The sequence below is a fragment of the Mizuhopecten yessoensis genome, unplaced genomic scaffold (genome assembly GCF_002113885.1).
Source record: "Mizuhopecten yessoensis strain PY_sf001 unplaced genomic scaffold, ASM211388v2 scaffold10867, whole genome shotgun sequence".
Lineage (NCBI taxonomy): Eukaryota > Metazoa > Mollusca > Bivalvia > Pectinida > Pectinidae > Mizuhopecten > Mizuhopecten yessoensis.
Genome location: NW_018408761.1, coordinates 744,967 through 817,055, shown reverse-complemented (window position 1 = coordinate 817,055; position 72,089 = coordinate 744,967). Strand labels below are relative to the sequence as shown.

Here is a 72,089-nt window from a genome sequence, read left to right as displayed (position 1 = left end):
TCTGCCATTCTGTGGCTGTATTGCAACGTGATAATATAAGCTGTTTTACACAAATAAAGTGTGTTCTACCCCATAGTTACAATCAATCTTACGTTAAAACAAAAGTCGCATGGAATAACATATAATTCTTTTCTTATAATTTGTCAGTTTAAAACAAAAATAATGAATCAAAACTGACTATGGTGTGCGTCTCACCAATGGCTATAACACACCGCTAGATATTTCATTCACTGTCTGTGGAATGCTTTTCATATAGGGGTTCTTTTTTAGCTGAATTGTTTTGTATGGATACTATTTCAACAATGGTAAATCGTCCACCCTCGTTATCATTGTAACTTAGCCACAGGTAATGCTTGACAGACTGACGATCAAAGGTCGCCCTACTAGCGATAAACGGTCGCTTTACACATGCGCAGTAATGTATTTCTGTCTACGGCGCACTTGATATATTGATACATGTATACTGAGTGACTCATCCAGTGTCAATATACGTACGGTATATTCGTTCTGCCAAACAACTCTTTTAATAGCTTACAAGTCCAGGCGCGCTCAGTCTAAAATTAGGTGTGGATATATGGTATAGCGTAGCAACTCTGAGGGTCTATGGTACATAGTGTTCAGTGTATCATCTTTACGTAACTAAATGGCTTGACGAATAATTATATCTGTATAATTTTACAATAGGCATACAATGCTAAGTAATATATAATAAATCCCAATCAGTTTGCCGCGATTAGCGATTATTTTATCAAGGTTTGTTCGATATAAACAATTTATATACGATCATTTTAAAATTATATTTGAAGGTCCTATAATGCTACTCCCGACAATGAGAGGTGAATTCGCACTTCCAGCACCTCATGATCCAAACGGCAGGTCTCATGATGACGACAGTTCTATGTCTCCGAAAATGAATTTCTTAATTAACCAACCAACTAAAGCTCTTTATTATCAATACGAAATACTGATATAACTCGTAGTTTTGCTTTGACGTCGTTTTCTGTCTGCCATTGCCATTGTGACTTAAATGAATCTATCACTATGGCGGAAACTAGTGTTGGCATGATTACAAAGTCTATAAAGAGCTTTGCACCCTACGAAAACTGCAAACTGTGATAGGAAAATGACTGAAAAAAATGTTTGGAGCATATTTGGTGAAATGAGGACAAAGGCCGATAATCAACGATCTTGTGAGAATGTACTGTAAGCAGAAATATTCAAGTAGACAATCGTACTCTATAAATGATAATATATGTAACATATCGATTTAGACGCTATCTGCGGCCAGTCTTCTAACAATATTCCATGCAAAATATCTTTGTTGAGTTCGATGGCGAGATTTTCCAGCAGAACGTAGGTATTCATGTAGGAACAACATGACTTGTAACGGTGTTATGCCCGACATGTTCCTTTTTTGTTTTGTTTTATTTTTTCGTGTTTTCTTATCAGGCTTATTTATATTTAAAACCAGTATGGACTTCGAACAGAAATCTTGCCACTTTTAGATATATTGACGATGTTTACATTACATTTACATGAACATTTACTGATTCACATAACATCTGCTAGACCTTTGACTCATTCGTATAATTGACTACGATTCGTCGCTTCAATGCCGATATACACACACATACAATTTGGCACCTGTTACACAGTGTTTAAGATAATGTATTTCAATAACTGCTTCCTTCAGTTTAAAAAACCATTGTTTTTGTTTTACATAATTTTCTTATTGTGATAATGAATAGTCAATGCCGGCATGAACATGCTGGAAATTAACATTCAATTTATATACAACTGCTCCAAAGGGACGTATGAAGGTTTTCATCGTATAATTAATGAATATATAATTCATGTGTATCAGAACTCATATATACATGTGCATAGGGTAGGAACTGTTGTACTGTGCCCGTGGGTATAAAACAGCAATGACATTAATTATTGTATAAATTCAAGTTACTTTGCCAATATTTATAAATAGATAATTCCTACCATCGTCCCTTTAAAAGGTTCATCTTATATATTTCAAGTTGTATTGGTCTTTAACTTTTACTATTCCAGTAAGTATTCATTACACCGAAAACAAATTTATATTTCAGGAAGCATGACTCAAAAAGTATGATAGGTCTGTCGGGATTTTTGTTTTATTTCATTTTAGTTTTTGAGGGGACGGGGGTTGCTAATTGAAGAACTTACAAAAATTACAAACATATTTTCAGGTCTATTAAATAATTAAATGGGATTTAAGTTTGGTTTTGATACCTGCCTGTTTAAGAGGCATCAGAACAAGCTGCTAGCTTTCCAAAGATGTCGGACCTACGAGATACCTACGATAATATATTGTTTGTTAGATCGATTGTCTTTTGTCAATAATGTTTACATTTGGCGTTATGAGTGTTTTTCTTCGAAAACGAATTGCTTATTTAGTATATCCATTTTATATTGTGATGTCATAACTAAGTAAGTTATTTTGATACATTAAAAGAATAAAACATTGAACTTCCTTTTTTTTCATTTCAAATTTCTTATATGAAATCAATTGACTAATTTAGTATGCACAATAGGCAATAATAAGTTTTCTGAAGAACGTCCATTTATTAAATGTTACCAGTGAAATTGAAGACACCGTTAAAAAATATACAACGTATTAGTGTTCTTCAATGTGTATAAGGTCAATCATGCAGATAAAGTTCTTCCTTTACAAGTCTTTATCTACTCATTGCCGAGGTCCTGTTAAATACACATTCCATATAATTGATATAGCACTGTTTATGTCATATCACCATCTTCGGAAATCACAGTTGTTTATCATAAATGCCGGCTTTTTGTATTGAACTGACATGCAGTATATTTGGATTGCAATATACGTATTGAAAAGGGTTAGAGAGGTAGCCTGAAGAAAATGTGATGTCTTAATTTCACGTCAAGTGATTTATGAAACCTCATCGTTGTTACATCGATGTTGTATACTAATCATAAACCTTATCTACCTCCTTGTCGGTAAATTACAACAACAAAAAAACCAATCAAAAAACATGAAATTGTTGTAGTGTCAAAATCAGCATGAAGAATCAACGTGTTGGCATCAACAGTTCATTATATTAAAACATCACGCATATCTGACTTTATCGGAGTTTTACGGCATATTACAATTATTTATTTTATAACGTAGATAGTTTACGTAGTGGTGACGTCCAATGTAAATTCGAAGAGTCTTTGTATTACATTTTTGCTGTTGAAAAATTGTCATTGCAGTTTTCGCCTGTGTTGGTACAAGTAGAAGGCTCATTTTTTGTTGTTCAAACTTGCTCTAGTTTTATCGATTTTAGTTTCGAATTACGGATTTGTAGACCCTTTGATATTCTTCAAGCTTTAAACTTACTATGCTGTTACGTTTAATTACTGTACATTGTGAAGGGTTACAATTAGCGATTTTGTATCCGGAACTTATCCGCGGGGGTTTAATTTCGCGAATCACAATTTCTTTAAGTTTATTTCGGAACATCTCGCAAAGAGAGTTTGTTGCTACTAGCAATGAACAACCCGACATCGTTATGATACACAGATGTGTACCTGGTCCTCTGTTCCTAAGGTGTACCGGGTAAATTGCTTACAATAAAATAATTGTGCATATCGTTGCCTGAATTGTTGCTATTGTTTTATACGAGTCTTGTAACCTTGTAAAGATATTCATTACTTTTTTTCCGATCGGAGAGACAGTACATTTAATACAGTGACGTAACTTAAACATGGAACAGTGGTTAAACATTTCAATTTCAATTCATCTGTTAACATTTCGAAATAGTGTACTTCTTTCAAAGCAATGTTTTGACATATAAGCTTGAACTCAACTGATATCACGGACGCCTAGGTGTTATGGTGACGATTTCAAAATATTCACGAGGGGTTTACTTTCGCGAATTTTAACGCATTCACTATATTCGCGAAATGAAACCTCGCGTGAATATTAGCAACTATACAGTATAGATAAACAGTTAATATTGATAATATTGGAAACAAAATCGAATTAAAAATGCAAAATAAAAATGATTGGCAAAAATACATGTATGAACAAAAGGAAGATTTACACTCAGACCGCTGAAACATACATGTACATGGAAAATAAGGACAGATGTAATGGAATGATAAGCGTCTTCTGTTTCATCGCCGACAACCGCCGTGTAAATATAGGTTGGCCCAAATAATGTGAAGTTCTTACATTGAGAACCAGGGTAATAACAGCGAAACCACAACATATCACGCCTAATAATCAATATCGATCTTTTTATATCACACAAGGCAGGAAAATGTTTTCAAGAAAATTTATAGAGGGGGACCACAAAACGTGTCCATAGTCAGTAATAGCCTGTATCTCACCACACCCTAAGATGTTACTTTCGATATGAAATAACTTTTTTTTTCAAATACAAATGTATGTTGTTGAATTTATTGTGCAATTTACAACAGGGCAAATGACGAAAAACCTTTTCCTTTTTGTCTTTGTTCTGTTCTTTCTTTTTTCTTTTGTAATTTATGCATAAACTCTACATTTTCTACAATTTTGTTTCTTTTGTTAAATTGTTAACAATTCATCCGGAAATGAACCATTGTTGACGAGTTCACGTAAATAGTGCTAAGTAGGACCCATAGCATGGAATCAGATGCGACATAAAAACACTGAGTTTGGTGTTGTTAATTTGAAGAGAGCGAAAGTCCACGATCGGAAATCAAAATTATCACGCTTATCCAATAGTTTAGCAACAAGCCGTCCCTGTAGGTTTTGTTTTAAGTAAAGATCAAGGTTAGAGACGGATGAAAAGAATGAACAGAAATCAGTATCCTGTCCACATTCGAGAGGGACATATTTCCTCCATACGTTTGCCGATTGCGACGGGAAATATTGCCACCAATCTCACCAAGGTTGTTGTCAATATTAGAAAGATATAGTAACAAAATTACATTTTTCGATGATTATGAGAAACATTTATCCGCACAGGATCCCTTATTTAGCAAAAGGAAACAAACACAGCTTGAACCATGTACTTACTTCTCATCAATACTAGATTTGTTTAAATTTGCCACTTATCATTTTACCACTTTTGAACAATGCAGTCACAGCTATATTAATGATGGTGTGGGAATTTCAACGATTAGGTGTCTATACCAATTCAGGTAGAAACTGAAGCATACCAACTTAGTTTTGGTCGACTCATTATAGCTTTGCATAAACTAAGGAAAAGTGGCGTCCTTCCGAAAGACCTCCACGCACATCTAGACCTAAAGCTACGAACCATCTACAGACAACGATGTCTTCACAAAATTGCCATGTTAATAGGTCTACAATACAACCTCCCAACGCTGGACGTGGCACAATCTAAAAACACAGCAATGAGCTATTAAAGGCTCTAGACTATACAACGGCGCTGTCGAAGAGATGCAGACCTAGCTATCGAAAGGCACTGTCGACGAGCTGTAGCACTGACTGTCTAACGGCACTTTCAAAGAGCTCTAAACTAACTATAGAACGGCATAGTCAAAGGATTCTAAACCCGACTTTCGAACGGCGTTGTGGAAGAGCCCAAACCAGTCTATCACACATAAATGGTATATATTAAACTGTAGTAGAAAAATCAATTTTGAAAGAAACCAAACTTGTTACACAATGAAATTAAATTAAAGTTAAAAATTCGGTGGGAGAGATACGTTCCTGGCATATGTTCATTTTATGCCAAATCTGTCTGGAAACGGTTTCTTGCGTTCTTGAATGTTTCCTATCCAACATTATCATTTGTTACTGTCGTCATACCCTTAAGACTGCCGTTAAAAAGATTACGTTGCAGCCTACAGGAAAGTATCGAGCCCTTAATGCGTGCTCTATATTCTACGTATTGTATTGTATTGTATACGTATTCTTCATTACAAACGTTAAATTATGTAATCACCTACGTTAACAGGGTAATGAATGAGTGCAATGATATGTCTCATTCAAACGCCCTCGGGTTGCGTGCAGTAGGCGGAAAGGTTAGGAGAATTTAAACCCTGTCTGCTGTTTTAGTGTTACGATTATTTCAACAACACGCAATGATGTACATATAGCTAAACCCATGTATTTGTGTAATGGTATACAACAACTTTAGTACGATGTGTAGTGTGCTCTTTGATTTTCTACCTTTAAAGAATTGTTTAAAGATTATATTTTGTTATATATAGCACACATTTTGTATAATACATGTATTACTCGGACAGATACACTTGTCTTTCGCTATCGTTCACGAACAGACAGACGACACCATTTGCATAAAGACACACAGCACCGCGTCCATATCGATATACACAATCATTTATAAACAGACCTACGATGCAAATTACATGATTTCAGACATCTAACACCATACACACATAAATCTACCACACATTTTCACATAAATATACAACACAATTAAATGGGAAAGGGCCTTGTAAGTTGCAGGAATTTGTGCCCAACCTCTTCGGCTATTCAATGTCAATAACAGTTTTATGAATTAACAACATTTACACATAAACCTACCACACCAATTACAAATAGTACAAAATTAGTTACGTGTTAACCTACCACACCATTTACATAAAGACTTACAAAATTAGTTACGTGCTAACCTACCACACCATTTACATATAGACATACAACCCTTTTACACGTGAACCTACCACACCATTTACATATAGACATACAACACCTTTACACATAAACCTACCACCTCATTAACATATAGACATACAACACCTTTACACATAAACCTATCGACCCATTAACATATAGCAATACAACACCTTTATAAATAAACCTTCCACCTCATTAACATATAGCCATACAACACCTTTACAAATAAACCTACCACATCATTAACATATAGCCATACAACACCTTTACAAATAAACCTACCACCTCATTAACATATAGACATACAAATTAGTTACGTGTAAATCTACCACACAATTTATATACAACCATAAAATACCTTTTACACATAAACCTACCACCTCATTAACATATAGACATACAACACCTTTACACATAAACCTATCGACCCATTAACATATAGCAATACAACACCTTTATAAATAAACCTTCCCCCTCATTAACATATAGCCATACAACACCTTTACAAATAAACCTACCACATCATTAACATATAGCCATACAACACCTTCCCACATAAACCTACCACCTCATTAACATATAGCCATACACCATCTTTACACATAAACCTACCACCTCATTAACATATGGACAAACAAATTAGTTACGTGTAAATCTACCACACAATTTATATACAACCATAAAATACCTTTTACACATAAACCTACCACACCATTAACATATAGACATACAACACCATTTACACATAAACATACAACACCATTTACATATAGCCATACAACACCTTTTGCACATAAACATACCACACCATTAACATATAGCCATACAACACCTTTTGCACATAGACATACCACACCATTTACATATAGACATACAAATTAGTTACGTGTAAATATACCACACAATTTTTATGCAACCATACAATACCATTTACACATAAAACCACCACACCATTAACATATAGATATACAACACCATTTACACATATACCTACCACCTCATTAACATATAGACATACAACACCATTTACACATAAACATACCACACCATTTACATATAGCCATACAACACCTTTTGCACATAAACATACCACACCATTAACATATAGCCATACAACACCTTTTGCACATAGACATACCACACCATTTACATATAGACATACAACACCATTTACACATAAACTTACCACACCATTTACATATAGCAATACAACACCTTTTACACATAAATCTACCACCTCATTAACATATAGCCATGCAACACCTTTCCACAAAAACCTATCACCTCATTAACATATAGGCTTACACAACCTTTTGCACATAAACATACCACACCATTTACATGTAGACATACAACACCTTTTGCACATAAACATACCACACCATTTACATATAGACATACAACACCATTTACACATACACTTACCACACCATTTATATATAGACATACAATACCATTTACAAATAAACCTACCACATCATTTACATATAGCCATACAACACCATTTACACATAAACCTACCACACCATTTACATATAGACGTACAACACCATTTACACATAAACTTACCACACCATTTATATATAGACATACAATACCATTTACAAATAAACCTACCACATCATTTACATATAGCCATACAACACCATTTACACATAAACTTACCACACCATTTACATATAGACACACAACACCATTTACACATAAACCTACCACACCATTTACATATAGACATACAACACCATTTACACATAAACCTACCACACCATTAACATATAGACATACAACACCATTTACACATAAACTTACCACACCATTTATATATAGACATACAATACCATTTACAAATAAACCTACCACATCATTTACATATAGCCATACAACACCATTTACACATAAACCTACCACACCATTTACATATAGATATACACATATTGATTTGTTCACCATCTGAACGCTTACGATTCCCGAGCACCTTCTTTGAATTTCATTCAATGTGGACACTCCTCATGGCTTTTGCTTTGTTTTGTTTTCTCCTCGTTTTTGATTGTCGTATTGTTGTGTCAGCGTGTAGTTTAAAGTGTGATCGGAAGTTGTGTCAAGATGGTACATTTCACACTTGTGTTGACGTCATTGTACATTTCACACTTGTGTGTTGAAGCAAAGGTATATCTGTTCTTATATGCCATACTATGTTTTAATTGCTTGAGGCACTGTGGATTACATTTCGTTCTACTGCCGATTAAATATTGAGTAGGAATTTTTTTAAAGTTTACAAAGATTACTGTCGCATTTGTTATCTTCCGAATTATCTGATATTTGTCTGAACTGTTTCTCTGTTCTATTTTAAGTCATCACTTAAATTAAGGTCAGTAATACATGTATATGTAAAATGTTTGTCTTTTTAAAACTATAATGTGACAAATTATATATTTTTAAACAAGCCAATTAACCCGTGTTTCGAGCATAGCGAGAATCCTACAATCAGTAAGACACTGATAGATCCCGTGGAAAACTACACCAGACAGTCTACAAACCAAGAGAAAGATAAGCTGGATGAAATTTCAGAGTGGGAAAACCAAACAAAGTCTGTATTTCTTGATCCGCTTATCCAGCTAACCAATCAACGATATGCATGATGACTATGCTATGGTTGGCAGCCAAAACATCAAATTACTTTATCCTTGTATCCAATGTTAATTTTGTCTATGCTGCTTGCAAAAGGAATCTAGCTAGTGGCAACTAAAGAAACATCAACTTATCCATTTATTTCGGAAGTTTTACTACTAGGTTCATCATGGTTCTGTATTGTAATTTTTCCATACACAAGTTTAAGATAAATTTTTTTTACAAAGGTTGCATTTGTTAACAAAAGGTTTTTTCGTCGGTTGTGCTAATTGCGCAACTAAGCACTCGTTAAATGTCCCTATCATCATTAAAAAAATAAAAACTTACTTGTTTTATAAAAACTCACGACAAAGATTACATGACTCATGAGAATGACTGAAATCCTGGTTCGCAATATGGTTGTTTAGTTCAGTGGTAAGATTTCCAAGCAAGCTTGTCACGCCTATGAAGAGAAAAATTATGACCCTCTCTTGGCGGAATTTTAATTGTTGTCATGTGAGGTTAAATTTATTGAAAGAGCTTATTAGGTAACCTAGGTTGGCAAGTCCTTCCATTTCATTTTCATGTATATCGATGATGTATTAGATTTAAATCACAATAAATTTGATGGCCACGTTGATCTTTCTTTTGTTTGTAATCCTATTGTTTATTAATCATTGATCACGATAATTTAAGTATAGATAACGAATATATTCATATTTCAACGACAAGAAAATAAATAAAAATAAATAAATAAAATACATAATTCAATTCGGAAACTAAAATGTGTTTTGTTTACGTTTGTTTTTAACTTACTGTATACACATGACGCTCTACATGTGTTCGGAATTTGATGCTGTGTGTTTCTTGACGTCATTACACGTTTCCTGTTGTATATTGTGGATTTTCATTGACCATGTTGATCTTACATACACCCTTATAGTGAAAGCAAGGACACCAAAAACTCTTTTGCATCAGACACGTGTCCGAATCTTTAAATATACCATGTCCGACAGCGGCAGCTTACTATAAGGCTAATTGGTACGGTGTAAGTGTGACGATTTCGATTTGTTGGCAAATGAATATTCCTTTTCTTGATAGTAACACCCTGGCTTTCCCACCAATGATGTTAACATGTCGCAGTTGTTAAGGTACTTTTTAGAGTAGCACGATTTCTTTGAACGCTGTCGAACACTGACGGACAAGCTTACATCAAATGAGTATGCAGATGCAGACAGATGAAGACTATGTAGGACTATATAAATGAAGATTATGATATCCTTAGGAATTCTTTTATTCGTTTGTGCGTTATGAATATATTTGCCTTTGATTATGCTGCTGATAAGTGTGCCTTGTGGACTTTGTAGTCGGTACCCTAGTTCTTTATTTTTGATCGTGTCTTTACATTGATTTGTCGAACATTTACATAGCGGGTTTGTTCGATGATGCAAAGGAAGACAATGTTCCTTCTACGGGATTGCTTACACGTCGATTTTCTCAAGTCTTTATTGTTTAACTACACTGCTCCCGTTGCAAAATGTCGACAGCATCCGACAAATTCCTGTTATTGCGAGACTCATAAAAAAGCGCCAAGAAAGTTTAGTAAGCCATTTTTCTTCAATTCTAGTGAGCCTCTGGTTCAGATACCGTACAAGGAAGGGAAAAGTATCACTGCCAAGCTTTATAGAGACAAAGTACTAAAGTCTATCAAAAGATCTGTATGAAAAAAACGTCCAAGTAAAGGGTTGACTGGCATCCAGCTAATTAACGACAACTCTTCATCCCACAAAAGCAATATTGTACAGGCGATTTTGAAGGAAGCGAAGGAAGTTTACATTGACCACCCACCTGTTCACCACATGTAAGTCCCTGTGACTTTTGCTTGTTTCCTTTACTTAAGAAAATTCTCTCCGGGAAAGGAAACGGTATGCCTCAAGGATTACTCTGGGTGGTGCAATCTGCCAGTGCCTCGCCAGTATACCAAAGGGAGACTACTGCGTAGCGTTAACGTCATGGAGAGCCCGATTGCGAAAGTGCGTTTGTGCTAAGGGGGGATTCTTCAAATGATTGTAATAGAAAGATCAACTTTATAAACCGTATATGTGATTCCAATAATTGGTAATAAAATGTATTGAATGGTCCTCGTAATCTCTACTGGTGGATTTCTTAGTCCCCGATGTTTGTCTTATCGTTAATAGCCACAGTTATATATTTTGTGTAGTGACAGGGTTCATATATACACACTTTACTAGTTACGACATTTAAAATTAACCAGTACTTTTTTATGGACCTACCCAGCTGTTTAAACAAAAGTGGGGGGGGGGGGGGGGGGGGTGTGCCTGTTACCTTGTTACCCGGAATTTATTCTGACATGGGTTAAATCATGGCTGACACTGCTAATTTTAAATGATAATAAGGAGGTAAAATAACAAAGAAATATAGAAACTTAAGTCATTCTTTACTGAAGGTAATTCATTTTGCAAATTTGTTTTTAAATATCGGCGGAAAATACAGGTGCCACATGGTCGTCAACACGTATTGCATATCAACACATGCATTTATTTATTGTTTGATAAAATAGTTTAAATGAACCGTAATGAAAGAATAACTCAGCAGAACCACCTTTGAAACACAACAACACATGCATGTAACATATATCCGTTTAACATATGATCTTATTCTCCATTATACTTTTTAAATAGCCTTAAGTTATTCGTTCCTTTGTTAATTTTTCGCCCTTTTTTAATTGATTCGGTGTTCGTATTACGGTGACATTTAGGTATTTCCATGTGTTTACATACCTTCAGCGTGACTTCTTGCAACATATTGAAGTAATTCTAGTTAGCTTGACGATACACATTTATTTACTTACATGACCAATGTAGTTGATGATACAAGTGTCTATTAACTGTAATATCCATTGTTAAATCTACCTATTAAAAATTACATTTTATACAATGCAAATGATAAAACTTGTCTACGTACTAAAATCACTCATATACATTTGTAAGTTACCGTACATGTCTTTTTACTGCAATATCAGAAACATATATCCTTTAGAAAAATGTCTTTTTTCTGAAACATCTCACATCGGTGATAGTGTATATCGTCTAAACATCTCACATTGTTGATAGTGCATATCGTCTAAACATCGCACATTGGTGATAGTGTATATCGTCTAAACATCTCTGAAGTGTCTGACTGCACATTATTTGTTTAATAAAATAACTACAGTGATCGAGTAGTAATTTTCTCTTTACTGAAATCTCGTTACAGTTTTCCAATAATAATTACTTTCTTATGTTTGTCAGTTTTTACGACAGGCATGAGGAACTATAAACAGGTGATAGTCAGGTTTTAAAAACACGTAGTTCATTTTATATCATGATTTATTGCGTTAAACAAGCATTGTTTAAACATTGTATAAAGTGATTTATGGAGAAAGCTATTTAAATCGTTTGCAGTTTAACGTTATTTACGTACAAAGCGTACTATACATGCGTGTGATAGGGGGCTGTTCATTAAAATGTAAAGTATTATTTTAAGAGATAGTTGTTTTATAAATATATACCTTTTCAAAGAGTCACTTTATACAAAAAAAGAAAGAAAACGTTTTACTTATAGTTTTATAATAAACATATGCATCGTGTATTGCGTTATTATATAAGCATACGTTACATAAATAGATGTAGGGTTACAAAAGTGCTATGGTACTGAAGATTGTTTTGATCACGTTGCATTATTCAGTATAAATATGTTTATAAACGTAATAGTCTTGTAAAAAGCAAATTCAACCTCATATAAACATGTATATGCTACAAAAACCTAAAATACAACTTACAAAATATACATCGAAAAGTACTGATTGATCACATAATTTAAACAGAGTTTTAATGTTTTGCTCAATATAATATTGATCAATTAATGATAAGCATAGTTTCGAAGAAAAATCTCTGATGAACATCATTTTAACCAGACAGTCATTCGAAGTAAACGGCGTTATGGGTACTTTTTGGCCACATAAAAAGTACAAATTTCAACTTTAATTTATTTACCAATTTCTGTTTTTTCAATGCGCATGCGAGAATGCCCTGCCATAGCAACAAAATTGCGTCGCTTTGCAGACATAGCCAAAAGTTTGGTGTCTTTGGACAGTAAGCATGCAGAAATTAATGCATCCGCATGTGACAAACAAAACCTCCTTTTTACGAATGAACACTGGTATGACAAAGTTTAAGCATGTCAAATATTTATTTGTTTGTTGCATGCGGATGCTATCAAAATTTTAAGAGTGTTTAGTTAATTTCCTTCAAAATGACACATTTTCAATTAAATATCGCACAACAGACGCATATACTCTAAATATTTCATTATGAAAATGCAGAGCAATGTCTCTCTCTTTGTTATGCCATATATCCTAAACCAGTTGTCAAATCAATTTGAAAGTTCATTTTTGCGTACTTAGTTTATTCCAGATTACGAATATAACAACTTATTCTTAATATCTGATGAGGCTGGAAAAGAACCTTAATGGCCTTTAGCTTTTCATTACCTAAACAGGATATGTTTACAATATGTTTACATTATAAATGTTTAAGAATATTGAAAAGAATATTTTTCTTGATCACACATATATATCATTAGTTTATATCATAAGTATCTTGTGGTTTTGTTGTCACTAGCCGAATCGGCAGTGCACATAATTGGATTCGGTTTAGATTAACAAGACGGTTGTCATCGATGAAGCAAGAGACGTTTACCCTTTACGGAACACCGGGTCCTATTCTCCTCGTCCTTTGTCAAGGGTCTCCATGGAAATCTTTTATTTGTCCATATCCAGCCCTAGTTATCGATTGTGAGCTCAAATTGTAGTTTTGTTGGCACTTCGGTATTCTCTTGTTGTTTTTGTGTAGGTTGTTTATCATAAATACACGGTTATCTGTTTGTTACATCCGCTGATACCTAACGAGCCCGTGACCGTGACCGGCTTCTTGTTTACAACGGATTATTTCTGTGTAGAAGTTTTTTGTTTGAAATCTAGACGAGGGTTCTTCACAAATCTTTTTAACTTCCTAAAAAATCCTGCCCAGATTATGTAAAAGATGACTTCATTGCTGGCGTGCATTTTTAATCTGTTTAAAAAGCATTACACACCTAATTATTAGTACAATTGTAAATGCCTTGAATCATAAAGGCCTCGTATGGGAACAATTATTCACTGTTAAATACAATGCACCGATGCGATGTAAGACCACAGTAAAACATAACTGCCAAGGTCATCCCTGATCCGATATCACCTATATTGTTTGGCTTAAGGTCTAGCCCATGCATTCGTGCCGCACAGCACATATAGAAAAATAGAATACTTAAGTTTTTGTCTGTTTTTGTTCAAAACATCAACGAGACTGCTGGCTTTTATTCACGTATAAAAATAACTTATAAATATAAATGTCAACAAGCAACATCAGCTGATACTTATGATTATAATACAATAATGAAAGCGTATCTCCTAAAACGATTCATGAGAACAGCATTAAAATGTAAGCTTAAAACTTCACCTTATTAATTCTGTCTTCATTGAACGGAAACGACAAAATGTCACATGCTCTACAATTGAAATAAAACCGTTTTGAAGTCATTTAAATATTACAGACCATGTACATGTATATCGTAGTGAACAATAATGCGTTTCCAATTTAATGAAACTTATTAGATATATAATTGGACAATTAAAGGAGAACGTAGTATGCGTGTCTATGGTCCTATACTACCATACTGATAATCAGTCGTCGTACTGGCATATTGCGATAAACAAACCTCTCACGTTATCAGCCACGTGACGACCGCTGCGGTGTACACATTATAGAACTGTGTGGTGGCCCAGACTTGTCATCCATATCGTGTAGCAGGACGCCTTCTGTATTAGATCTAACAGTCATGGAGACTACTGATCGGGAAACTGTTTACACCAGGCCTACTGTCGATGCCGAGAGAGTTTCTGTATATTGCCTTTCCTCTTTGTCGTGTATTGTTCTGGGGAAGTATCATGATCAAACCTGTAACTGTTGTCGAGACGAAATCTACACAAGACCTACAATATACACACATACCTTATACTTTACGTTATCATGAATGCTTTTGTATCATGCCTAAGCAATGTCGTATACTAGCTGTTTGGGAAATATTCCCGTAACAGACCTGACATCCATATATTACAATGCAATAGATAAGGTTTCTGTACCCGAACTGTCAGCCATATCTTTAACTATTGTTGGGAAAGTCTTCTGTGCAAGAATAATTCAGTTTATGTCATGTCCTATGGAATGGTGTTAGTTTCTGTACTCAACGTCCAAAAAGGAGTAGTAATTAAAATGGAAAGAACGTATTATTCCATGACCGTCCTTTACATCTCCTGGCACTTTATCCATGATCTCATACTATCATTTTGCTAGTATATCTCTCGCGCCGTAAATACGTTAAGTCGAACCCATCATACGATAGTTTCTTCTTGTTGTCACAAATACCGATCAATCAAAATGTCTCTTCCTGTTTGGTTGTATAAATAAAGGCTGGCCACCTTTCGACTTTGGTAAAAATGATTTAAGGGTTTTATCCGATGAATGCGACGATATATCTACCACGGAAGCCTACAATCATTGCACCTTTCGGTTCACATAATACACAAACAATGCTCTGATGATCATCTGTGACTTTTTACATTTTTACAGAGATAATAGGTAATTGAAGTGTATTGGCGTGAACAATGTGTTTATAAATGTACTATTTATACTATGTTTGTAAATAGAAATCGTACCAATAGTACTTTGTGAATATACAATTCACACAGGGTATGAAAATGATGACAATTTTTTGCATTGAAACTAAATAGAAAACTGTTTCAACGCGTAATAATCATATATGGAATAAAGGTTTATGCAAATACGTATCACCACAAGTTAGGATTACCTTTAGATTAAAGATATATGGAAATATTATAACTATGTTTCAGAAATATATTATATGAAGGAAGTCTGTTTAAATGTAAGCCCTATAAATCAAATGTTTCTTTGCACTTCGAATGTATAATGTGTTGTACGACTGTGAGTCTTCATCTGCTCTTCAGTTTAACCATTGTAAATGTGTTTATTTAGGAAAAGTTTAAGGCAGAGTTCAAATAACATAAAATCGATTTTATTTTGAATTACAAGATTTAAGAGATAAATGAATAAGGGCCGAGGCGGCATATATGTCGTCACCATTATATATTTTTTAATAAATTAGGCATCTTTAATTTCTGTACTGAAACAAGGCATTCTATTTTTTTTGAATAGATGAATATGAAGTGGGGTTTTTTTTTGTTTTTTTTTTCCTTTACTGAGGAGTCCTGTTTAAAAAATCGAAATGTATTCCCCACTCAAAAGGAGGTCACATTTGAACCTTTGCGCGTTTGCATGTTGCGTCAGAATCCTGTTCTTCATACATCAGCCTTTCCACATCGTCCATTAGCACGAGCTCAAAACATGGCCTTGACCTGTCAGCACTGGAAAAAATTTCATATGTATCAAAACTTAAGAATCGTTTTGGGTCATACTCGAGTGCAATAATATAGGAAAATAGTGGCGTATTTAGCTCAGTGGTAGAACAACAGAGAGAAAATAGTTCTTGGTTTTAGAACGATCACAACAACATGAAAGTATATCTGATGTAGGAAACGCCTGCCCTTCCGAACAAACGGGTTTTGTCTCAATGTTTTGTTTGAGCAGTTAATGGTTTTGTCTTATCAAATATTTATTTTCTTTCTGCTCAGTTGTTTTAGTAAACTATTTATAGAGATCTTGAGTGTGGGTCTTAGTATTATGCTCACACTGCTGTATGTTTGCTTATTCCACGTTTTTTTGCGATTGCAAAAATATGGCGTACCCAGATGGTTTTATGATCTGTCACCTGCTGAAGTTGAATATATAAGCGAGACAGCTTGATCGATTGATAAAAGGTGCTAGATTTCCAAACGTTTTACGGTCGGTTTTATAGCAAAACTTGAATTTTCGAGAACTTATTTCCATTGTTACATAGTCATTTCCATGCGTTTTAGAAAGGGTTTCGAATGTTTGCCCTTCTCAAAGGAATTCGACCAACGCTCATTGACTCTTTGAGATATATTATAATGATAAATAATAACAAACAACATTCGATATAGCGCCCTTTCTAGCTAACATAAGCCACTCTAAAGCGCTTTACAGTACAGTACAATTAATACAATTAGCATATTCATCAATCAATACAATTAATGGAGATTTATATTGAACTCAATATTTGTAAAACGATGTAGAAAAATCTACTTTGTGAGACAACAATAATTATATTTGATATCAGTGTTCATCTAATAAATTGAGCACTAAGCTCATTGCTTCTATACAAACATGTGGATAGTATATGTGGCATTCATCACACACTGTTGCAAATTACGTATGTTTATACAATCTTAATACATATTGCATCTTTAACATTCACTGTAACCTAACTGCTTTATAAACAAAATAGTATATGGTGCCAACGATTCACGTTCGGCTAAAATATGAAATAAACTACAATGAATATTGCTGGCAACATTTACTGTGCCCTGCCGTTTCTCATGTTATAGCAATACGTATGCCATCCAGCACTCACCGTAGTCGGGCAGCTCAGTAATCAATAGGGGCACGCTAAATCGATATGTCGTCATGGCGACCGTGATTATGTTCTGAATGCTTTTAGTGCATTCAATAGATCGCTTTACCAGTCTAATGCGACAAGCGGATATTCTACACAATGAACGAAAATAAAGAACTTTCGTGTTACACAAACTGTTTTGGTATTTTGTGTGAATGCTAGTTCGCCGTAGTTGGTTGTTCGTACATGTACATATCATAACGGGACGGAACAATCTACATTATAAAGAGTTTGATTTACTTAAGAGTTGTTTTACATACATATACACATAGTGTACGGTTTAAGATGTAGTATGAACGTGGACTAGACTGGCGGTATTTTGGTATATCAATTACAAAGTAATATAAAATACCGTAAGTACTGGTACCGGCTCAGTTACGATACCGGGTTAATGCTGAAAAACTCCGGTCCATTAAATGTCGAAAAGTGCTTGCAACGAACCTGTCTATTTAATCAGTGGTTGCATACGAATGACACTCATTAATCGTTTCAATAGGTCATTAGCTGATGGATGACGTAAAGGCAGGACGTCAAATTAAATATTTAAACAGGCGGAAATATTTTCAATATTTAGCTGCACGTAAGCGAGCGACAAATTAGCCCGAATTACGATATGGATAGCAAAGCAAACAAAGGCGATGCATTTCCTCGTCTGTTTCTATTCTTATTTAACAAATATTCTGGTTAGATATATCTCTCTTTATCTTCATGGCTATCATTAGTTTAAATATCAAATTTGAATAATAAAATTATACTGTGAAAAACGGCATCAATGTACACATGAGTAGAAAAGTTAATAATAGTTCGAACAATGTTATTTCGTTCGATAAGCGACCACGCTTATATCACAATAATGGATCAACGGTCATTTATCGTTAAGGTCCGTGGATATGACTTAGTAATAATATTTGACGCAGAGCAAGTATTGTTATTGGGAAGGCAAACCTTACATTATGAAAAAGATTGAAAAACGCAGAGGTTTTCAGAAGCATACATATATATATATGATCATAAATTAACGAAACCAGAACGCTGGTATAGGAATGGTAAGCTTGGTACACTCATACAGAATTAAATAGCTATTACCTAGAGTACTCATACATGAATATATTACGTACATATTTAGCCAGATATCACATATTTTGTGGAATAATTGCTAGAAGTTCGAAGTAAGGAAGCACAGACTAAATTTTGTTCAGCAACACATCAACATGTTGTCCACTTAGGACCCACCAGTGGAACCTAACGCCAACAGAATGAAAGGGTTCAGAAACATAGGTCGAAATATAGCAACAATACGCCATTTAAACCCCTTTTTAACGTTAGAGATTAACAATGTCTGGCTACAACTGACATTCTATGCTTAAACTGGTATTCCATGTAAACACTGCCAGAATAAATTCCATCTACAAGACTACAGTCATCCTCTGGGACTGCTTGTTCACCAGCAGAGTCAACCAGAATATTGCTTAGAGCAATTATCAAAAATATGAATGAAAGAAGCAGCTATTCAATAATTTCGTTCGTTGATGAAAAAAAATATACAAAGCAAACAAAGGGGGTTACAAGCTGATTTTTTCCGGCTTGAACGGTAGACACACCTGCGAAGGGTAGGAGAAAATTCAATGAATAATAGGAGGCCTTCTACACTATGTTCAAATTCATGACATAAATATATTTTGCCAATTTCGTATAATATTGTGATCATAGTTAAATATAAACAAAACTTATAAAACATATATTGATTGAAAGATGCATAAAATGAGTATTTGAATAATAAATTAAGAAATTATTGATTGATTGAATATCTAGACCTATTTGAACGATTGAATATAGGTATTGAATGTAAATGAATATCATATCTTTATTGTAACAGGTTTCTGGCTTTGTGTTCCTTTCTACCTCGCTAACTCTTTTTTTTTTTAAATATTCACTAAGAAATTTACCAAACATCTTGTTTGATCGTTGGAATATATATTCATATTTCAACTTCCTATATTCATATTCCTTACTTTGTTAGTAAGTTATCATCTCATACAATGTACGAGACGGTGATACATGTTCAATGATTAAGGGTCAACGATTGTGTCATGTAACAGCCTTGACACTGCTTTCTCTAATATTGTCTTAGAATTCCCTAATTGAACAAACCCAGCGTCAGAGTCATCCAACTTATTTCGCCCCGTCGCTGTCGCTGCCGTATTGTCACAATTTATAAGTTTCTTGACTAGAGATTAATTAAAAGATTGAACAGTTATATCAGCACAAAGATACTGATTCAGGGAGCAAAAAGTGTCAAAGTGCAATAGTACTGAGCAAATATCATTTGTAAAAAGGGGTTACTCTTGTTTTGTGTTGAACTGATTTAGTACAGAAAACCTGAAATGGCGCAGATGTAACTACAAATAGAAAAAAATACAACCCAGTAGAATACCTGTCCATTTTTCCTCAAAATAGATCCTCCGGGTCGGATGTTTTTTTTTACAAGATATAATACACGTTTTCCCCCATGTCATGTCTAAAACGATAGTAAAAAAAAGTGGTTTTATTTCCTTACATGAAAAGGTTTTGCCAATCTCCCTGCGCGAATGTGATTTTATCTCTTTCGCTCTCTCTTTGTGAAATATGACACAATTGTACTACTACCATCGTGCTAAATTTCAACATGGATGAATGAATCAGTTAGTAAAAGTACACCAAAAACCACTTACGTCTAATGTGTAGACTGGGTTACGTGTGTTGTCAAGCCGCCATCGGTAGTGTAGTCTTTGAAGAAGATATCCATTTCAGTAAATGTTTGATTAGTCTGAAGATAGGCCCCTGCAAAGAAATAAAAAAAAAACACAAAACAAAAACTTACAACCATACAGTAAGCAATTTATCAATGAAGCATATTTTAGCATGCGTTACGGAATTTTGTTTCTCGTGAACAGGGCAATATTTTATTTTATATACACTCTACCAAAAAATCGTAACGAACGACTAACACGTGTTAAAAGTAAAAACAAATCCATTGGGTTTTTTCATTTTATTTCAGTAATGTTTTAGTTTGTTCACACGCTATCATCTGTTTCAAATTACATTACTGCAACTGAATTTCAAAATGTGTATAAAAGGTATAAAAAGAACAACAGCCGTTGATTGTTTTGATGTTTATGTTTCATGCCATCTGCATCTTTAAAAGGTTCAGCAGATTAAAACTTTTTTTTTACGCCGGACTAATTCTTTTTTTACATAACGGTTCAGTGAGATAACAGTCTACTGACAGCCAACGCTTGGTTCCCTCAACATTTGGAAACTTTAGACACATTCGGAATCCATCTTCGGAGTCCAATTATACAACAACAAAATGCTGACAAATGTCTAATTCCATGGATGCACACTCAGGTTTCAGTGTCCGAAACGTAAATAGCTGCGTTCTAGAACATTCGACCGAGTCACTTCCTGAGTAGTCTGTGAATGCGCGTGCATAACGACCACAATAAGTGAGACAAAATGTTTGCATGCAGGGCTACTCAGGTTAATTAATTGATAAGTTAAAGGATATCAAAAGGAGAACAACGATATTGGTCATGTGAACTTTCTAAATATACTTATATATCGGTGAAGAGTTAACTGGAACTATATTATCCTAGCAACCACGACAACCGTTGCTGGCATCTCCTGCTGTGGTTTCCGTCGTGCAGCATTAAAACAATTTTTCGGATGTAATTATAAGAATCAAACTTCGTTTTGATGGCGCGTACGGTAGTATGAATGCAGTTGACTAATACTCCATCAAAATGAATATCAATCCTTATTTGAGATGTAACAGGGCTTTTTATTAATCAATATGCATACTTAACGACCTTATCACTTCAATAAGCTGTCCTTAATTGATTCAAATTTGCAAAACCACCGTTTTTTATTTGGTTTTAGTTGATGTGAATTCAGATCGGGACAACTCCAATACGTTTTGAGATATCATAAAGCCTATTGAAAACTAGATTTGGGGTTTAAAGATTCGCACACGATACTTTAAAGATATAAATATTTGCTTTTAGTAATAGCTATACATGATACACGAAACACCAAACGAGAGTAAACACAACAAACAGAAATCAATTCAAGATGCGTGCGCACATTTCTTAGTTTTAGGATTATTGACAAAAGCATACTAAAAAGACGCATCTAACGCTTTCTATATGAGGTTATCAATGTGGTAACTTGAGATAGGCTTGATAATATAAAGATTATTAAGGCAAAATTCTATTTTTCCAGTATAGCTGTTTTAGATTAGCACAACAGGTACAGTTAAGTCCTATACCCTTGTTGCACTCCCTTACGTCTCTACTTGTCAAAAAATGACTGGTCACATGCAACAAGTCTCTCAGCAATGGTCAATATTGTAAATAGCATTTGAAAAAGTAGTTACTAATGATAAAAAACATTGATGTTCCCCTGCTACAACCAGATATGGTATATTCTAGAACAAGAACGCTCTAGATGTGTTTGCTGTGAACCTGTGACCATAATTGAACCTTCAAGAACCTTTCTGAAAATCTTTTCTCATGTTTAGCACACGATAAAGAAATTTGTTTACTGAGAGTTACCGATAACATTACCGAGGGTCAAGGATTATTTAAAAGCACATCGTATGTAGGTAGCAGTTCATATTTTCCTAGCAAGGGTCTTTTAGAGTATTCTGAGTAGCCCGAATACACATAGATTCCTTTACTCTCTTTTATCAGACTTCCGCATTAAAAGAAAAACTTATAACGGTATATACTTGTGTGTGATGTGTCGGACATGCTCCACTCATTTGATGTTAATCGTGATTTAGAAAGGGTCATACGGTGCAGTAAAAATGTCTATTTTGTTTGCTTTTTGCATTGACATAATACATTTTGAAATAAGTGTTTAATTCTCCTTATGATATACGACAATATGGTTGACTCTGCAGGTGGACTGTCAATGCCCGAGGTTGGCCGTTACCTTGGAGCTGGATTTTTTTCTGGTATGGCTTACCTGAAATAGTTGTTAAAAGTGTTAATTATCTCTTGCATCAAAATGTGTTAATTGGTTAAGGTTTATATGGTTTATTATGTGTGTTTCCTTTACCATTAATTCTGCACATATTTTGAAACAGTTAACAAACAACATTTTTAATTCATTAGACCTTTTGTACCATTGCTGAGTCCTACATGGACGAAATGACCACACGGTGCTGTAAAATGATTATTTCGTATGAGCTGCTTGGACACGCCCAAACTCCATGTTGTATGTTTTTAAGTTTTGATCCGAAGGCATATTCTGCCTTTCTTCTGTACATTCGCAAGTCAGGCCTCCTACGACACATATCGACATACTGATGTACGTTTTTAAACCGTGCTCTTTTGTGTAGGCTGTATAATCCTTGCTGATTTTTTTTTCAAATCTTGATCGTAAGACGCATAATTTTATTTGCAAGTTATCTGATATTTTTCCCCCTTTTATTTCGTAATAACTTTATGCGCTGTATATAGTAAAAGACATTATAAATACACGTAAGAACTTGAATACCTGTAGGATTGGGTCTAAATAAAGCTCGTATAATAACTCAATACGAAAAACATTTGCATCTCATCAGGATTAAACTGACATAATACGAAAATTTGATCCCAAATCGCAATGTCATACAGCTGGTTAACGAGCATTCTGAAAGTGAGATGAATTATTAATTTCATTTCCCGACCACAAAACAACAATGGCTGTATCTAAATTGCTTTGTTATGTATGTATGGTTTTAAACAGCACTTTAAGCTTTCTAAAAATATTTAATAATCAATAATGGCATTTCAGCTTGATATGTGAATTTGACGCTCACACACTTTCACTTAGCCAACCATGAATAAACTTTGAGCATAATTGCAACCTATATTTATGAAAACGTCTGATATTCATGAATGTGTTTGCCGTTTTGCTTTTTGACTTCGAAATAATATGAAGTACATTAGACGTTATCCATATTTTGTCTTCACTTCAATATATTTGACTGCAAAACATCAAATATGACATCTTTCAACTTTGCATCTTTTTCATACAGTCCTTGGACTTTCTTGCTATAGTTCTCTGATTAAAGTTCGAATAAAATCTCGGTGATCAAATTTAAGATAGATTGGTAAGTTTTCAAGAAACAATTTTATAGAATTTATGAATTCGCATGATTGAATGAAATTACATCGAATTTTAAATATATGTTATATTTGTTTTTATTTTAATAATAAGTGGATAATAACTGAAATCGATAAAAAAAATTGGCAGCCATTATATAATTGATCTCATTAAGTGCAACATCAATTTAATTTAGCATGTTTAAAATATATTGTGCTATAACATGTCTGAAAATATCATATGTCATAACATGTATACTGGTACTATCATAATGAAGCGTGTCTGATAGTATATTGAGTTATAATATGTATAACGTTACATTGTTATGTCTCTGATGGTATATTGAGCAATAACCTGCTATTAATCTAATGTAGCCTATCAATAATATATTGAATTATAACATGTAAACTATATAATGTAATGTTTTGGATGGTATAAAAGGCAATAACGTGATAACAATCTAATAAGTATTAGTAATTCGGATGGTATATTGAATTAAAACATGTATACTGTATAATATGTCGTGTCTGATGGTATATTGAGTTATAACACGTTTACCTTATAATGTGCCAGTGTCTGGCAATATATTAAGTTATAACAAGTTTATAATCTGTGATTGTCAGATAGTTTATTGAGTTAAATAAGTTTTCTTTATATTGTCCCGTGTCTGTTTATATATTGAGTTATAACAAGTTTAATTTATTATGTACAAGTGTCTGATGGTATATTGAGTTATAATAAGTTTGCCTTATAATGTCCCGTGTCTGTTTATATATTGAGTTATAACAAGTTTAGTTTAGTATGTACAAGTGTCTGATGGTATATGGAGTTATAACAAGTTTACCTTATAATGTCCCGTGTCTGTTTATATATTGAGTTATAATAAGTTTGCCTTATAATGTCCCGTGTCTGATGGTATATTGAGTTATAACAAGTTTACCTTATAATGTCCCGTGTCTGTTTGTATATTGAGTTATAATAAGTTTGCTTTATAATGTCCCGTGTCTGTTTGTATATTGAGTTATGATAAGTTTGCTTTATAATGTCCCGTGTCTGTTTGTATATATAAGTTTACTTTATTGTCTACCAGTGTCTGATGGTATATGAGGTATAACAAGTTTGCTTTATAATGTCCCGGGTCTGTTTGTATATATAAGTTTACTTTATTGTCTACCAGTGTCTGATGGTATATTGAGTTATAACAGGATTACAATCTCGTTTTCCGTGTCTTGTGTTCCATCGCGTTAAAACAAGTTTACATTATGTGCTGTGTCGGATCCGTATCTGATTGCATATATAGCCATATCATGTTCACAACCAAATGTAGCATGTCTTTAAGTATATAAAGCTATAACCAGCGTACTGTCTAGTTTACCATGCCTGATGGTTCATTGAGCTTTACCCTGACCGTAAACAAATTTATTGTTACGCCTCAGATTTGAGGTTCGAAAACAGACCTTATGTTTGATATTTATATCGTTTACCTGTAAATATGCCAGACGCACGTGTACCATGTGGATATGTTTGTCTTAGAGGTACGCACCCAATGACCTCTAGTTCGGTAACGACCTTTTATTTCTAACGCCTGACTAAGACGGGTGTATGTTCAGTATATTGTTTGATAATTTGTACGATATCACAGAAATCAATGTTGTTATTGTGTATAAATAGGTAAATAGACGGTATCTAACATTTTACAAGCACTATTGTTTAATAAAAACCAAGTCATGCTTTATTGTTTAAACATGTATACATGAATAAAGCGTCATTTACACATAACGATTTAATGTTTAATTTATTAATTTGCCAAAACAGCAATATATACACAACCCATAAGAACACTTAAGAATTATAAAAAGCTATATGTATTTATCACTGGTAACATATTGTCACGTGCCCACTATCTTCTTACAAAATACATTTTAATCCCGCGTGAATTGCGTTAAGACTTTCTCGTGTTTTGTATTTCTTCCAATCTGTATTTGAACCTTTATTTTATTCAACCTGTGTCTGGAAAGACCTTTATATGATACATGTAAAGTCTTTCGCGAAACACAACCAGGTAAACCGTTCTTACGCGTTGTTCAGGTAAGGTTAGCGAGGGACAGCTTAAGAGCGGGAAGCGTCATGCCACGTTGGGTTTTTGGCCTTTACCTAATACCGACAATTTGTGTAGTACAGCACTAAACACTACGTACGTTGATATCGCCTGGTGTATAATGTTAAATACACATATGCATACACACTCGTTGATAACAGGCCGTCTGTATACTTTAACTGTTTCATCATATATGTATTACTGTATTATACGCGATTTATTCAACCAATAACGATACAATAATAAACGCCAATATATGTTAAATTCTGAAAACCTGAACATTTATGATTTTGAAATTTAATGCGTGAAAATGTATCATTGCCCGTCTGTTTCGGGGCATGTAATAAGGAGGAACAACGCCTAGCTAACAACATGAGTGGATTGGCGTTTATATCGTTACTAGTACGACTTGTGTCTGAACACGTCCGGCGCTGTAGTCTACGACGGTTTTATCAATACACCTCCCCGCTCGCCCTGAATCACTGTAGTGTGTGCCTGTTTAACAAAATGGCGGCCATAGAAGCATATGAATATATCTCGATTTGGCCCATTCTCGAATCAGACTTTCATGAGTTCGTCATAATGAATGGATGTGGAAAACGTATCTTCTTTAGTGTACATGATGCTTAGATCAAATAAAAAGAATAGTTGAGTTCATTTCATAATGATAGTAAGGCATTGTATAAAATACAGGCTACACGGCTGTGTACGGATCGCGGTGGAGATTACATGTCGAAATGACAATAGAATAAGATGGCAAACGATGCTAGTAGGCTTTTAATCTTACAGCGGTGTCGGGGTACAATTGCGTAGGCTTTGAATCTGACAGCGGTGTCGGGGTACAATGGCGTAGGCTTTGAATCTGAGAGCGGTGTCGGGGTACAATGGCGGAGGCTTTGAATATGACAGCGGTGGCGGGGTACAATGGCGTAGACTTTGAATCTGACAGCGGTGTCGGGGTACAATTGCGTAGGCTTTGAATTTGACAGCGGTGTCGGGGTACAATTGCGTAGACTTTGAATATGACAGCTGTGTCGGGGTACAATGGCGTAGAATTTGAATCTGACATCGGTGTCGGGGTACAATGGCGTATACTTTGAATATGACAGCTGTGTCGGGGTACAATGGGGTAGGCTTTGAATCTGACAGCGGGGTCGGGGGACAATGGCGTAGACTTTGAATATGACAGCGGTGTCGGGGTACAATTGCGTAGGCTTTGAATCTGACAGGGGTGTCGGGGTACAATGGCATAGGCTTTGAATATGACAGCGGTGTCGGGGTACCATGGCGTAGACTTTGAATCTGACAGCGGTGTCGGGGTACAATGGCGTAGGCTTTCTGTGACATATTTACTAAAGTGTGATTTCCTGTTTACGGGAAACTACGCCCAAAGGAGAAAAGGAATGCCAAACGTGTTTGTTAACACTATCCTAAAGAATGTTTTATCTTGTGCATAACAATACACAATGGTAAAACGGACCTCGGACTTAAACACATTATATTATAAATTTGAAAAAGGAAATGGCGAATAGAATTGTTTGATTAACAAGGACCCTTACTTAATGCCAATTAAAATCAATGAAATAAATGCCAACTAGACAATATAAAGATAAGTACGTAATGTATGTTACAGTACGTGTTTAAATATGTAGTCAATAATACATTTATATAATCTATCCCAAACTTATAATGTCATTTTTTTTTATTTAGATGTAATCACTGATATATATATATAGATAACCAAAAAACGTAACTAAACAAAGAAACATACAGGCATTTGATTGCTTTGTTTCTTCAGAGATTTAAGTTGCCACAGTTCATGCGTCTAAACCGTGACACCATAAAAATAAGAAAGCAGAGTATAGAAAGAAACACATATCCAAAGTATTGAAATAGGCTCGGAATATCGATTCTGCAAAAATTCCAAAAAGAGAGGACAAAGAAAAACCCCGATTATGCGAGTCTTCCAACATTACTCGTATATTACGATTATATTGTCGGAACCGCCGGCCAATTATCCTCCTAACTTACAGGGAGTCCGGACGATGAAGCACCAACGTTGTACAACACAACCGAGTAAACTCTAGTAAGGAGATCAATGTATAGATTCAAGTAGCGTATATTTCTTATAGTATGTTGTGTGTATTTCATAACAAGATAGAATAATATTTAAACCGTTCAAATACCATTAAAAATATTTTGAATGACAACTTAATATCATAATCCCTGGATCAATTGTCATGCATTTACAACAAAATCGCATGAAACTGGATATCCCTTTATTTCCTGGCGTTATGTTCGTCAAATGATCATGCTACGGATAAAATGGTTATACTTACCGTTTTTGGAATGCTAAAGGGACAATAGCTATTGTTTATTGATTTGAAAGTGGCACCAAACTTGTTTGAATGGAGCAGTCTTCTGGAAACATGGCATGCCCTTCAATCTGTAACGCCACAGGCAAAATATAACAATTATGCGACATCGTTACCGCACAATAACAAACTATTAAAAACGCAAAAGACACTAAAGCGTCAACATGAAATGGCAAAATCTATCTCACTGTCAACAAACAACATAACAATATACCACAGTGTCGACACAAAAGGACAAAGTACTACACAATTTCAACATTTTACTGCAAAATATACCACATCGTCAACAAATAACGACAAAATATACCACATCGTCAATAGACAACGACAAAATATACCACATCGTCAACAAATAACGACAAAATATACCACATCGCCAATAGACAACGAAAAATATACCACATCGTCAACAAACAGCGACAAAATAAACCACAATATCAACATCTTATTGCAAGACATACCACATTGTCAACAGACAACAACAAAATATGTCACATCGTCAACAAACAACGACAAAATATACCACATCGTCAAAAAACAGCGACAAAATAAACCACAATATCAACATCCTATTGCAAGACATACCACATCGTCAACAAACAACGACAAAATATACTACAGCGTCAACAGACAACGACAAATATACCACAGTGTCAACAAACAATGACATAATATACCACAGCGTCAACAAACAACGACAAAATATAACACATCTTCAACAGACAACGACAAATATACCACAGCGTCAACAAACAACGACAAAATATACCACATCGTCAACAGAAAACGACAAATATACCACAGCGTCAAAAAACAATGACAAAATATACCACAGCGTCAACAAACAACGACAAAATATAACACATCTTCAACAGACAACGACAAATATACCACAGCGTCAACAACAACGACAAAATATACCACATCGTCAACAAACATCGACAAAAAATACCAAAGCGCCAACAAACAAAGACAAAATATACCACATCTTCAACAGACAACGACAAATATACCACAGCGTCAAAAAACAATGACGAAATATACCACAGCGTTAACAAACAACGACAAAAATATTCCACAGCACTAACACGCAATGACAAATATATGAAAACGTCGAACCAGGAACAACATATGAAAAAATATTGACTCTCTATAACAAAATATACGATTTTAACACAAAGAAGAAATATTACATATCAAAAACAAAAACTGTTAAAAAATATCCCACAGCGTAAACGCACAAGGACTAAATTTGAAATAATAAAGCAAGTGTCAAAACGAAGTGATCCGGACGGGTCATATAACTACAACATGATAATGACATTAATAAGTTGGCATGACAAAACAGTTTGAATTACCATAATTGTAAAGCTATTACTCTCTGACGTCACACGTGCAATATTCGATACATTTTCCCCCTGAGAATCTATCTGTCACCCTCAGAGAGTGGTTGACTCTGCTGAGTGTCAATCAGGTCCCTGCGGTTGGCTTTAACCTCGTAAATGGACATTATTCTGACTGACGACATGAATCCTGATTTAAAAATGAATTATTTGTTGTAGGCAAAGCCTGTTTATTGGCAATCATTAAAAGGATTTGGTAGGCATATTTCAACTTTTGCTGTATTATGTGTATGTTTCGTAACATTTTAGACATGCTTTTTCATTCTTAGGACAATTGTTACCTCTGATGATCTGAGATATGCAACAAGACGTTAATATGGTTTAGCTTAATGCACCGACAAACTAAGCGTTACATGTATATAGGTGTTTTCTTGTACTTTAAGAATTAGACATCTGTTTCAGTCAAAGTCATATTTTTACTTAAGATTTAATAGGCATCTTTCACTTTCGCTGTATTTTTCAAATGTTTCGGAATCCTTTAGATAATGTTTTTCACGTTTTACCTTTAGTACATGTACCCCTGATGAGTCCTACATGGACGAAATGGCCTTATGGTGTAATTATTAAAGTGTTTCCTTTTTTGGCTTTCTGCTTTGATAAACTAACTTTTAAATATGTGTTTCTTACTAATCCATATAATATTTGTTTTTAATTAGGAACGCAAGACACACACCTGTGATTACGTCTATAACATTTAAGGAATGATTTTTATTTTTTCAACATTTACGAGGTCATAACAACAATGGGTTTAAGGACATATTGAATGAATCGCGTTAGCGATTCATGTAAAATATGTCCAAAAACCCATTGTTGTTATGACCTCATAAATGTTGAAAAAATAAATATCATTCCTTATATTTACATTGACGAATCCTTTCAGTGGATCGATATAACAACGAATAAAACAAATAAACAGGGTTTGTTCCTGCTTATACACGGGTGCAACGCAGTGGCGAGAACAGTGTTTTTTCGCGGGGAAATGTGACACTATCGTGAGAGATCTTAGCAACCGTCAACAACAATAACACAACAAAATGTAGTTCCATATTCAATGTTTATTTGTAGCACAGGACACGTGAATACGTGGATATTTCACAAAGCACAGTTCAATAATATTTTAAGATGTAAGAATTAAGCATCTAGGTCGGTCGTTCCGAGTGAGTAGTTTTTGTAGTGTATTACTACGCAGTGTGATCAGGTTACTATCAGTTCCCACGTGCTGAGATTCTATGAACACCTGTGTTATGCATTTATGAATGTAATTTTTGTCAATGGGTCTAAGCATACAGAATGTAAATATTTTAAAATATATACAGTATGACAAACATGTACAACAAAGCATAATACCGATATTTCGTCCTTCTAGAACTCATTGGTGATGCTAGGGGTCAAAAAGGTTGAAAATAAATTATATTGATATAAACGACTGTTAAAACAGAAGGGGAAGTGCGTAAAATGTCTGAAGTTTGTGAATTCAAAACACTATTTGTTATTGCTATGTTCTTTATTTAGAAAGCATTGTAAACGGAAATAAATGAGAAAAAAAAGTTAAAATGTTACGTGAATATAATATTTATACAACATTTAAATGTTTACGTTGTTGTGTGGATTTTAAGGTCACTTTAAAGGTAGTATCGAGGAAACTGTATATGATCAACCACAACATTTCATTTATTTGCATAATGTTTTCTTTACATATCAGGTTATGAAAACATTCAAATAGTAATCCAATCATTAAAACATTGTTATTAAGATTTGCTACGATAGAGTAGTGACAATATTTGCCATGGTACATGTATAGTCTAATTTCAGTCGTTTGTTATCATGTTCCAAATGGCAACCTCAAGTTTAATTACGGATCCCTGTCCCGCCACACTGTAGTTGTTCCTATATGCAGTATTGCCCCTAACGTTCAATAAGACATACATGTATAACATCTGGTCCAGGACATTTTCGTCGATAAGGTAGCTCAATCGGTTAAAGCGAAATTAAGCAGTCTGAAGGTCAGAGTTCGAATCTGGGTTTTAGCCACGCAGTGTTTCTTTAACATCCAGGAGACGGTTGTTGAGTGGATATTGTTTGTTTCATCTTTATTGTTTCTCATAAAATTCCTGGTACAGTATTCTATTCTGAAATAATTTCTCAAAGCTATAGTCTATAGCCTAAAAACCAACAGCTTCTAGTAGTCGCACGGGGAACCGTAAGTAAAGAGAAATTCAATAGACCACCAAAGTAAGGAATACAGATACTGATAAATTTCGTCCGCAGGACGGTTTTTAGATAATGTTGGTGATAAACAGAGGCAGGTGATGTTTATCATTCCATGAATCAGTATCAAACCTATAATTGAAGATAAAGTATCGACTATGTGGGAAATAACTGAGATTAATAAGATTAACATACATGCACCCATAGGAACATCTGGGAGTGTTAAATTCGGAAATGACGAATACTTCATCTTCATTTTACTAGATGTGAGAAACTGGAGATATTGGAGTTTATTCAGATAAATAAACAAATTGATATTGGATGAAAACAAAAATCATACATAAAACCAGTCAATGAAAAATAAAATAACATATATGAAAAATTGATCTGGATTTTGTTATATACCGTAAACATACTTCAAAAGACTCCCATCAACAACTAGAACTATGATACATTTACAGTAAGTGGACGTTTTAACAAAATTGACACAGCGAGTGGATCAATGTACATGTAGGATGCATGGCAGTCTAGCGGTAGGTAGCCAGACTCGTGACCGAAGGGTTGCGGGTTCGAGTCACGGCACGGCACTGTGTTGTATCTTTGAGCAAGATTCTTTACTACGCTTGTTCGTGTCTACTCAGCTGTAAATGAGCACGTGGTTGGACAGTGCTAGAATTGTTGAGTGCTAGCTTTGAGCGTCGAAATGGCAGCACCGGCTGTATACTCCCCAAGGAGTTGAGAAAGATATTGACTGGTTGCTAAGACCCTATAATCACGGATAATAATTTGTGAACCGCTTTGAGACGACCAACGAACTAGGTTGTGATAAAGTGGTATATAGGAACCTCGAATTATTGTTATTGTTATTATTAAAACAGGCACACATGGGGAAATACTTATATTGAATTGAAATATGGAGCAATCTTTGAAATATATCAAAGAAAACTGAAGCATTCGGATAGGAAATCCAAACAGTCAAGAGTAAAAAGTTAAATCAGTGATAGAAGATTGGAAATCATTTTCAGGGGAACTGATTGACAGTAGAGAGAAGCTAATTAACAAGAGGTAAAGTAATTGGTTGTAGATGCAAACTTGATGACAGCGGTGAGAAGTTCTAGTAAACGTTTGACAGCAGAAGGAAGCTAATCGATAAGAGATAAAATAATTGATAGTAAATGTAAAATTAATGAATAGCGGATAAGACCTAATAGTAAATAATTGACAGCAGAGGTACAGTCGTTGACAGTAGAAAGTTAGGCATAGGTCATGGAAGGAAAATCATTGGTAGCAATCGATAAGTTATATGTTTATCTGTGTCATAAGTCAAAACAGTTTTAATGTTTACATGCGTTCATCACAAAAAATCAAATCCAAATTATCTGTTGCAAAATGATTTTTTGCTACTCATTGGGGCCTTAACAGGCAACTCATATATATATGATAACCTATGTATATCAAAACTAGTCATATCCTTAGTTGTCAAGTATGTATACCGTAAACATTTTCACTGTAATTTAACTACTTCCGCTCTCCGTAATTAGGCCAAATTTATCCTTACAACGAATATGGGTAAACAACAAAAGATACTTACCAATAAAATGTAAGTCCGCATCATTGAAACGATCTCGTCACAGAGAAACATTGGTTAAGGTGTGTTATCTTCGTCGTAGACTTTTGGGGTGTAATTTCTGGACTTAATCCATAAAAGCAAGCGAAGTGAACAATAAATGTGCTTTGAGTTTTTGATCGATTTGCTTAAAGTTTCAAAATATTAATTCGCACTCTGTTTCAACTATATGACAAATGTATTATAAACAAAAAAATAAACCGGGAGCACATTTCCCTTCCCGAAATCTAGTCTTATTCTCCGGTAATTTGTTAAGGGTCTCTTCATAAATCCCTTTTTGTTCATATTTTGCCTTAGTTTTATCGATTTAATGTTCGATCTTTAATGTTTGAAAGGCGGTTTTGTTGACCTCATCGTACACATCCTTTTCCTCTCTTTCCTTATTGTTGATCGTTTGTAAGAAAGGACATTTTCATCAACTTTTTCAGTTTAGTATGGCATTGAACATCGCTGACGTGTATTATTGAAAGATGCATGACTGGAACAGGACTCTTGGTAGTATGGTACCTCGCGTGTTTATTATTGGTGAAAGTATTACATCATATCTAATGCCGTGAATTTTGTATTTCCCGCAGTTAACGCTTGATAATTTAATTTGGTTTTTCGCGCCTTTTGAACCAAAAACCCAGCACACATGTCTTACGCACTAAAGCTGGTATCTGCTTGTACAAAAGTGTTCAATTATGCAATGTCGCATGATTATTCTCTTTAAAAACAACTCTACTTGAGTAGAACCCTTAATTTTGTGTTTTTGCGCAGTAATCTTCTTTGATATAATCGCGACATGTCTAGTGCCTGTTATTTGCTAGATTATCACAACATGTTTTGTACACTAAAATTTGTATTTCTCGTGGTCATTAATAGTGCCCTTGATTTAGAATTTTATCTCGGGTGGTCAAACAATCATTACATGGTACAGCACACCTTTGTACCTTCATGAGCAGGGACATAAATATGCTTTCCATAATATATTTACACCCACAATTCATTATCTCTGATTCATGGTAACATATACACGACCTGACACGCTCTAATACTACTTTTTTGGTATGTTTTACACTACGCATACCATATGCACATCAGACGCGATGCACATTGCTGCAGCAGCGTAGACATATTAACGCTGCTTATTATTTAATCGATGGAAAATTAAACAAACGAGTTTCCATGTTTTTATTGCTCATCACTGCGCATGTATGGTTTAACGAACCATGATACCGGTCTCTGTCGATGAACAACGAGGTAACAAACAGAATGGTATATCTCAGATGTAAATTCACCGACATCACAAAAATGAACCTGCTGTTTCTAGTCGAACAAGCATACAGATAACGATCACCTACCGAGGACTTCTTTCCGTACGGGTAGCTATTTACAATGGATTAAAGGTGTATGTGTACTTTAACTTGCAACCTGAATAAATGCATACCAACATTAACACAGTCTAACAGGAACTAGTAACCCGGTAAACCATTGAAAGGGGTTTGTGTATACTATGATAACAGGACAAGTCATTACGTATGTCTCATGTCAAAAAGTATATATCATAATTATTTCTGTTACTTTTAGTGTTCAGTGGCGGATCGATATATTTCCAAATTTCAGGGGGGTGGGGGTGGGGGTCCAAGTGGGTGAAAATTGAGGAAAATGGTGAAAATACATGATTTTTAAAGAATGTTTAGGGTGGGAAATTTCCTGAAGCCCCGTAAATAAACCTGGATCCGCCACTGGTGTTAAGGTATATGATACTATGTGATTTTGGTGTATTTGTTCTGGACAGTTTGTGACATTTTACATTAACAAATAGTACATATGTCGATAATGTATCCGTATACGATGACTACATTTGTATATCAATTACAGATTTGCGTTTCAATTCATATCTTCATTGACTGTATTTATAACACATGTACTTTGATTACAAATGTATAGTTATATCACACGTGTACATTAGTTACGCGTGGATATTAGTTACACGTGAACCTTGATCGCCTTTATAGATTAAACGTGTATATTTTAAAGTTGCATATGCCTAGTGCTATATCCTGCTCTCGACGCTGACAGTGGTATATGGTGAACAGTTATTGCGCTTACATCCGCTCGATAAAATACCGTGATTCTGTTGTGAATGTGATCAACCTATGTCGAGATATATCACGCACACAGTTAGTAAGCCCACGGATATAAAATATTAACAAGAAAAAACAAATATCGACGGTTATTCAACATTTCTTTTGGCGAATCAACTGTTTTCAATTAACACTGTTGTGTTTACTGTGGTTCGGCATTGAACCTGTAAAGGAACTTCCGTCAAAATTTGAATTTAATGACACGTTATTATTGGTTTCCCTATTACTTTAACATTACCACAGCAAGACCGAAACAATTTAAAAAAAAAAAACCATTATGTGACTTCATCACTTAGCATACCACTATTTCACATACAAGCAGGAGATTGTGACTTACGATTGTGAACTTTCCCTTACTCGATAGCAACATACGTTCGACCTCTACCTATAGCGTTAACATGTCGCTCTCAATTCGGTACTCAAAAGCTCGTTCTGATAACCATGACTTTCGTGATAAATACAGCTGCTGACGGACAAATACTAACACAGGGTTTCCAAAGATGCAGGTTGTTGAAGACTATGGACAAGTTAAAAGGTCGTCATCAGAAACTCGCAGAGATATATGTTATTGTTTCTGTGTGATCTGAAGGGCGATATTTTTTATTTTGCTCATTATAGTGGATTGTGGTTTAGTTATCAATACCCAAGTTCCCGATGTGAGGACGTGACATTACTCGGATTAGACTTATATGAACATGGGAGGTGTCATAGATGAAGCAGAAGGCGCTTACCCTTCCGGAAGGCCTCGTCTTATTCCCCTTGTATTTTTTCAATGGTCTCCGGGTAAATATTTCATTTGTTCATATTATACCTTAGTTTTATCAATTTCGAGTACGAATTATGTTTTGTTGACACTTTGGTGTTCTCTTGTTATTTCATTAACAGCTTCATTGTGTATCTTTTTGCAGATTGTCAGCAAACATGTATTATTCATTTTTTCAATAAAGACTTTTATTTTTCAGTTAAACGATTTCGTAATGTAATTTCGTAACACGGTAACAGTAGAATTTCTTTCATTTTCATACATAATGTCTACAACTATACCGTCTATACGTTGGTGTAGATGTTGTATACGTTTATTTTGTATAGTTTTAATTGACCTTTGCTTTGCTTATAATTCTCATAATATTCATTTGGTGGAAATACATATTGCCAAACTGGCTTTATGAACTCAATTACGTTCAAAGTACAGATATAAACACTGTTAAGCCAGATTATAAAGAATGTGTATAAGCATCATTACATATGGCTCGACACCTCGTGCAATGTGGTACTGATAGTCTGAGGTGTTGGATTTCAATTGAGTGAGATGATCTGGCACAAGTTTGAACATTGTTCGTAATATAATGATTAAATTATTTTGACACAATAATAATTAATAAATTAATTGTATTTTAATTTTGTCGTTGCCCTGTAAATTGTCATTCTTCTGGAACATTTACGTGATGGAAGCAGGTCGATTTAAAGTCATTATTAGATGTCAGAGAGTTAATGCAAAACGCACAAAAACACAACATCAGGGAACACGGAGGCACTAAAACAAAACATCAGTTACCTCCACCATTAAACCGGAAGTGACACAATGTTCGCACTAAGGATAATTACCCGCAAGGTAAAGTTAATCTAATGCACTGGACGTTTTTTTACGACAATATCAAAAGCAATACTTGATGCAAAACAAGTATAAAAGAATATGGATCGGTTACAAGCAGTTGAATAATATAGACATTTAGAAACAGTACAAAGAATAAAATGGCAGGTCTCTCATGCAAGTAAGGATAATTACCCACAAGGTAAAGTTAATCTAATGCACTGGACTTTTTTTTACGACAATATCAAAAGCAATACGTGATGCTAAACAAGTATAAAAGAATATGGATCGGTTACAAGCAGTTGAATAATATAGACATTTAGAAACAGTTCAAAGAATAAAATGGCAGGTCTTTCATGCAAGTCGATACCTTCTCCTTCTTCCAATAATCTGCATACGACCGCTGGTGTATTGTCCCAGATGTCTGCCTGGTTAGTGGTGCCCTCGTTTCGCGTACAACATGTGATGTCGATCAGCAGTAGTCTAATATACTGTGAATAACACTTAAAAATAGGAGACGACTAAATCCATTTTTGAATCCATCATGGCTGCTAGAAAAGCAATCGTAAACGATCTAAGATACAATTAGTTATTCTTACAGCATATTAGACGATGCAATCTAATAATAGTATGACTTAAGAACAGGATGACGACAAAAACAATCAACATACTTATAGGTTTAAAAAGCCCCGTTAAAAGTCCTTGCCTGTGTATTGTGTATTGACAAACAGGACACATCTACATAGAGAAATCGGATACGTAAAACATACAAAAATGTCTTCAATATTTCTGTGTACACACACTTTCAATCAATACTGCTATTTCATCGGAAAGAGAGCAATGCAGAATGTTTCCATTTTGCACAATGGCATTGCTGATGGAACCTTAAAAAGGTAGATAACCTGTCAACAACCATCTGTCTATAACATAATGACAATAAGAACAGGCTCTATTATAGAAAACCAACTATTACCTATTCATCATATTCACTATACTTCGTGTTTCGATTAACCATTACAGAGACAGATAAGTATTGCAATTGGCATTCATGACTTGCTCAGAGACAAATAGTCCCTTCATTTCGCTGCCTTTACCGCTAAATAAGGGCCTTTTTTATACATTTGATAAGGCAGATTACACAAAGTATCGTATCAAACGATCAAATTAATTTTATCAAACGATATATGTACGTGATCTTACAGAGATACTGTCACAGTTGGCTTTAATAGTCTATTAATATTACGTGCTGTATGACGACAATAGTTAAGTCAACCAACATTTCGACCATAATCTTGTCTTCAGTAATCAATAAAAACGTCCCAATTAATATTTAATAAATCTCACGAAAAGACACGTACTGCCGACTAGTGAGTGCTCGCTATTTAGACTTAATTAAAACCTTTTGCCAATAAACGTCAAATATGCACACGAGTCTCGACTAAAAATGTGTATACCAGCCAAACACTTCACAAGAAATGTGCATCAATTAAGAATGTGTGCACCAGCTAAACACGTCACACAAAAGTGTGTATCAATTCAGGATGTGTATACCAGCTAAACACTTCACAAGAAATGTGCATCAATTAAGAATGTGTGCACCAGCTAAACACGTCACACAAAAGTGTGTATCAATTAAGAATGTGTGCACTAGCTAAACAGGTTGCACAAAAGTGTGGATCAATAAAAAAAATGTGTGCACCTGGTAAACACATCAATTATACACGTGTTCAATTTTATGTATGATCCATAGTCTAACACGCCGCAATAAAACGTGCGCATCAGTTAAACAACTAAAGGTATGGGTACCAGGTAAAAATGTATCAGTATCAATTAAAGGTGCATGTACCAGGTAAACACATCAAACAAATATGCGGCAAAACGATCACGTTACTATCAATGTAACACTAGTTAAACACGTCACAAATATATGCATCAGGTAAACACATTAAATAAACAGGTATGTATCAGTGAAAGATGTGTTGCAGGTAAACAAGAAGGAGGATCTTTCATTCAACAGTTCGGCCGTGCAGTTAAAACAGACTACATTGATGTCTTGTTGATCAAACTACGAAACATTACAAATACCAAAAATGGGTGTATTCATCAATATAACATTACTCAAATACATGAGCGTACATAGTTTGTGTGACGAATAATTTCCTTATTGCAACATTTAAATTATTTATAAATACTGCATCACAATATTACATTGAATCTTGAAAACAGGGAAATAATAAATGCTTTATATATGGAAAACGCTTCCTTGCGAACTGTGTGGGATATCTTGCGAATGTAATACGAACAAGAAATGATTAACCAGGTCACGCTCATCGACTGCGATCAGCAACAGCAGTGTTAAGCGGTGTTTGTGTACATATACTATTGCAGATGGTTCTGTCTGGTTTAATTTTTGTTAAGCGTCCTATTTACAGTTGAGGTTATTTAAGGACGTGCCTCCATGTGTGCAGTGTATGCGTGCTTGTGTGTGTGTGTGTGCAGGAGACAGTGTATGTTGGTGTGCTTGCCTCCTTGTGATAACTCGCATATGAGGCCGACTTTATAGTGCTATCTCACTGAAATGCCGAAGGCACCTGGCACAGCACTCCGCCCGGTCACATGATACTGACAACGGGTGAACCAGTTGTAGCCATTCCCCTAAATGCTGAACGTTAAGCATCTCAACGTTCCACAATTAAGTAGCGGTAAGGGTACTCTGAATTGTCAATGGTGAAATAGTGTGTCGCCAAAAATTAATATAAGAAATACATGTAAAACTGTACGTTATTCTTTCTTTATTTTTAAATAAACCAAATATACATAAAATCATATAGTGGTATAATAAATAAATAGGATAATAACATCATATAGTGTTTGCACAAAGAGGGAAATACAGGATTCGAGCCTCTAACCTTATTGACAATAAAGTATAATACTGGTTACTAGACAGAAGTTTTAATATAGAACAAAGGTGTATAGTGGATGTATACGTACTGTGGGGACATATCGACGTCAATGTGCTTTGTTTCAAATTGATCAGAACTCTTTTAAAACGTCTGATATATACATATTCCTTTTTAATATAAGAGATGAGCTAAAAATGGAACAAACGACAGCTGTTTTAACATGCACCGCCTGGTGTATCTAGGTTACGGTTCTGGGGAAACACCACTGTTTGGTCTGTAGAGGTAGAGCTTGTCTCCAGGGCAAGGTCAGAACTTCTTTTTAAAAAATACCATAACTGAAATCCTGACCAATTACTACAGTTAATGTAGGATAGGTTCGTACACTGTAAACGTATGTAAAAGCGTCATGTTGCTTCATCCAAATACAATTTTTACAGCAAACGGAATTGCTTTTACAGTAAAACAAATGACCCATTTCTAGGACAGATTGAAAAAAACCATCACAAGAACGATATTGACCTATGTACAAGTGTATCGCTTAATTTCAAGTCCAACGCCGTTTTTCTGTTTCAATAGTAAATAGCAGTTATCATATTGGATGCTCTCATTGGATTTTACAAACCCTATGTAGGCCATGCTGACATAGACAACTTTTAGTGTTTCATGCGTCTCCATATTATATATGTTCAACCAGATGTCGCGCCACAAGTATTGATGTAAATTTAAACAATTGTTTTCAAATTGTTAACGTCATATATTTATCTACAGAACTCGTATGCCTAGAACAAACGCGATCCGATAGGATCAATAAATTGTACGCACCTTTTTCACATAATCAATAACTAAATACCTCCTTACGTATCTAGGTCGAACATTAGTCATATAAAGTAACACATTATTCTGTTTTGTCAAAAGTGACAAAAATAGATAAATAAATAAAAAATAAGTTTGGATACTTAATTTCCTGCCTTCTGTAGACCGTTGTATGTATTGACATGTATTATTTCTAAGAAAAATAATATTTTCGTAACATTACTATCTGCAATTGATATATATGGCCATTTTGACATATATCTGAAATGATGTTATGTATTATATTACTGACAGACACTACTGTTTACATTTTTAATCAGTATTAAGAGAATTGTTAAGAAAGAAAGAGATTTTCCTTTGAAAGCATTAGACAACATGCAACTTGCGTACATCAGACTTAGACTCTTCTTCAAAGAGCAAAATATCAGGGTTTGTGTTAAACATTATTACAAAGAATAAGTCAAAATCACGAATGGAGCCTGCCTTTGAATATCGCTTTGAGCAAAATACTAGCGTAGAAGTGTCTGTGTAAATGAGGTTTAGTTTTATTCTTCAGTTAAACACAAATAAAAGGCTACTATATCATACAAAACATGGTATAAGATAATTTCTAGGGAATAATTCTGCTGTAATTATGTGATAAAACAACTGTTGAATTGAATTAATAAATACAGTATTTACTTTTTAATGCAACAGAAATGAAAATAAAAATAAAAAAATATTAAAACGTCACGAGCAGGGTTCAAACCTGCGCGGGAAGATCCCATTGGATTTCAAGTCCAACGCCTTAACCACTCGGCCATCGTGACATAGAGATAAGTGAATGTGTATAAATGACAGCTGTTTATTAGTTTTATACTTACATAGCCATATTGGTTATCACGCAATATAATAAACAAAGCTAACATTCAAACATTATTCTGAGAATTTAAATATATTGAACTTGCTATTTAAAATGTACATAACCAGGTTAAATTTATTGAACTTGTACATAAGATATTTAACAGGCTAACGTAGTCAATAATGAAGCATTAAGGCTGATGTCTTTATAAAAATAGCTCAACGGACTTATAGCATGTCAATTTCGTTAGCGAGCGACCTAACTGAATGCTACGGAATGACATATTATTTAAAATTCCTCTATATGTACCTGAGTCATGCGAAGCTTAATTTCTCTTTAACTAAATGTGAAAAGGCGGTATGCTTTATGGCCTCAAAATAGATGATTGATGCTGTGGGAATGTACAAAAATCATAGTAAAATGTCCGAGTAACATATCTAACGTGTAGATATGTGTAAAACAATACACCTATGACCATAAAAAACACATAAACGTCATTTGTCAAATTTGTTCAAATGTCCTTTCTTAGCATTTCATGTTGTTGTAAAAAATCTATACATGTTATAAACAGTATCGCACTTCCAGCTTCGACGTGTTTATAACATGTTTATAGCGCATTCATAACATCATAGAATGTTATCAAATGGCACATCATCTAAAGTTCAGGAATCGATCAAGGTTACTTAAAGCCTTTGTTTTCTTATTTATCATCTGCTAAAATATATTACCAGGGGATTTTACTATGATTTTAGTGGTTTCGCATGGCAACATTTATCTTTATTTGAGGTCGTAATTCCTCTCAACATATAGTAGAAGAGAAATAAAGCTCCGCATGACCTAGGCATATACATACACTTTAAATTATGGGTCATTTCTTAGCAATCAGTTGGGTCGCAAAATAGATTGACATGTTATGTCCGGTGAGTTATTTTTATGACGACATCAGCCTTATGTCTCATTTTCAAATACGTTAACCTGGCTATATATATTCTTTAACAGCCAATGTACAAGTTCAACATATTCAAATTACATAAATAAGTTCCGATTTTTAATTGAAGTCTTTCAATATGATTTAGCAGGGTGTTGAAAGGTCATGTGACTACAACATCTATTAGGGGGCTTGTTGAACCTAGGTCCTTTTATTTTATTTTATTACATAAATAATTGGCACGAGTCGCATTCTGATTCACACAATCTGATAGCATAAAACTGTATCCGAACACTTCCCACAGGAATCAAGTAGAAACTGAATGCAAATCTCATGTATTTGGCATCATTAATTATATTATAAGGGAACGGTAATTATCGTTTCAATGGAGTCACTAGTTCACAGTTTTCAACATGAAATAAACAAATCGAACATCCTAAGTGGAGTACGCCAACCATTCATAGCCTGAGTGTTTAGCTTCAGATATATTTGGTGTTTTACGAAGACATCCCATCTGGCGTCTAGTGGTGCAACACCCTCTTCAGGAATGTTAGGTGATAGGGGAGTAGTAAGGACATGCTGATATGATGACCGAAACTAAAGTATAGTTAAGTAATAAGTCATTCGTATTGTTCAACAGTGATATGGTTAAAAATATTTTTATGGTACAGATGAAGCTGTATAACCATTTTGACATAAATAAGTAAAATTGAAATATATGCTTTCAGGATTTCTTCCCAAAAAAGAAAACGTCACGAGCAGGGTTCGAACCTGCGCGGGAAGATCCCATTGGATTTCAAGTCCAACGCCTTAACCACTCGGCCATCGTGACATAGAGAAAGGTGGTTGTGTATAAGTGACATCTGTCTGATGTAGACTGGGACTATCAGTTTTATACTTACATAGCCATATTAATTATCACGCAATATAATTTATGGTAACACTCTCTTTTAAATAACAACAATGTTAACATTCAAGCTTATATCTTTGGATATGTTTTTATTCATTATTAATAAGGATTGTCCTTGTCATATCAGTTGTCAGACGATATAATGGATTAAAACAATCCAGTTGCCAACGTTAATTCAATCACGGACTTAGATAACAGAATACAAATACTACAAATTCAGAGATATGGATTCACTTAAAAAACACAGGTAGCAATAGAAAACATATAAATAAACAATTTGGTTTAGTCCGTATGTCAAAATAATATATCTATTATCAAGAAGAGTAGAAGTCCNAGTGGATCGATATAACAACGAATAAAACAAATAAACAGGGTTTGTTCCTGCTTATACACGGGTGCAACGCAGTGGCGAGAACAGTGTTTTTTCGCGGGGAAATGTGACACTATCGTGAGAGATCTTAGCAACCGTCAACAACAATAACACAACAAAATGTAGTTCCATATTCAATGTTTATTTGTAGCACAGGACACGTGAATACGTGGATATTTCACAAAGCACAGTTCAATAATATTTTAAGATGTAAGAATTAAGCATCTAGGTCGGTCGTTCCGAGTGAGTAGTTTTTGTAGTGTATTACTACGCAGTGTGATCAGGTTACTATCAGTTCCCACGTGCTGAGATTCTATGAACACCTGTGTTATGCATTTATGAATGTAATTTTTGTCAATGGGTCTAAGCATACAGAATGTAAATATTACCCAATGGGTACGTTTTCCGTGTCGTCGTAAAAACGTCAGTTCCCACCACCATATCTGTTTTGGAAAACTAATCTGTTCGATACCCCCTCGCTATTTATCTATCGACCATGATATTCCGATTCGCTGGCAAACTTTTGCCAGCGCGCCTCTGATTGGTTCATCTAAAGGTCACTTGAACGTGACCCTGACCGCGGCACATTCAGATGTTCAGGCGTAGTACGAAGTTAAAGAAGCCATGTAACATATGATTTTAATCTGATTGATTGTTTCTTCTTACATTTGCCGCTTTTATATATTTGGCCAAATTGACAAGTTCTTTTGTGTTATTTACATTAAATAGATTTATCATTTTAAACATACTTATTTTTTTTACATAGTACTTTTTCAAAAATGTAACACGCAAATCCGAATAACATGGACATTTCAACATAAAATGAAACTCAGATTCAACGTCAATTAAATTACACACAGTACACACTCTAAGACTACGCTCAATATTTTGATATCTACCTTTTTCTATATTTAGATTATGAGCAGATAACCTAATTTTTGTAATCTCTTTCAAATATTCTCTAGATAACGTGGAACAATCATCAGCAAACGGCCCTCTGCAAAGGACAGCGATAAAATTGTTGAATCTGTTTGTTTCTCGTTATATACATCGGTATAATGAAAAATGACATTACAGTAAAATATATGTTAATGCTTTCAAAAAATATAAGGGTCACGAGCAGGGTTTGAAACTGCGCGGGAAGATCCCATTGGATTTCAAGTTCAACGCCTTAACCACTCGGCCATCGTGACATACTTTATCATTACGGATTGTACTGGTCATATAAGTTATATATAATAACCATAGATGACACTCTTGTTTATATATCAACAAATATCACAATCAAGATTTAAACTATGAATACACATTAATGTGGGTTAAGTCATGTGGTTTAAGTGCAGTAAAACAAACCTATATGAGTTTATCATAGATAAAATTTCTATCTTTAGACCAGACTGGTATGATGAACTTCAATTAAGTGAGTATCCTTTACGATTAATTAGGTTTAACAGAAGTCACTAAATATAAGTAAATGATTATATTTTGGTAGAAAGTATAAATTGCATTGAAAATATACGAGTTCAAATCTTGGGTTAAGTGCAGTTTAGTTTATCTATTACTGTCATTCGGACGGTGACACTGTCAATGCTTACGGACACGTTTACACAGCAAGCTATTTGTCAGGTTGAGTTAATCAGTCATTTCTTAATCTATCATGTCAGTCAGGGATCATGCAGAAATCCTAAGCCTTAATGTATTTTATATAACAGCTTTATTACTCAAATCATCTGATGCAGACAACCGGCAACATGCATATTTAGGATCAGATTCTCCGAAAAAAACAAGGAAATTAAATAAAGATCCTACGTATTTGGCATATAAAATACAATATCAGGAGGGGAATGTCAATATCATCCCCTTGGAGTCACAATTCAGTTGCTCACTTAAAAAACCTTATTTCCATGCAATGAGTGTAGAATATTTCCCTGATGAGTTTGAGTGGCTCCTATACACCTATCGACCGGTATTTGATTCAGTCACAACGATTTGACGTAGTAAAATCCTCAGTCATAACCCCTGTGTCAAGCACGTCGAACGAGTACCATAATCTATTATGGTACAGAATATGTTACAGAATGTGTTTGTTTCGTGAAAATCCTTTCATAGTCTCCCGTTTTCCAAAACGTATGACGTCACACGCCATTGTTTTGTGGGGGTTCGTGACGTCTTTTGTTATCGCCATTGTTTTGTTGGGGTTCCTGATGTCTTGTGTTATCGCCATTGTTTTGTTGGGGTTCGTGATGTGTTGTGTTATTGCCATTGTGCTGTGGGGGTTCCTGATGTGTTATGGAATCGCCATTGTTTTGTGGGGGTTCTAGATGTGTTATGTTATCGCCATTGTTTTGTGGGGGTTCGTGATGTGTTGTGTTATTGCCATTGTTTTGTGGGGGTTCGTGATGTGTTACGTTATCGCCATTGCTTTGTGGTGGTTCGTGATGTCTTGTGTTATCGCCAATAATTTGTTGGGGTTCCTGATGTGTTATGGAATCGCCATTGTTTTGCGGGGGTTCCTGATGTGGTATGTTATCGCCATTGTTTTGTGGAGGTTCCTGATGGGTTATGTTATCGCCATTGTCTTGTGGAGGTTCATGATGTGTTATGTTATCGCCATTGTTTTGTGGGTGTTACTGATGTGTTATGTTATCGCCATTGTTTTGTGGGGGTTCATGATGTGTTATGTTGATATCTTCTCAAGATTTGTTTTCTTGTCATTTCGGCTGTTAGTTCGGTTTGTAAAAAATAATTATTCGTAAAAATTAAAATTAAAGCAACTTTAGAATACATGTGTCGTCCAATTGCAATTTCTAGACCCTATGGTCAGACGACTTCTACCATCACAGGAAGCGTCAGAAGTATACCCTGCGTGACCTGGCGTATTGGCATGCCATAGTTCCTAAGGTTTTCCTCAGGGGTATAATCTTATGACAATGCGTGACTTAATTCATCTGCATATTGTCCCTACGTGTATTGGCTGTATGTGCTATACCGTAATTATCCTACCGGAATGTACCATGTCGACATGGAGCGTTCTGACCGTCGCCGGCGTTAATGTCCATCTCTGTTTAAAGTCTGCAATATATTTGTTTGGTTTTTCAACCAATGTGTATTGTTAATGTCTTCGTTGATTTTTTTTTTATAAATGATCACCACTCTCATCTCAGTGACGTACATAACTGGGATGACCATTGGTACGCATATCAAGGACCGATAAACTCACTTATATGGCGTGCTATAAATACATGAATTATACATTAATTACATGGGACCGGAACTCGGAATTTCGTATATTTTTGTATGACGAAGTTACTAAATATTTGATAAACAATCGTATTCCAGTTGTCTTTTGCAGTAACACAAACGTTTTGTAGTATTTAAAAAAATCCTGATTTGGTTCTTTTCAGGGGGAATACCAAATGCTTTTCGAAGAATAAGAAAACAGAAAAAGGAGGGAGACCCAAATGACGTAGGAAGTGTCTTTTTTCTTTTGCGTTATTCTGTATCGCGACTGTAAGAAATATAACCATTTTCATTTTCTTATATGGGATTCACTATCACTCATTATTTTGCAATGTATATATGTTGTTCTACGACTAAAGGAATGTTTGGATCAAATTATTTTGGTATACGAGTGTATTATTGATGTTTCTACCACAATACGCTGTGTTATTCCACTCTCAGATCATTGTATAAACACGCAGACTGTTAGATACATATGAGTTATATACCACACGTGGTATATGACCTTCAAGAGTTTTGATTGGTCGAGAAAATGAATTTTGACCGGGAAGACTTTTTCCACGTGCTTTTTGCTACCTGCTGTTTTGTTTACGTCGTCGGCTGTCAACATCCGACAAATGTTGGTGACTTTATGAGGTTATACGGAAAGGGGGGGTTATTAAGGCAATATTAAAAGATGATACTTAAAGATTTGATCGCTAGTTTCAGGCAAAATTGCTACAAACGCTCGATATCGTTTCAACGTCACACCGTCGCGTGTCCAGGTCGTGAAACCAAAACAAGATCTGTCACAGTGTCGGGAAATATTTCGTTCTCCCAACGTCCCGTTATCGCTATTTAGACGGTCTGTATCGCGACTGTAAGAAATATAACCTCGTTGTGTAACCTCTATTTATACTTAAACTCGTATTCAAAACAATATATGCCTGAACACGGATAACTATTTTAAAACATCTTGTTAAGGAAATAATAGCGTAAAAAAAGAGTGACATTACATGGGGTATCTCGTGTTTTTGAAGAGTCGGGAAAAATAGAGCCGACACACTGAATAAGCATTGGCGAAACGTAAAATAGGTTGTTATCTTTATGTTTTACAATTTGTCCGTTTTGACGGATCGGTAGAACATTCATAATCCGTCAGTATGTTAGTCCACCACACTGGTTAAGCCTTGCCTAAATAATACAAATAGCAATGTGTACATAACATTTATACGATCGATTTATTCCACTAGACATTTCCAGACACTGCCATAACACCCCGTATGTGTGCCCGAAATTTAAAGATCATATACGGGTTCCTTCTTATCGAATATATATTAAACATTGCCACATCCCCTATGTACTAGTCTCTATTAGACACGAAATCCAGTCTTTACGATCAAGGTCTTAATCGATTTCATACATTTGTTGTTATATAAGCAAATTCTACCACAAGCTTACGTGCACTATCGAATGACTTGATATAATACAGCGGAACGTCTTTGATCAGGACATTTTGTATTCTGAATTATATTTGTCGAAAACAAACTGTTTCTATCACTATTGTCACGAAGTTTAGCGTTTAAATGGAACAAAATGGTCTCCTATCTTATCAAAATCATTCATGGCTAATATTAAACCTGTGCTTAACAAAGCTGTACAATATTATAAAGTATAACAACGTAACAAAAAGAACGTAAAATATTACAATGCAAATCTAAAGAAGTACGTTACTACACTCTAAAATACCACAATGAAAACTGTCATCATAATCAAATACGCCCAGCGTAATATACTACATTGTAATCACTAAACCATTACATACTACAATGTAATGTATTAGAGAGTACAATATTACCTAGATAATACATGAAACTCTTAAAAACACGATACTATAAATAAGCAAGTTCAGACACACAAATAGTCATTAAGCTGTACGATAATGGTGACGAGTATACGATATTAGGCACTAATCATCATTTTATCATTTTCTCAGCAGTAACCTCAACTTTTTATCCTTTTTTTAAGTTTTGTATTTTCTCAGTTCTTGTTATCGGAAGTATGGACTTGAGTTCTAATTGTGTTCTTATTACGTGACGATGTGGTTGATTTTGTTAAGACTTTGCCTCAGATTGTATGATACAATATGATATACAGATTGATGTGTTTTTGTTGTGGTCTTTACCTTGCTCTGATGTGCCTTTAAGGACTTGAGCTTACTTGTATTTGTCCTCGATTTCCATGGCAATGGTTATTGATGTAACAAAAGACGCGTGCTCTTGCAGAAAGTCTGGACTTATTTTCCTTGTATAGCTTTCAAGTGTCTCCAATACATATATAATTTTGTTCATTTATAGCTCTAGTGTTTTAGAAATCCGTTTTTGTTGACGTGGTACATTGTTTTATCGATTCTGAGGTGAGCTTGTGTCCTTGTTTATTGAATGTGTGATATTCCCATTTTTCTTTTTTGCTGGCTTCAGTGTCTGAATGTCAATTGATGGTGTTTGGCAAAATATGTAACAACTAGTAAAGCCTCGACACACGAGGTGTAAATCAGAACACAATTATAAGTAGGTACAAATATATCGGAGGGAAAACGAGCTTCAAAAACAACGGACGGCCAAATGGTGCTCTGGAAAGGTGTTCAATTAATTGCAAAATTCACATTATCTCAGTTATGTATTGTGTTTATATACGCAAGCATGTTGATGTTGCTCTTAAACAGTATAATACATCAAACACATATATTATTAAAATGATATTTATTTTCATAATTTCGGCTTATTGTATATAGGTTTTCACGTAGTAAAAATGAAGTTTGTCACCTGACCGTCACGAGGAAAAACATTAACTTAACAGCATTTTGGTAAATCTTGCCAGTGTAACCCATTATCTATGTTTTTTCAAGAAAAAACCCACTGGATAAACATATTTTGCATCCTTGGAATTGTCGAAAATGTGACAATAATGCTCAGAGCGGTTTTTCGACGTACTATTTTGAATTTATCCGAATATGTTTTGAAAGAAAGTACACCTATATTCTTTATCTATACTTATTTGCGGTTACATTCACAAATTGTTCCTACGTGTTGGTTTTGGATAACGGATTGCATTTTGGCGATTAATGGAACAAGTGTTAATGTTCATCTGTCAAACTCTTCAATACTCTAAACATCGGTAGGCGTCATAGAGAATGAAATTGAAACATGAATCTAATAGACAGTAATTCCCTTTTGCCTTATAAGTAGCTATTCCAGAGTCAACGTAAATTTTGAAATATATGTCTTGACATTCCGGCAATGATGGTAGATACATTGTGTATTTTCACTCTGGAAACATAACGTCCTCCTGTCTTTATGTGCGGCGTCAAAGTGAAAGTAGAAATTCAATGGTAAGTTTATTATGGTAAATTACCGTATTTCAAGCGATATCAGCTGTACTATATTCATGTTAGGTATTAATTGATGATAATTGACATTATCATATCAAGTTAAACATAAGGAACCGAACACAAGTGTTGATAAACACAAAATCCTGTCGACAGGTCTGCCAATGCAGTAACCCTCAGACGATAAAAGTCATTGGAATGTACAAATCTTAATAATGTATCTTTTGTAGGAATACACAAATGAGCAAGGCTCCAGGGCACAACATTAATTTTATACCAACAATGCCTCAACCTAGCACACAAAATGAAAGTTTACAAGTCAATGCACACACAGAGGAATGAGATCAGTCACATAGAGCTGTAAAGTTTAGAAGTACAAGTTTTGCCAGTTTCTGTCGAGTCCAACATTGAAAGATAAAACGTGGTTTATTCATTCATCCTTACAGGCAAGGCACGGAAAACAAACATAAACCGACATATTTTGACAAGTCCCACCAGTTGCAAAAAAGATAAGTTTCAAACTATTTTTCTTTATCAGCCTACAATTTGCTCATGACTAATCCAATTTCGATCAGTAGGTTCAAAACGAATAGAATACGTCGACACATTCCTGAGATATCTGACCTAGTGTATACGTCTTATGCATCACTGAACATTCCACTGACTACGAGATTATTTGACACAGTCCACTTACTTCACCTATACAAACAATCCGAAAACAACCCTTTCTCTCGTTGCCGACAAGGTAGCTTATGTGTGGTGCAGTAATAGTCTAATTATGTGCCGGATACGAACACGCTCTGACTGTTAATTAACCCCAAAACACTTCAATGGATCGGTACGTACGGCTTAGTTACTTATATCGTGATATCGCGTCGGTGTGACACACCCTCTGCGGTTGTTCTGTCTTACAAAATACGGCTTTTAAAACCTCTGTGATAAAACAATGTATTTAGATCACACAGCTCATTAACCGATTCAAGCGTGTATCTGTAGGGGGACTAGGTAACGATGCATTCAATTTGGTCGAATCGTGTGTCGCCTTTTGTAAGTTTGTAATTAGCATTCAAATGAACATGACCCTTGCAATAACAAAACATATTTACATCTGAATATGGTTCTACATTTCTGTAAAGATATGTGTATGACAATACAAATATAACTTCCATATAACATAACATCTGTTGACGTTAATTAGTCGTTACACAATGAAGCACACGACACACCAGTTTTGTTACAGAGTACATGTTTATTTTGTCGGGAATGGTTTGGTATTAACAACAGTTTTGTACATCCATTGTTGTTTTGGGATTGAACTTCGTTTTATTTCACAGACGAGATTGTTGTACGGTTATATGCATGAACAATGCACCAGAAATGTTGTAGTTGTAGTGAAATGGCTGTGTATAGTGTTGTGATGCTGTGGTTATGCGTGTTGTAGCCATTGTTATTAGCATGCAGGCGTTTATATCAATATTGTATCAACAGGGTCGTTCTGTGACTGTATTATAATTGCTGTACCGTCGGGAGACGTGAAGAATGGTTAGGTTTAAGGTATTGATTTGTAGTTATAAATAATTGTTTTATCGTCATGGTTCTGCTATACGTATGACTTTGCCATCACAGTTATAAGTCGTTGGTGTTGTTGCTATACGTATGACTTTACCATCACAGTTATAAATCGTTTGTGTTGTTGCCATACGTATGACTTTGCCATCACAGTTATAAGTCGTTGGTGATGCTCCTATACGTATGACTTTACCATCACAGTTATAAATCGTTTGTGTTGTTGCCATACGTATGACTTTGCCATCACAGTTATAAGTCGTTGGTGATGCTCCTATACGTATGACTTTACCATCACAGTTATAAGTCGTTGGTGATGCTGCTATACGTATGACTTTACCATCACAGTTATAAATCGTCATGGTTCTGCTATACGTATGACTTTGCCCTCACAGTTATAAGTCGTTGGTGATGCTGCTATACGTATGACTTTACCATCACAGTTATAAATCGTTGGTGTTGTTGCTATACGTATTACTTTACCATCACAGTTATAAGTCGTTGTGTTGTCGCTATACGTATGACTTTGCCATCACAGTTATAAGTCGTTGTGTTTTTGCTCTACGTATGACTTTACCATCACAGTTATAAGTCGTTGGGTTGTTGCTATACGTATGACTTTACCATCACAGTTATAAATCGTCATGGTTCTGCTATACGTATGACTTTGCCATCACAGTTATAAGTCGTTGGTGATGCTCCTATACGTATGACTTTACCATCACAGTTATAAATCGTCATGGTTCTGCTATACGTATGACTTTGCCCTCACAGTTATAAGTCGTTGGTGATGCTGCTATACGTATGACTTTACCATCACAGTTATAAGTCGTTGTGTTGTCGCTATACGTATGACTTTGCCATCACAGTTATAAGTCGTTGGTGATGCTCCTATACGTATGACTTTACCATCACAGTTATAAATCGTCATGGTTCTGCTATACGTATGACTTTGCCATCACAGTTATAAGTCGTTGGTGATGCTCCTATACGTATGACTTTACCATCACAGTTATAAATCGTTTGTGTTGTTGCCATACGTATGACTTTGCCATCACAGTTATAAGTCGTTGTGTTGTTGCTATACGTATGACTTTGCCATCACAGTTATAAATCGTTAGTGTTGTTGCTCTACGTATGACTTTGCCATCACAGTTATAAATCGTTGGTGTTGTTGCTATACGTATGACTTTACCATCACAGTTATAAGTCGGTTGAGTCTGTTATATGCATGGCTTTACTATCACGATGAGAAATCATTGGTATTACTGCTATAGTATTGCTGATGTTGCCATTGTTTTTCCCGTCACGGAATTACCGCTATTGGTATTTATTTGGAGTTTTGTTGGTCTTAAGTGAAGCTTCCATTTTTATTATCGTTATACTAACCTAATGGAGTAAGGTCAATAACGCCTTGTCCCGGTGATGTTCAATGTGTCCACCATACCAACGTGTTTCTCTCTTTTGTCTTCTTATACCTCATAAAGGTCGATCTGTACATTATAATCACCATGTCGTAACCACATCTACACCATCGTCGTTACAACCTCTACATCATTAGGAACACATTATCATCACTACTTCTTCACACTTACCACTTCACTACCGCTATAAAATCGTCACCACAGAATATCTTTTATACCTGTAAACCACGTCTACCATCATATCATCATCTTCCTCGCTGCCTTTATATCATCTTCATCGCGTATAATACTATATCTGTATCCATATACTATCAATTTATCAACCCAGCAATGTTTGTGAAAATGTAAACACTATAAACATCACGCTGACTTTCAGGTCATCGCCAACGTGTCTCCATCCATATCATCGTTATAACGACGTTTTCTGCTTCGCCGTCACCGAGCCTAACATCTGTTGTCCTATTACACGAGTTTCAACCCATAACGTATGTTTTAATTGAGATGCTGTTGATGCTTATGATAAGAATATGTTATTACACAATACTAGGGATATACAGTGTAGTTTAGTCAATACCAGGGATACAGTTTAGGAAATACCAGGGATATAGTTTAGTCAATACTAGAGATATAGTTTAGTCAATACCAGGGATATAGTTTAGTCAATACCAGGGATATAGTTTAGTCAATACCAGGGATATAGTTAAGTCAATACCTGGGATATAGCTTAGGCAATACCAGGGATATAGTTTAGACTATGTCAAATACAAATATGTTCAGATATCTCATACATACTTTGTCAATGATGTGTTTAGTATTGTAAACATGTATTTGTAAATACTAACGTTTACCAATCGATTGTGATAAAACACGTCGTCTTTACTTTTAATATCAGTTATGAACAGTGCATCACCGTATCTCCTGTAATTTGATAAATTCAGTTAGATTGTAGTCTAACCAATTTCAACTATCAGTGTTTAATTATGATGTTTTAAAATTGCATTTATATTTATATTTCATGTCCTCCGTAGTCTTTATCTAATAAAAGGAATCATAGTATCAATGTGTTTTTAAATAGAACACAAGCCCAGCTGCGCTTGTGAGTGTACATTTGTCGTGATATACAACACCCTATTTGGTATTTGTTTCTGTATATATATTTGTCATTTAAACCCAACACCATAAAGGTATATTTGTGTATGTACAATTGTAATTATTTGAACAACCCAATTTTGTCTGTGTATATGCATTTTCCTTAATACAAACTATGTACATTCAGGTGCGGTTAAGATACGCACATGATTTGTATTGTAGTGCTATATGCAGTTCATTTATTTATTTACGTTGCAAACTGTAATACATTTAAATTGTAATATAACATGTATGCTAACTTCTGCCTCCTCAAACTGAATAGCAAAAAGGTATGTTACGAAGCTGTATAAAGTGAATGCCTCTTGGGGTTAATGACGTCATAATCAAATAGATCAATGCGTGTTATTTACTATCGCTATTGACGATAATTGATGAGACATTTACGTCACAGATAGAATACACGATTACCATCGCAGTGATATATTTGTGATAACGTGAGGCGATCATTCAATCTTATAACCTCCATGTTGTTTTGACTTACCTGGAACAATATTACTGTATTATTCTATTGAAGTTGTAAATTGTAAATTTCATGTTTAAACTGCCATAAGTATTGCTTGAAATAATTAACCTTCACATAACTACATGGGTTTTCGGTACATGTATTATATCATATACACTGTAGCAGGTGGTACTTGGTAAACGTGTTTCACAGCACGTACACGCGGATTCCCAATAACACCGTCTGCTACAGTGACAAGTGGCATATTAGATAACATATGACACCGATGCTATTTATAGACCTACATGCAACAAACCTATACAATTTCCAGGGACCATAAATAAACGTATTATCAAGGTTGTGTTTTAAAACTTGAGTGAATTTTAGAAAATTAAGTACCGGTATAAACTTAATTTATTTTACAACAATTATGAAGCAAGTTATTTCAACTTATATTGATCACTCTTGTTGGCCCGGATGTTAGTGCGTGGGGGGTGGGGGTCTTAATGAAGGGAAACCGGAGTACCCGGAGAAAAACCATGTGTTGGGGAAGGTGTCCCCATACCTTTTCACGTCCGATCGTGAAATCGAACCCCAGCCGCCTGGGTGAAAGACAAGTGCACTATCCACTGTTCCAGTTGACCACCTGGTACCTTTATGTCTTCGTCTTCTAATGGTATCCGATATCATTTAAACGTTTTGAAATAGTTATAAAATAATAACTTCTCAATTTTAACATCTCTTTCAATTATAGCGACATCAGCAGATATTGAATAGGTTCATACTAGTAAATCGTCATTTCATATGTAAAAATGCAAATTTAAACGTGGTTCATTCAGTATAAATATAAACATTTTTTTGCACGCTACACTGGATATTCATGTTCAGTGTGTTTACAATCGTGTTACTACAGAAGAGGTCGTTTTATAGGTCACGTATTTCTGAAAGCCTATCAGATACTAAGTAAAATGTCATCCGACAGACAGGTTACGGTTGGTGCTCATGGAAAATGGGAGTTTGAATGAACAATGAATGGAATTGTTTTTCCCTTGTTGTTTTTAAATGGTTTGAAGTTTATTCATATTTCAATCTTTCGATATTTGAACAACTCGTAAGGCTTAACTAAACACAAAAGCGTAAAGCATAAAAACACGATATATTTCAAAAAATCAAACATATATCAGAACTGGTCCATAGTGTCATAAATATCTCTTTTATTTAAATGTATATATACTTTACTAATTTATGTTTGAGACTATACTGCTGTTACGTTTGAACCGAATAAGGATTTTCAAAGACTCTACTTTTAGGTAAGCATCATTGCAATTATACGTATATTGTTGTTTTGAATGTATAATAGTTAGTTCTCTAAACATGAGAAGTTCATTATATTTAAGGAAATAAAGTGTGTGTATCTTCAATACGAACGCCATTCATTGAACAGCTTTTCGTCACCTACGCGTCTGTTTCTTACAATAGTCTCAGATGGCTTGAGGTTGGAAGAGAAAATTAAAATGAAACTGATCTAATGGCGTTCAAAGATCTATGTTCTACTGCCAGTTATTAACAGGAGACTGTGGCAATGCAAGGAAATGTTTTGAAAAACGTCCTTTCTCCCAAAAATAAAGCTTGGGTACACATCGTTTTTACTAAGTTTCTTCTTATTATAATTCTTTTTCTTTCTTTAAGGTATATTCCTTCTACCAAAATCTTGTCCGAACAATTTTTCAGAAACGCTAATATAATACGTTTCTGTTTAATGCTTGCCATTATTCGCCAGTTTGCTCCTCATTTGCTACTATAAATATGGTATGTTTTTTTGTCACTTTAGAACTTTTCAATTGGTTAAATAATATGATTAATGTGTTTATGCTTAAAAACATGTAAGTGTATTTATCTTCTTGGATGCTTGTTGCTAAATATGTTTTGTTCTTTGATGTTTACTATTAAATGTATATTTGTTATAGCTCATTGTTCGCTACAACATTTCGTTTTAGTTCGTTGTTCGTCAAGTAATAAGTTACTAGCTCAGATATCGTCGTTGATTATGAAGCATCGTATTCCGTCTTTCCGTATTGCAGACTTATCTGCTCTTGTGAGCAGGTATTGATTGTTACGTCATTAGTTTGTGTGAGAAAATTACGTCGTTTTCTCGAAAATCTATGACGTTACTCTCACAAACAAATGACGTAACAATAAATACCTGCTCACAAGAGCAGATAACTCTGCAATACGAAAAGACGGAATAAACATGTGATTTTTTATTCGATTTGTTTATAGCTATTTGTTATTTATTTTAGTATATTCCTTGCTTTTAAACAACTTAAAAAGGTGTGTATCTTGTTGTTTGTTTTCGTATACAGTTCCAAATCACTTGTTCGTTTTGATTTACACAACCATAGATTTTGCAGTTCGGAATTTAATATGTTTATCATTTAATGCTCATTATCGTATATGTTTAGCTTCATGTTCAGTTACTGTTCAAACAAAATACGCATCAAAAGAACACTGAAATGTCAACCAGCCCGAGACAACTGAAGCGTCAACAAGCCCGAGAAAACTGAAGCGTCAACCAGCCCAAAAAAACGGAAGTGTCAACCAGCCCAAGATAACTGAAGCGTCAACAAGCCCGAGAAAACTGAAGCGTCAACAAGCCCGAGAAAACTGAAGCGTCAACCAGCCCAAGAAAACGGAAGTGTCAACCAGCCCAAGAAAACGGAAGTGTCAACCAGCCCGAGAAAACTGAAGCGTCAACAAGCCCGAGAAAACTGAAGCGTCAACGAGCCCGAGAAGACTGAAGCGTCAACCAGCCCGAGAAAAAATGTATTTTTCAATAATGTATCTTCAATGGACGAAATGGCTACATAAAATGTATGTTTTCAGCTTTTGCAATGTATCAAGAGCAGTAAGTAACCAAAACATCCTATTACATTACGGTTTGTATTTACATTCCTATACGGAGCATATCTGTATGATAATATTACTCTGAGTTTTTTTTCTCAATACAACATGAGAAAATCCTCCCTGAGATATTTAGACATCGCGTTTATGTCCAGTCCCTTTTTGTCAATTTTTTTCATTTTTTGTTTCAATTCTTCCGTAAACGATATATGGCTATTGCATATTGTAAACATGATCTTGCCTTTCTATTTTTTCAATTTTTACTTCTTCAGCATTTATTAAATGCACCTTTAGTATACAAAACTTGAATCCGATCATTTTAAAGTTACGCAGCGGATTCAATTTTAAATTTACTATTAATAGGTTATGTTTATTACTATTTTTATTCGCTGTTTTAATCATTCTTATTTTAAGCTGTACAATTCAAATACTACTCACATATAAATCAAAACATAAATTTACGCAGTTGTTACTCGGTCACAGTGGAACTGAAATCTTTCTCTCCTTTTCATGTGAGAGTAAGTTCGTTCCTAATATTAAAGGTTTTTAATGCTGCATTTAAGGTCTTGCTATTGCAAAACCTGAAGTCTGAAACATATTTATTTTGTTAGATCTTCAAAATAGGTATTTAAGTTGTGTGAAACTGTATAATTAAGATATCAACGTTCTGATGTTAGCTTACTTAAGTTTTATGGAAACATTTTCAAATTATTTCAAACTTGTAATCTTGATTTGTTTTGAATTATTGCTTTGATGTGTACAAAGCTGAAATCACAAAAGCGGCGTTTATCGTTCTTCCCGCAAGAGTGAACTGTGCCATTGAATGTGAAAAAAATCAGAAATCTGATATGACGATTATGATCATGTGTCATGGTTGTAATTTACTATGGTCGACCTGCTAGGAAACAGGTTAAAACAGTTCAACAAAAACTCTTGCATTCATCACGGATGCATTTCACTTTATGTTGTTCGTGATGAATGCATGTCCTGTAACCCTCCAAGGCGTCTACTTCTTCATCGACGACACCAGCGATGTAAATCTAGGTCAATTACAAGGTCACATCCTCATATTGAAAGCTCGGGAAGTGACTGTAAGAAAGAAGCTGAAATAGAAGAGTCAGTGCATTATATAATTTCAAGCTCATGAGGCTACATGCGATCGATGAGGTCAATATATGTGTTGTCAATTTAAAAGCAACACATCGTCGATATAAATTAATGTCAAATTGAAGGACTTTATTAGCAGTCCTGACAAGCTCATAAGTTAATTCAGCTTCATAAGATAAAGCTTGCATAGCGAGTTATTGTTACCTATTTGTTTTACTAAAGTTAGCTTATATTTCTTATGTGATAGCCAGTTTGTTAATATAAATTTGTAATTACACTCGCATTAATAAGAAACACAATATGGATCACTGTCATAGGTTGTAGAACGTTATTCTAGCACAATTTAGTATGATATTTTCAAGTGACTAACATCGTTGTTTAACAACCGGTGAGCCAGGTTTGGAAAGATAAATGTTTTTTAAGGTGAAAAATAGTACTTATTGATAAAAAAAAGCCGACAATACTGATTACATCTCTACCAAATATTCAAATTCACACATTTCATAGTTGTACAAAGTTATATAGCTTTCCATACTTGTTTGGAATCAGGGAGTATATAAAGAAAACTAAGAAGAGTCAACCAGTCAGTCAGGATCTGGAGCAGACGTCCCTGTTTGGTGTACACAAAGCTTTCGAAGTGGAAGCTGTGAGTGGTATATTATGCAATTCAATATGGGTTTAAGAAATTAAGCAATTTTGTCACACTAAAACCAGATTTATTCCCTTCTGTTTGGCCTCGTGGAAATACTCTTGATCGAGGAAAACAGACTCTTACTATTTCCTGAATTCCCATACTTGAATGGTTTGAGTATACTGATAGGAAATGCACCGTTATCATCCGTTAACCTTATTTTCACAATTGATATCAGCAAGGTCAGGGCAGTTTATGCTCTCAACAAACCTCTCCTAGCAAGTTAATTTCCGTGAGTAAATTAAGGAAGAAAAACAGCCGAAGTGATTTTACTGGCATGTGGCTTATAGATGACAAATTGTCTGAAAAGCAAAATCGGGACAAAACCGGGGATATCATTGATTTCTCGAGCTGCTTTTATATTGGATTAACTATCTAAGTAGGGGTATGTTGATTAAGAATATTAGATTCTTAAAAACGATGTTTATTTTGAACACAAACAGGAATTGAAAATTGTTTTGCGACCTTTCAAAAACATCTGTTTCCTTTGTCAAGCAAACAGTGCAAATGACCGATGTCTCGACTCTAAACCGACGAAAACAACTCACTAAGCCACAGAGGGCCGCATCAGGTAAAATAAACTCTCAAAATGCATAGAGACATTTCGCCTGATTGCATTCTGCGGGCTGTGCTGAAAGTCATAGTAATGGTCACTATTATCAACTGATAAGACATGTTTTGTTTAGCATCAATTCGCAATAACCTTTTTTAAATGATTGACTGAACATGTATTTTGAAGTAGAGTTATATATATATATATTTTCGAAATGAACGAAGAAGAGTAAAGAAAGTAATTTTGATATATGTATTGATAAATAAAATGGACGTGCTTCAAATTTCGAGTCGTAAATTATTACTTAACTCGTAAATACTAACGGCTGGCATTGCACTGCAACTGCTTACAAAAGGACCATCTTGAGTTAGTCGGCTGTTTTATTCCCCAACTAATGTTATTACCAAATAAAAAATCGCATAGGTCGTTTTCTTGCTTTATGTTTTTTTAATTCAATGTTACATTGGTTGTAATTGTTGTTATTTAACTTGCCTTTTCGTTATTTGCCAAAAGATTTGCCAATTACAATTGTTATGTCAGGCTGATTATGAAAAAAACCCAGATTTGTCAATAACAAATGTTCTGTCAGGCTGATTATGAAAAAAACAACAGATTTGTCAATTACAAATGTTATGTCAGGCTGATTATGAAAAAAAAACAGATTTGTCAATTACAAATGTAATGTGAGACTGATTATGAAAAAAACCCAGATTTTTCAATTACAAATGTTATGTCAGGCTGATTATGAAAAAACCCCAGATTTGTCAATTACAAATGTTATGTCAGGCTGATTATGAAAAAAAACACCCGATTTGTCAATTACAAATGTTATGTCAGGCTGATTATGAAAAAAAAAAAGTTGTGTCAATTACAAATGTTCTGTCAGGCAGATTATGAAAAAAACAACAGATTTTTTAATTACAAATTTTATGTTAGGCTGATTTAGAAAAAAAAAAAGTTGTGTCAATTACAAATGTAATGTGAGACTGATTATGAAAAAACCCCAGAATTGTCAATTACAAATGTTCTGTCAGGCAGATTATGAAAAAAACCCCAGATTTTTCAATTACAAATGTTATGTCAGGCTGATTATGAAAAAAACCCAGATTTGTCATGTCAGGCTGATTATGAAAAAAAAACCCAGATTTTTCAATTACAAATGTTATGTCAGGCTGATTATGAAAAAAAAAAAGTTTTGTCAATTACAAATGTTATGTCAGGCTGATTATGAAAAAAACCCAGATTTGTCAATTACAAATGTTATGTCAGGCTGATTATGAAAAAAACAACAGATTTTTCAATTACAAATGTTATGTCAGGCTGATTATGAAAAAAAACCCAGATTTGTCAATAACAAATGTTATGTCAGGCTGATTATGAAAAAAAACCCAGATTTTTCAATTACAAATGTTATGTCAGGCTGATTATGAAAAAAAAACAGATTTGCCAATTACAAATGTTATGTCAGGCTGATTATGAAAAAAAACAGATTTGTCAAGTACAAATGTTATGTCAGGCTGTTTAAGAAAAAAAAAGTTTTGTCAATTACAAATGTTATGTCAGGCTGATTATGAAAAAAACAACAGATTTGTCAATTACAAATGTTATGTAAGGCTGATGATATAAAAATATATTAAAATAAGCAAAACATTTAATCTTTTAACAAAATTAACAAAACGGTACAACCAGAAATAACCTGATGAATAGAAAAACACAATCTAATGCCAAAATTACAATGACTAAAGAAGAACTCAGAAGGCTCTAAAACAGTTCTTGGCATCGTTAGGTTTCAAAATTAGCCTCTCGAAACATGTCACAATCTATATTGTCTATAGAAAAGTGACAAAATATAAAGTGTATAGATAAGAAAGTTCGTTTTCACGAATGATAGTACACCGTCAATAGTTGGAATATTTTCTTCAAACAAAATTTCGCTATCTAAATTAGCATTTTCATAATATTAGATTCATCCAATAACGATAAACTTCGTTATAAAGTGTCATTACTTTATTAGTGAATGTTTACATACATTATACGTTTCTCTTTAATGACCATAAAACAAAAGATAGCGAAATATCCTCTGCGCTAATCGAAAAATGTAGCGGACTCCTCAGATAATTTACTGACATTAGTGAGATACAACTAGGAATTGCATAATATCTTCTGCACTAATCAATAAATGTTCATGATGCTTAACGTTTTGTAACGTTGCCATTATCAATAAAAGACGTGAAAATGGACACAGCATGTCGGCCAATAAGTATTTTACAAACTGCAGCAGCTGAGTGTTATATTAAGCGGTTGGGTTGGCATGCAGTCAATATCTGATCAGACCACTATGTTTACTTAAGTATGATACGAAAGTATCGAAAGCTTTTAACTACGCAATAGATATTGAAGTAATGGTGAATAACAACTCTGTTTCAAGTAAACTGGAATAAATATACATGTTATCATAACAAGGGCAAATCAGACCCAAGGTGGACCACGGAAAGACGATAAAAAAACTAGGAAGGCATACAAACAAAGGAAAGACAACAACATAAACAGAGGAGATATCATAATAACGAAAGCACCTGACCGTACTTGGAAACCATTTTGACGACCACACTTGTTAATATCACATGGTGTTGATAACCTTTCCAAATGATGTCATGTGATCGATGTTGACGACCCTACCAGGAAGTCATGTCATATTCAAAACTGTACAATTTATTCATCATACTGCTTTCTCATGAGTTTACGACAATTCTTGACCTGAACACATATACATGATTGGTTAATGAACAAACTTATGTCTTTGTCCTTGCGTATGTGCAGATCAATACTGATGCAGCTATACACTTGGAGTAGTGTTTCCGTTACGATGTTCTAATAATATTCATAACTATATGACACTTGCTATGCAAAATACATAAAACTATTTACTTAGATAAGTGCATCGCATTTGCTTAAGACAGCGCAGAATTATATTTGAATATCTGAGAATGCAAATGCATTGTTAAACAGACATAAATAATTCTTGTGGAATAAAAGTATCGCTTGAGATTTGTTACAATACGTTTATGATGAAGACAACCAATGGTTAACATACATACTGTTGTTAAGTAAATAAGTAACGGAAGAGCAAGTATAGATGATGAAATAAAACTCATAAATATGCACTATTTACGTTTCACTAATAAAGGTGAATAATACATGTATCTTATCAGAAGGAATTAAAGACATTGCTAGACGAGAAGAGAAAGGAGGCCAATGCACTGCAGAAAGAAACGATGTAGATGGCCTTAATCTAGATGGAACAACTAGGAGATCATGATTCGTATGAATAGGGTAGGTTTCCATGATATGCATAGAAGAGGATAGCTCGAAGATGATGATCTTTTAATATTTTACTTTGTAGCAGACTATGGTTGTTGGATTATACTTGATACAATGTACGTTACTGTGTCATTTTTAAAAGAAATGCGTTAAATGCATACCGTATTTGAATGGCCATGCTCATCAATTTATTCTGGTACATTCCCGGGAAAACTGCTCTACTCAATGGTTGTCAGGGGAGGACTAGTGCTTTGGCTGATAGAGGAGGTCGCTATTTCTCTCAAGATAACACTATAGCAGAACAGGTCATATTTATTCAGTATGATTCAGTCTTTCTCTAATCAGAAGTTCATGTGAAAAATCAACAACAAAAAAAGTGTATCAAGATTAGTTTATTGACAGTTAACAGTACAAAAGGACTCCGTAAATATAATATATATAAATATCCAGGACAATAAATTAAGTCAAGGATACTAAAAGGGCGCTGCATACCGTTTTATTAATCCATGTCCCGTATAGGTGTAATAATTAAACCCGAATTCAATGTTAAGAAGGCTGTGTGTGTTTTCCTTTCTTTTCCTAATTTGATAAACAGATTTTACTTTGGGTTTTGTCCCTGGTAAACAGTCGAATATATATGTTCGACAATTTATAACATGTTTCTGTTGCTAGTGTATGGAGCATACCAATTAGTCAACCAATCAGTCAGTCAGTGTCATGTAGCGACATCTGAACATGTCCTCCTCTGTATAGTACCACCACATGGTTTTCAAGTTGTTCTTTAGATTTTTCTCTATCTACATTGTACACTGATTTGTTTATTAGTGTCATTAATTCTTTTCTTTTCAATATGTGACACATATTGACGTAAAACTTTGGTATCCAATATTTTATTCTCAAATAACCAGCTCTCTGCGATTAAAGATCCGTTTTTGACGTGTCGAATGTAGAAAGCTTTACAGTCGGAAATTGAATATACAAAATCAATGAAATTTGTTATTTCATCACTATTTGATTATTTCTTTAACATCGCCTGCATAAATATGCATGACACCCTAGAATTATACTGTAAGGACACACATACACAATATTAGTTCAGTGATATTAATTTCTGCGTTCATATTAAAAGGATGATGTGTTTTTTTGTTGTTTTATATATAGAAAACAAAGTAACGACGTTGTATGAGATATATTGTAATGCATTTTTATCATGCACTATGTATGCTCTGCCGCAGTTTTATGTTACGCAGATATGGAAATATTTGTATTTAAGATTGATTCTTGATAGTGAAACAGTTTTCCTTTCTGAATCAGCGTTCTAATGGAGCACATGACAAATGTCGCTGCTCTTTTTTCTGTGTAGCGAATCACACGTATGCTGGTATTTGTTGCTATCTGTAACACGCGGAATGTAAGTGACTAACACGTATCAAATATTTTAAACGTTTGTGTATTTATCATATACACTCATCCGTGAGCTCACCCATGTTTAGAATATTTTAACAAGTCCGAAGGTTATTACCCAATGGGTATATTCCCTAATAATCAGGTGTTGATGGCAACAATTGTATGTGTCTATATTTAGTAACATTGGACGCCAAACAACGTGTTAAAACAATTAACCTTCCTTAATTTAGAGCTGCACGTTCGGTTTGTTGATAAATGCACCTTTATTCCTCGTTTTGTTAAAACTAATAACAGGAAGTCCATATATCTATGATAATAATAATAATAATAATTAATAATTCGAGGTTCTTATATAACGCTTTATTACAACCTAGTTCGTGGGTCGTCTCAAAGCGGTTCACAAATTAGTATCCGTGGTTATAGGGCCTTTGCAACCACCCAATATCGTTCTCAACCCAGCCGGTGCAGCCATTTCGGCGCTCACAGCTAGCATTCTACAATTCTAGCACTGCCCAACCACGTAGTCATTTACAGCTGGGTAGACTGGAACAAGCGGAGTAAAGTATCTTGCTCAAGGATGCAACACAGTGCCGTGCCGTGCCATGCCTCGAACCCGCAACCCTTCGGTCACGAGCACGGCGTCCTACCACTTGACTACCGCTTATACAGTGTACGTGTCACAAACATTAACAAATAGAGATATTTAGTAAACTAGCGGTTTAACTCTCGTGTTACTTGGATGATGAATCATTGTACGAGTAAAAAAATACAAATTATAGTTTGGTCAGCAGTAAAATCAAACGCCTTCAGTCAATAGCCCGTGACACTGTTGCTCTGCCTTTGAAGAAATCGAGCAACTTATTAGCTTCATATGTATTGAACCGATCGCAAACATGGCAATACTTTAAATGTTTGTACAAAGCAGTAACAGTGATCGCTTACAAATTTAGTTAGCCTACTATGTGTGGTGTGAACACGAGTGTAAGCTTTGTTTACATTTAATGGCACGACGGTATGGTGTATGTCTGGTGTGTATACACGTGTTCGCTTTTATGACGTAAAGTTGCACGGATACCAGTTTGTATGTGGTACAAATACACGTGAACATTTTGAATACGTTTAGATGCACGTCCAATGGTGTATGTGTAGTACATGTATGCTTGGATTACATATAGTGGCACCTCTACTGGTGTATGTGTGCCATAAACACATGCGTACACTTTGTTAACGTTCAGTAATCATGTATTCTAAGTAGTAATTCGACGAACACTTACATTGTTATGTGGTATATTAAACCTATTGCATTGTTGTTCTAATATGGGCATTAAAAATGAGCCACCGAATCAACGTATAGTGCTATAGTATATTAACAGTGCAATCAAACGATTAATATTATTATTATTTTTATAAATGTGTATAATTAAATAGTTATATTTATCTACTTTTCAATACCAATAGGGAGACGTTAAATAAAAATAAAAATAATGCAATATTTCACCAAGTCAATAATCATGAACAAAGTCGGAACCCGAAGTGAAACGGAGAAGATAACTACATGAACGTTCCATTATAATATGTAAATAATCCACTGGTATACGGTAATATGAAAACTTTACCTATCAATGTGTTTAATTATCAAGTATTTGGAATGAACCCAACTGGGCGTACCTTGTATTGTCGTTAAGTGCAAATACCTAATATGTAAAGTATAAAGACAAGTCTATACGAAATATCACAACAAGTCTTCACTGTCTTAGAAATTGTATTATTGGTGCTCTGTGCAAATACCAAATAACAATTAAAGATATCAGTAATAAGATGTCACAGATTTCTTTTAAGAGTACAAATTTGTGAGACCTACATAGAACCTATTGCACAGCGAGCTGTTGATAACTACGATCGCACCTAATTCCCAGTGGATTAAATCATCGTGTCAACGCATTATAAATAATCCGTATTAACATATTTAATATATTACGTCTATATCTATATTATCTATTCGCATTCCGATACACAGAAATTGACATCAAAGACAACAATAGTTTCCTTTTCGATTGCTAAATATGCTTCTTTTAAGGCAAGGCAATATTGGCCACAACTTCATTGCTGAAATAACGTGATCGTCAGCATTCCATTTCTTTATAAGTGACATGACAGCCTCTTTTTTACGCCAAATTGGTTTACTACCATAACCCAGTTCGGAGTATTTAGATTTAACCATACTGTTTACCAATATAGTCAGTCGTAGTCAATATTTTACTACCTGATTTGCTACAATGAACGCTGCTGACTTGATACCGTGGTGTCGTTGACCTGATATCGACCTATGTGATCTCAGTGCCAACCCCTAGTTAAGATTTGTCCACTGCCTTTGATGAAAAGCTTTCCTGGTTGTGACGGAAATGATCTTGACAGGTTCTACACACCATAAACAAAAAGGCTGACGGACGTAGCACATTATTTCGCCTCCAGTTTGTTTATGTTCATGTTTCTTTTCCTTTTGTTTTGGTATGTGGTATTAACCTTGAGTACCCATTTTCTCCTTGGGTGTTTACTCGTTTGTATATTTTTGTTGAAGCTTTCTTTCTTTATTGTATAGATGTGATCAATAGAAGCCTCTGTTATTAAGGTATATATTAATACTAATGTGATAAACATAGAATGGAGACATGTTTCTACATGTTATAACTGTCAATACAAGGTATAACATGCCAAGGTTAACCAGACGCTGTGTAGTAAGCTGGTAGCCTACAGATCAATAGTATTTACTCCGTTGTTATGTGGGATGGTCGTTAGAGATAAACGTGTATGAATATATGGGTTGATTTCGTCATCAAAGCTTCGTTGTACATTAACATTTAAAATAATAAAGACGTGTTTCATATTAGATTGTCCGTATCGAATTCGAACATGCTTATTGGTAATAATATGCCAGGAAGTACCGTGTGCTCGAAACTTACATATGCCATTTGAGACGAATGCGTTTGAACGTTGAATATAAATACATGTGTTATAATGGTACAATGTCATAATAGCTACTTGTGTGGAAAAGAGCTTCATAGGATTGGGGTCAGATAATAATCGCTTTATCATACTACAAATCTAGTGGTATCAGTCTAATAGGTCAAACTATGTTGTANGTGTCATGTAGCGACATCTGAACATGTCCTCCTCTGTATAGTACCACCACATGGTTTTCAAGTTGTTCTTTAGATTTTTCTCTATCTACATTGTACACTGATTTGTTTATTAGTGTCATTAATTCTTTTCTTTTCAATATGTGACACATATTGACGTAAAACTTTGGTATCCAATATTTTATTCTCAAATAACCAGCTCTCTGCGATTAAAGATCCGTTTTTGACGTGTCGAATGTTGAAAGCTTTACAGTCGGAAATTGAATATACAAAATCAATGAAATTTGTTATTTCATCACTATTTGATTATTTCTTTAACATCGCCTGCATAAATATGCATGACACCCTAGAATTATACTGTAAGGGCACACATACACAATATTAGTTCAGTGATATTAATTTCTGCGTTCATATTAAAAGGATGATGTGTTTTTTTGTTGTTTTATATATAGAAAACAAAGTAACGACGTTGTATGAGATATATTGTAATGCATTTTTATCATGCACTATGTATGCTCTGCCGCAGTTTTATGTTACGCAGATATGGAAATATTTGTATTTAAGATTGATTCTTGATAGTGAAACAGTTTTCCTTTCTGAATCAGCGTTCTAATGGAGCACATGACAAATGTCGCTGCTCTTTTTTCTGTGTAGCGAATCACACGTATGCTGGTATTTGTTGCTATCTGTAACACGCGGAATGTAAGTGACTAACACGTATCAAATATTTTAAACGTTTGTGTATTTATCATATACACTCATCCGTGAGCTCACCCATGTTTAGAATATTTTAACAAGTCCGAAGGTTATTACCCAATGGGTATATTCCCTAATAATCAGGTGTTGATGGCAACAATTGTATGTGTCTATATTTAGTAACATTGGACGCCAAACAACGTGTTAAAACAATTAACCTTCCTTAATTTAGAGCTGCACGTTCGGTTTGTTGATAAATGCACCTTTATTCCTCGTTTTGTTAAAACTAATAACAGGAAGTCCATATATCTATGATAATAATAATAATAATAATTAATAATTCGAGGTTCTTATATCACGCTTTATTACAACCTAGTTCGTGGGTCGTCTCAAAGCGGTTCACAAATTAGTATCCGTGGTTATAGGGCCTTTGCAACCACCCAATATCGTTCTCAACCCAGCCGGTGCAGTCATTTCGGCGCTCACAGCTAGCATTCTACAATTCTAGCACTGCCCAACCACGTAGTCATTTACAGCTGGAGTATTTAGATTTAACCATACTGTTTACCAATATAGTCAGTCGTAGTCAATATTTTACTACCTGATTTGCTTCTATGAACGCTGCTGACTTGATACCGTGGTGTCGTTGACCTGATATCGACCTATGTGATCTCAGTGCCAACCCCTAGTTAAGATTTGTCCACTGCCTTTGATGAAAAGCTTTCCTGGTTGTGACGGAAATGATCTTGACAGGTTCTACACACCATAAACAAAAAGGCTGACGGACGTAGCACATTATTTCGCCTCCAGTTTGTTTATGTTCATGTTTCTTTTCCTTTTGTTTTGGTATGTGGTATTAACCTTGAGTACCCATTTTCTCCTTGGGTGTTTACTCGTTTGTATATTTTTGTTGAAGCTTTCTTTCTTTATTGTATAGATGTGATCAATAGAAGCCTCTGTTATTAAGGTATATATTAATACTAATGTGATAAACATAGAATGGAGACATGTTTCTACATGTTATAACTGTCAATACAAGGTATAACATGCCAAGGTTAACCAGACGCTGTGTAGTAAGCTGGTAGCCTACAGATCAATAGTATTTACTCCGTTGTTATGTGGGATGGTCGTTAGAGATAAACGTGTATGAATATATGGGTTGATTTCGTCATCAAAGCTTCGTTGTACATTAACATTTAAAATAATAAAGACGTGTTTCATATTAGATTGTCCGTATCGAATTCGAACATGCTTATTGGTAATAATATGCCAGGAAGTACCGTGTGCTCGAAACTTACATATGCCATTTGAGACGAATGCGTTTGAACGTTGAATATAAATACACGTGTTATAATGGTACAATGTCATAATAGCTACTTGTGTGGAAAAGAGCTTCATAGGATTGGGGTCAGATAATAATCGCTTTATCATACTACAAATCTAGTGGTATCAGTCTAATAGGTCAAACTATGTTGTACACAAATGTGATAGTGCGGAACAATGTAACCGAGTTTAAAGTTCAACACGTGACTCGAGTTTATAATATATGACAGATATATGTACTTCTGGCATTGGCAATATAATAAGGCCTATAGTTAATGCACACGGCAGGTTTGAGTTGTTGTGACCAGCATCGTATTAACATAGATAAGTTAGATATGGTATTGTCTTGATAGAGTGAAAAGTCAATTTGTGTATATGAAGCATAGTCTCAGATTTAGGGTTATCATCTATAGTTACTTTGCTCTCGTAGTGGCAAAGGGCCGTATTGATTTCTTACTCAACAGAACGTCTTCAACGACATTAAATACACCACATTTGTGCAAAACGCCAATTTGTTCAATGTTTCAGACATCTGATTTGATAGCATGACAAGATGTGGAACACAAACACTAAGACCTGTGGTGTACTCATTAATAACAAGACTTACAATAGTTCCCCCACTAACGACGACTGTTTATGCAGAAGACTCGAATCCCTCAATTGGCAAACGTCCAATATTGTCTGTGGTATTCTGTTTGTGTCTATTGTGGTTTAATTTGTTTTTGCTATACGAAAGGACACATATTACAAATAATGAGCAATCGTAGTTCGGCAATGAACACAAGAGAACCAATGTTTCTATCCACATTTCTATCTATCTGACCATTTTAGACTGCCTATGAGTCCCAGTGTTAGAGTGGCGAGGAATATTACGTAAAAGATATGGATTAATTAGGTTGCCTTACAAGCGTAAGATGAAGGGAATTTCCCTTTAGCTTAGCGGTACAGCATCCGGCTTGAGAGCCAAGTGTCGCGGGTTCGAGCCCTAGCGACGGCACTATCTTTATCACTATTCCTCGTCATATCAAAAATTGGTGCCGTTGACCCTACCCGTTCAATGTAGAAGAACCCTTAGCGGGGAGTCAAAGAACCTGGGTTGGTGTTTCAAAAAAGGGGGGAATAGTGTAAAAGATGTGCATTGGATAAGGTTGCCTTACAAACGTCAGGTTTAGGGAATTTCCCTTTAGTTCATCGGTAGAGCATCGGGCTTGAGAGCCGATGGTAGCGGGTTCGAACCCAAGCGACGGCACTATCTTTATCCCTATTCCTCTCCTATTACAATTATATCAGACTTCTTAAAACGTATGCAACGTACGAATGTAATTATAGTATAAATTATGTAGGAAATATGTGAAGTCCGTGAGTCAGGCATTTATTTTTGATGTTTTACGCATTCTTCAAAGGCAAATAAATCATAGTCATAAGGGCATTACAACAATCAAGCCGAATACGGTGTTTTCTGTTTAAAACTTAATGTTAAC

The 72,089-nt window shown here is 34.8% G+C and overlaps 1 protein-coding gene and 3 non-coding genes across 4 annotated transcripts; all 4 read right to left on the bottom strand.

Moving 5' to 3' along the window:
* Positions 1-26,969: 26,969 nt before the first annotated feature.
* LOC110463077 (extensin-1-like) lies at positions 26,970-27,533 on the bottom strand. Its single transcript, XM_021517417.1, has one exon. It carries the CDS (start codon positions 27,531-27,533, stop codon positions 26,970-26,972), a length of 564 nt encoding a protein of 187 aa, XP_021373092.1.
* A 14,429-nt stretch (positions 27,534-41,962) lies between these two features.
* Trnas-uga lies at positions 41,963-42,044 on the bottom strand. Its single transcript has one exon. It is a non-coding gene; the product is annotated as a tRNA-Ser (tRNA).
* A 1,710-nt stretch (positions 42,045-43,754) lies between these two features.
* Trnas-uga lies at positions 43,755-43,836 on the bottom strand. The gene has a single exon. It is a non-coding gene; the product is annotated as a tRNA-Ser (tRNA).
* A 1,559-nt stretch (positions 43,837-45,395) lies between these two features.
* On the bottom strand, positions 45,396-45,477 carry Trnas-uga. The gene has a single exon. It is a non-coding gene; the product is annotated as a tRNA-Ser (tRNA).
* Positions 45,478-72,089: the final 26,612 nt, after the last annotated feature.

Coding starts and splice junctions, on each gene's coding strand:
- LOC110463077 (XM_021517417.1), bottom strand. CDS start 27,533: ATGTCACAGAAAGCCTACGCCATTGTACCCCGACACCGCTGTCAGATT.